This window comes from Gigantopelta aegis, chromosome 3, assembly GCF_016097555.1.
Source record: "Gigantopelta aegis isolate Gae_Host chromosome 3, Gae_host_genome, whole genome shotgun sequence".
Classification (NCBI taxonomy): domain Eukaryota; kingdom Metazoa; phylum Mollusca; class Gastropoda; order Neomphalida; family Peltospiridae; genus Gigantopelta; species Gigantopelta aegis.
The window spans coordinates 15,419,317-15,486,338 of NC_054701.1; the positions used below are offsets into that span (position 1 = coordinate 15,419,317).

Below are 67,022 nucleotides of genomic sequence, written 5' to 3' on the forward strand. Positions count from 1 at the left end.
ACAGTTACAATTTTATTATATGTGGGCTCTAGACTTGCTTTATCTAAATGGCACAACATTGCCCAATCCAGCCCTAATTATGAACACAAAATTAAATTTTGAATTCAATAAGCTATTCAACCATAATTGGGCAAAATTAATTGCATTTTAAAAAAAGTTTGGCAAAATTTGCCAAATTCACACAAACCGTATTTAACTCTGTACAACAATGGTAGTTAATGACAATTTGTGTTATTTTTTTCTCAAGGTGCTGACATGCACGGCGTCTTTCTTCTACGTCTACAAATCAATGTTTTATTTCTGTGATAAAATCAACAAGTCGATGTCAGCGCGCCTACAATAAGAAACGAAGACTCTAGACGTTGGAAAATTTGCGCAAATTAACAGAAGTCTTTCCTGACCAGGCCTCCCGTCGCCAGCCTGCTGTTCAATCCCCCTGGCCTCCTCCCCCGACCCCCGGGATGGCAACACGCCAGGCGAGAGGCCTATTCATCTGTCATACCGGCGTGTGTAATGGATCGAGCTCCGGCGGTCTTAGGCGCGCGTTCTGGCCAGTTCTGCGGCGCCATCAATCCCAAGAAACAACCGCAAAATTGGCTTCCCACTGGGCGAGAGTCGGTGCTTACAGTTATGCCAATTTCCCCTGCATTTGGAAGACCAATTGACGGATTAAAGACAAGCAAACATGCCCGCAAACAGACTTACCCTAAGTAGTTTTATTTATTTGTTTTTATGCCAGACCGGAAGGTACTGACCAGGAATTAAATAGGAGAAACACCGTTTCGGCTTAGACTATGAGGTTCTTCCGGATTTGGAGTCGGTTTGTTCAGGAGAAACCAGTTGCAGGTTTCACAAAAGCGCGCCGCAACTAAAGAAGATTTACACATCGTGTTTTAGCCGGTAAACAACCCGCGGTTTGGTGGAGTCCACGCTTTGATCTCGGTCTGGAGATATTGTTTTATTGCATTATGCGCTAATCTCTGTCAAAATCAAACGTTTTGTTTCCTGACGATTTCCTAAAGTCTACGCTCAGAATAATTCAACAGATATACCGACCATCAAAAGATACGCGTATATTCTAATACGTGTATAGTTTCATGATAAAATTCATTCGGTAAATAGATCTACAAAATGGGCCTGAAATGTTCACAAAACATTAATACTTTTAATAGACACAAAAACTAATCGGATTGAAAATGAATAATTTTAAATAAATTAAGGAAAACTAAAATAATATTTGCGATTCTTTTCTTGTTCAGTATATTATAATGTACATGCAGTTGCTTTTGGAATGTTTGTTTAAATTCGTCCGGTGTTCGCACATTATCAAACTGTTTTCATCTTTTAAATAAAATATGTAAAAATTCAACAGTTTTTTTTTAAATGTTATTGAAAAAAAGTGTTAAAAATTATTTGAATAATTTATTTGAATTTCCATTTGAAAAACTAAGAAAAAGTTCATTTTATGAATATATATTTATTTATTTATTCATATGTATTAATTGTTTGTTTGTTTATCTATTTATTTAATTACAAAATCCATTTATGTTATGTTTTTAAAAATACACGACAGGAAGTTAACTTCCACGTGTTTGTTTAAAATTATAAATTGAATGTATGAAAAACGATTTTCATAAAAATAATGAGTCAAATTGTCTCCAAAGTGTCAACCTCGTCCCCACCAATCTGCATTCTTTATTAACATTATCTTAAAACACAGTTTAATTTCTTTTATTTATCTAGCCTAACTTTTGACAGAAAAATTCCACTCGAATGCATATATACAAATATGCTAATTATTCATACAATTTTTACTCTTCAGAAGAAAAAAAAACAACAACAAAAAAACAACAACAAAAAAACAACAACAACAACACACACACACACACACCCCATTCAAAAAATTAATTCAACGACAACACAAATGTGTGATATTTTATCTTATATACTTGCGCTTTCAGTTACACAAAACTAGCCGAGAGGACGATATTCCAAAAACGTCAATAAGTTGCTCATAGGTCAATTACTTTGAAACATGAATATTTACATGTCATTCTGCCCTCATTGACTTTTTGACACTTCTTGCCCGAAGAAACTGATGTTCGGGACGCGACAACTGCAATCAGAAAGCGCCAAGTTGTTGAGGTGAACTAAGCGCCGGAAGGTGTATCAGTGGCAACAATTGGCTCTTTTACGAGGAAGCGCATCGTTTAACTGGTGAAGAAAGACATTTGCACTCCGAAGCGGCAGTCACAAGACGAGCGCTAACATTCGAACCCGATCCTTTTATTTTTTACGGGTAGATAGAGCTTCAGGCGGGTATACAGAAACCACCCCTTTGCCATTGTAGTCTAAAGCAACGCGGGTTTCGCTGATGGGCAATAAAAACAATTAATAACACACAGTCGCTTTTAGAGCAATATTTCAGCACAATAAAAAACGCACGAGGACGAAGAAAAACAAGTTTTAATAGCGGCTAAGTTGTTTTAACATCGTTAGGGTGTCAAACAGAAAATATATAATTACGTCATTGTTCACCGGCCTCCCATTTAGTGAGGTCATTTACAGAGAGGTCTCCAGGCAGATCTTCTCAAAGCCGAATCTTGTCTGTGTTTTTACTGCGATGTATTTACTGTTGGAATGTTAATGATTATTGTTATTTTTTGGCAATTATTTAAAAGACCCTTTAGCCATATAGTGAAGTCGCTCTGAATAGTACAAAACCGATAATGAAAGCACATGCACAAAATACATGTACATGCATACAGGCCTACTTCAAGTATACCGAAAAGGAACTGAAGATGGTAAAGCCACGACAATGAAATAAAGAATTTTTTTATTTAACGACGCACTCATCACATTTTAACTACGGTAATATGACGTCAGATTGGCAGCAAGGGATCTTTTATATGCAGATAGGATAATACATGCCACGGCCTTTGTTGCACAAGTTTCTTCCATACATTTAAATGCTAAAATACGTGTACACTGACGTAATTTAAAGTCACCTCAATAGTACCATTCAAAATATCATCCAACAATAGATTGTAGATTTTCGTCTTATATAAAGACAAAAAGAAAAACAGTTTGTTTGTTTATTTGTTCAACCATGCTTCACTGTATGTGAAATATCAGTCTATGTATTATAAAACCTATAATTTAATTTAACGTAACGATTTGTATATAACGTTTCAGATTTCATTGCTACTTCAGAAGTTAACAAAGGTCTGACGAAACTCTTCACAAAATTTTATTTAACTTTTCAAGAAATGCAATTTAACTCTTCAAGAACTGTAACTTAGCTCTTCACAAAATATAATTTAGAAAATGGAGCCTAGCAGCTACAGAGGAGTCTGACTACGAAGTAGGAAACTGTAATTACAATGCATCGATTATCAAACATGTTAGTAACAGTTTACTCAAATCTAAGTCGACACTTAAACCGATTCTTATACACTTATACAATCTTATCTTTATTTAATCAGTATTATGAACTAACACAATTTTTTATTAGATTTTATTTTATTTTATATTTGTAAATCAAATAGATCTCTAAGCGAATTCGAGTAATTCAGTTTTTTTAAATATTAATTTATGTTTGCTTCCCGATGACCTTGTAGAAATTTTCAACAAAAAAAGAAAAAAAGAAAGAAAGAAAAAAAAAGTATTTTATGTTTGTTTGTTGATATTTTTTTTCTGTTCAAAATTCATAGCCTTTTATTGGTCTCATCTAACACATACTTAAAACCTAATCCCAAGGTTAATACCTTTCAGTCACGGTGCATTACGAGTTATATTTTGATTCAATGACCACGTGACGTCATAATAGTTTATGTGCATTTTCTCCCATTGTTATTGAAAGCTAATATATCATTTGTTGTATGTAATAGCATGTATTTCTGTTTGGGCACTTTTCACATTCATGTACCACAAAATCCACTTTTTTCTTCCTAACTTCAAAGACACAATCTAGAGTATAATTTTAATTATACTGCTGTCCAAAATAAACTTTACAAAGCTTGAATTTATATTACAGAAAACCAACAAACGGTACAGTGGGATATAAAAGTATCATGAAGTTCAACATCTAAACGTCACAACGCATTTCGTGATACATGCAAAGTGTTTGTAAGGTGGTTTCAAAATTGATTCTGTTCGATCAGCAACAATATTTATCAAATTATTCAAATTTTATGTATGTAAAGTTTCTTTTGGACGTCAGTATAGCTAATAATTTTGAACAGATCACACATATAAATAGTCTTACTATTTCATGCCATTCGTTGATGTTTTGGATACAGTCGCTTATCTTTGTCATAAAATATGTTTTATATTCCATCTTAAAACTCACAATCAGGGCACTATTGCACTGTTTTGTATTACCTATTAAAAATAGACCTATTTACATGTAGGTTGTGTGAAGGCAATTGTTGACAACCATTAACAGAGATAGCATAAACTTATATTTAACCAACCGACCCTCTCTTTTCCTGTTTCGCTTAAATTTCATTTTGATTTTATATAAACACCAGAACAACCGGAGATACATGGGATTTGACCAAAATGAATAGTTTAAACAGGACATTGTAAGTAATGTTTAAGTTTGAAATGTGTATGGTAAAATAGCAGAAGTAACCGACACTATTTTACACTGCAGTTATAAAACTGGGCCATTTTTTATTGAGTATTTTGCATTAAAGAGACTGTCATGAGTTTGTTTCTACTGCTAAGATGTTATCGACTAACAGACGTTTTAATGGCTAATATTGCATATTAAATCTATTTTTGTCTGTATAAAATATCAGTACTTGTATCAGGTTTTTTCTTTTATCGTCCTAGTGTTTGTCATAGCTCAAAATTACTTTTATTTCCTAATATATATATATATATATATATATATATATATATATATATATATATTTGTACGTACCAAATTATTGGGAAACCAAATCCAATTTGGGCTACTTACAAACATTAGTACGACCAGAAACACATTGAATATACAGACACTGATATTCGAAACAAGAATCTATATTTAGTATGCAATTTTAGTTGTTAAAATATTATATTATTTGGAAACGTCTTACAATGACAGAAAACTCGGGAAGTCTCTTTAACAGATACTTGTAATATCGTGAGACGAGATTGTCACTTTAAATAGCGAAGTTTGTAATTCACCAGGATGGGTGTTTTTTTCTCATGAAGTAATAACAGTATTCATTTGAGTTCCCCGGGGGAGACTAGGTACACAGGGCAGACCCATGGGGATTATCGCGCCATTCATTCATATGTTACCTTTGCTCGCGTCGAACGAATTCTTTTCACTTCGAATGCCTTCTTGCCCGATGCGCATTTTACATGTAACCGGATACTGCATTTTCACTGGCTGACTGGTTTCGAGGCTCCGGTATTCTTACTGACGAGGCATTTCGCAGGATTTAAACAATTTAAACATAATTTCACTATCTTCTAAATTCTAACATTTAACATCATTATTTATAATCTTACATTAAAAAATATTATAATAGGTATGAGACCATAATTCCTAAATATGTCAGCGAAATTGGACATAATTCGATGTAATATTTGAATATTAAAATGTGTTAGTTTTAATACCTCCCAAACAGGGCCCCTCAATTGCTTTCTTCCGACTGCGCTGAGACAATAACGCTCTGGTTGGGAGCCGCGCCGCTGACAACCTAATGTCTCGCGCCACCACCACAAACATAAAGCACCGCCGCGGCACATGCTACAGACCGCGCACAAACAGTTTCTCCATAAACCTCCCTAATTTCGCTACTGGCGCCAACTATAATTTAATAATTTTCACAACCAACGACTGTTAAGATTTAAATAGGGAAGAGATGGCCTTTTAACGGGCGCCGGCTATGTCAACCAACAGGTGTAAAATAAGCGATTGTAATTATTGCTTTAGCGAGTAGTGAAAATAAATACATAATACCTCAGTGCAGCCAATGTAGTAACTTTCACATACTGAATGTATATAACAATAGATACATACATATTACTACATGTATCTACGATATTATGATATTGTATAAATATCTAAGTTGTTCATATGTAACGTATCTGTGATTTGTTTGTAATTTGTTTGTTTGTGTCTTATAAAGTTCTTATGAAACGTATACATTTTATATCGATCCTATTTGGGCGTTTTGTACAATAAAACATTTAATTATTCGACTAGGTTTATATATATATATATATAAATATATATATATATATATATATATATATATATATATATATATATATATATATATATATATATATATATATATATATATATATATATATATATATATATATATTACAATAAGAAATTACTGCTGGAAGGATATCAATTTGTTTTTAGTTTAAAAATAAGAAATATAATAATTTTCTTTCAATGAAAACATTCTAAAAAAAGTATGTAGAATTTGTCTACATATCTAGCGCATTAATTTATAGCTCAAAATAAAATAGCAAATAAACAATTTCCAGGGCTGTGCTTAGCTTACAATACCGGGGGTGGGGATGGGGCCGTAGTAAATAGACTCAGGGCAGATATAAAGGTCAATTTTAAACTTCTCTCGTACTAACCACTAACGACTAAACTTCGCCCTTGGTAGACAATAGTCGGTAGAGTGCTCACCTGAAGTGCTTTGAATGTAGGATCGAATCCCCACCCCACCCCGGACCCATTCACTGATTGGGTTTGGTTGCCGACCCAACGCCAGATTCCTTAGTGTAAACAAAAATGTTGCGCGTTTTTCCAAGACAATAGCCTGTTTTAGAATTATGAAATGGTTTACATCCAATAAACCAATATCAATGTGCTGTAAGTGATGTCATCAAACAAGAAACACTCCGCAATCCCCCAAACGCAACAACAACAACAACAGCAACAAAAGAAGAACCCGAAAACCTAAACAACAAAAACAACACAAAACAAATCCCCAACCTCCTACCCCCCCACCCCCAAACAAACAAAACAAAACAGACAAAAACAACACAAACAAACACAACAATAAAAACAACAACAACAGCAACAGCAAACAAAAAACCCTGCACACCTTAACTTCGCGTGAACTTTAAGCATGAAAAAAAAAAAAAAAATTGAATACAACTTGACTGTAACGTTTACAGCCACCTGTTGTGAAATATTAAAGTGACTTGTCGAATGAATTGACTACAGCAAAATGTTTATTACTGACTGCTCGCGTGTGACGAAGCAGTATGTACAAACACATGTCGTTCTATCCACCACAAAGCCTGAATATGTACAAGTGCTACCCACATGTAAAATACATTAACGGTGCAACAGACAACTCTTGGGTGGGGGGTAATGGAGATAATTTATCACCTCAGCAGCAATAAATTCGAGAATTCTCCCATAGGAATAGGACCATTCAAAAATAAATCAACAGTGTTTGTTTTCTAATAGTTGTGATTATTTACAATTGTCTGCTTATATAAACAGAATTACGCACCAACGGTAACAGGTCAATCGACAACACTTAGGAATTGGTATTCTGTTTAACGTGCGCAGTCGCAAAGTCGCTGATAAAACCAGTCGATTTCGTTTGTACTGAGTATTTGAATACTACAGCATTTTTGGGGGCTTTCTCTTCAAATTATAAACGAATAGCTTGATACGAAAATAATTCTTGAAAAATGAAGAGATAATTATAGGTATGTATTTCGTGGTATATCAGTTCAACTTTCGGTACTAAACAGAAAATTCAAAACTGATATCACTGAGTGTACATGTGTATCAGTTGTATGTTACAGTATGATACATAGATACAGAAACAACCACAAACTATAACTCAAGTAATATGTTTAGTTGCTTGCCATATACCAGAATCAAAATCAGTTTATATAACAAACTAAACAGGAAATGCATCATTGTTCACCCGCCTTTCAAATGATACTGTCAAGGTTTTTTTTCTTTTTTAGACATCGTCGTTAAATTTAATATAAATGTTTCTTACATTTATCAGATAACAATGCCTGTGCGCACATATTTTTTTAATCACTGCGAATTGCATCAAGAAAGGTTTTCTCTTTCAAATAATAGTTATTTCCAATCACAAACTCCGCTCTCTCTCGACTGCCTGTGTCGCATGCACATATCGTAATTTTCTCTAAAAATTAAACAACCTGACAAACGGAATCCTTTAAAATAATAAATACTTTTAATACAGTAGTTTTGTTTTAAGGAAATTCCCAGAAAAGTAGAAAAGATGAACATTTAAATTTAAAAAAGAAACGATATTGAAATTTAAATGAGAGTATTCGATATTGGTCGTTTAATAATTTTAAATTGTGAATAACGTTTTTATACAATTTCCAAAATTATATTTGTAGATATTTTGATACATATAACTTTACATTTTTGGTCTATTTTCGTATATGATATTGATTATATTTTCACAATAATTAAATTAAATTTTGTTTCTAAAAAACTAATTATTTGAACCATCACGTATAATAATTTCAAAACATTTTTTTCCCCTAAAATTCTTTATTTACACATACGCATAAAAACCCTTAATTTTTTTGTCTAATATTAAGAAATAGTTTAAAATCAAAATACTAGTATGCAATTACCATAACGTTTTTAATTTATTTTTAATATATACTAGCATGATCAAGATGATATTCAAATTATAGTACATGCATGTCAATGTCACAGTTTCAGAATAAATCGATCTCAGTTATGGTTTTAAGTATGAGCTATATTTTTGTTTTATATAAACAGAATAAAATTTCTACTTTTCATTTTATTTAAAGGTTTTAAAAACATAATGCATATGGAAACACTCACATATTAACTCACATATCAAATTTTATTAAGGGTGAAAATAAGTAATTACATTTTATCACAAATTCTCACATACCGTTTGACAGTTAATCGTCTCGAAATATTTCCATAAATTATTTACACACACACACACACTCTCTCTCTCTCTCTCTCTCTCTCTCTCTCTCTCTCTCTCTCTCTCACACACACACACACACACACACACACACACACACACACACAAACAATGTGCCGTCTATCGATCTGTAATACATACAAGAAACAGCAGACAACATTGAACATAAAACGAGTATATATTATACGAAAACAAAAGTAAAGTCAGTATATTGTTCACATTTTTTTTATTACGGATAAATGGAGTTGTCTTATACAAGATATTGAGCAGATAATTCTATGTACAGTAACCTTAAAGAGTGCTTGAGATTCCTGTTCCACAGTCCGTTAGTTCGCGCCTTGAAGACGCCGTGTAGTATTCAGGTAACATATTTTGCATTATCAATGTAACTTTCATAATCTCTAAGTTATAAACAAATAAACAAAAATACACTAACGAAAACACTTTTTTTTTTTTCATTTGAACGATGTTTTTATTTATTTGTAAATTATTATGGCAGATGACATACTCAGTTATTATTTTAAATAGAAATGGTGTAAATATGTTAAACAACGCCGTACTACGGCCTTAATATTCGTGAATTTTAAATTATATGTAATTATTAACTTTATTCAACGTTTTCCGAGTACAATTTTTTTTTTAAACAAAAATAGTTTTAATAAATTTACAGTGAATTACACATAAACAAAATTAATTTTGACATCATTTATCGTAACTCTTTTATACAAGTTACTGTGCGGGTGAAGCTCAAAACGTACATATTTATTTAAAACCTATTAGGATAATACATATGTATAAATTATGAACATAATTATTTTAAAATTGCAATATAATTATAGTAAAATTAATAATTTAGACTACATTTGAATAACGTATTTTAGATTCCAAAATATGAATCATTTTGATGAATATTTACTTTGAAATATAGTTGTGAATAGTTATAACATATACTAAACAAGACACGATCCTTCAAGAGGTGAACTTCCGGCACAGCAAAGAGATTTCTGGAATGTACTTCCTACATCCATTTCTCTCAATTGATAATAACCGAGACAGACAGAATAAGATTATTTATAACCTACAGCCCAGAAGACTGATCGTTCATAATTTCATATTATTTCGAAAACAATACAACATTGCACCAAATTCACAATTGTACACAATTTTTAACAATATTCTTCTGCAGTTTACAGAGTTGATTTCATTGTTACGTTGTTAAAAGTTCGATATTACATAATAATCAAGTGACATTACCGTAGAGAACAACGGACATGGAATTTTTATTATTACTACAGATAATAGCGAAATGTGAATTTTATTAACACCATATTATATACTGTTCGAGAATACAAAGTGAGATATTCATTTCAACAAGCCTCCAAAGAGTTACCTAAAATAAGATTTCAGAACTAAATGTTATGAATGAATCCAAAATCAAATTTGTTAAATATCTTTGAAATCTCTATAATTATTCTCTATTCTATTTTTTGTTTTGTTACCTATTTTTAGTATCAGTTCCATTTGATATATTCATAATGAAAAAATGTCAATTGGGGAATATACCTTTTATTTAAAGTATACATTTTACCTTTTCCTTCCGGTCTTTACTTTGATCGATAAACACATCGCCTAAAGTGAAATACTTTGTGTATGCAACAGGATCTTTAAACTTGAATAAGTTGCTCACAATACATGTGTATTACAGTACAATAAAGTGAGATTTCTCACATCCTTACTGATGGATGATCCGGTTGGGTGGTGGTTTCGGTCTGAATAATACTTATTTACGCCAACCAACGATTCCAAGTGACAAGGATTTTCTCATAAACTTTAATATTCCGTTTGAATTGAAGTGTTTGATGAACATAGCCGCTCTGAAAGGCAATAATCTGAACTGATAAATTTACTATTAATAATTAAATATATTAACCCGATAATTTCAGAACAAATTTGAATCTGTAACTACTGTAATGCCACTTAAACTGTTTTATCATAGTCAGTGCGTTAATACTAAATGTCGTTTTTGTTGTATATGTCTCAGTCAATAAATAGATAATACAAATCACACACTGGTGTATTATTAAATATTAAAAATCCATTATGTTGTCCTGAAAATCAAGAATATACAAGAACTAATTATTTACCATTACTTAAATAATGTGATGCAATTTAAAGTGTTTTGAAAAAAGTGTAAGATAAAATAGTTTTTAAATTCTAAAATATGATCCTTAAACTTGATAAAAGTGCTAAATAAATCGATAAACATTTATTATGTAAATTACTGACAACAATTGATGTAAAAAAATCGACTGCAATAGTATTAATCACACGACAAACACGATTTACTGTTATGAAATAATAAAACGTAGTTTATAACTTTTTAAAATAACAAACTTACGATTGCATAAATATTAACAACATTGTAGATCGAGCCTAACAATAAATATATATAAAAAAAACACCTTCCAGGAAGGTCAGTGAGACAACATGATGTCAGTAGCAGTGATATAAACGTGGGCCGCGGGGTAGGCCAAACCCCTAAAATACAACTAGGCCTACTCCAGTACCACAACAGTCTTTCCAACCGTCTTTCAACAGCCGTGTATATAGCCAGCCCTTATTTAGCTGGACCTAAATAAACGACCGCCATTTATATAGCCACTTCCTTATTAAACATGTCATTGTTGAAGAGCTATTTTAGGTTTAAAAAACAGTTCATCGCTCAATAATGCTGAAAATGTGTGTTTTTATTTCTTGCCCTTGAAACACAGTCAAACCTGTGATTAAAACACAACTTTGGTTGCACTGGGCGGGTCACGTGACAAGCGTAACTGACGCGGACAGTTTCTGTCGTAAAGCACAAAGTTCTGTCCGGCCAGTCCGTGTCGCACGCAAAGCGCAGACGACAAGTTGTCCACGTGACCGAGTTCTCACAGACTGCCTGACGCTGTCGACTGCCACCGATATGCCGTGCACACAATGGTGTACAACCGAGCTACACGCTTCGCTGGGCGCACAATCCCGAGGGCAGCTTGCGAGTCGACCCCACCCTCGAGATACGAGTACATTGCACACTCTACACCCGACACCGCCGATGAAGGGTTTCATATCGTCGAGCGCTTTCCGTAAGTCTCAGTCCCCGCCTCCTCGATTAGCCGGAGTAATTCAATCGTTCGGTGTCCTGCTCATTTTGTTACTATCGGCGCTTCGCCAAGTCCCGGCTGAAAACACATATACATATTTGTATGTTTGTGTGTCCCTGTCCAAGGACTTGAGCTTAAGTCGTCGGGACGCGACCACGTAGAGACACTTCTTAAATTGAAATGCGCGGCAGGATCTCCTTTGATGATCCGCACGTCTCAGACTGGTAAGAAAATGTTCCAACTGTGTTCTCGAGTAGTTCGTGACGTGCACTCTTAGACGAGCGGCGACAGGCTGCGAACACACCCTTGAAAAATATGCATACGTTCTAGAAGACGAACCACTACAGAGAGGTCCCCTCCATGTCTGACCTAGCACTAGTCGGTGGCAGTGTATTCCTCCCTTTACAAAAACAGCACCAAACCTTTCTTTCTTCTCCTTCCTTCATGTTAGGTCATTGCGGTAAGTCAGTTATAAACAGCAAGTATGTCCGGTGTTTTTTGTTTTTATTGGAATAGTCTCTCCACACTTTGATGATGTCAAGTCTTAGGCCATGGCGCCCACCATGTTGGAGGTAGACAGATTCAGCCCCGACGTGGGTAACGCCGAGAAGCCGGAGAATGACGTCGGGAACGATGATGATGTCGCGAAGTTGTTGCTGAACCCGGAAGAGAAGCCGCCGATTCCGCCGCCCATTTGCGGTGCGTGACTGTAGCCGCCACCCAGACCGCCGCCGCCGCCCATGTACGGGTGCATGGAGGTGTGCATGTTGGGGTTGAAGTGGTTGGGCATGCCGAAGCCGCCGTACGACTTGTCGAGTGGTTTGAGGAAGTCGTTCATGACGCCCATCCCCTTCTTGTTCTTCTTGCTCTTCGTCGACATCTTGCGGTTTCTCGTCTGAATGCCGTCCTTCTTCATCGTCAGCGGCCGGTTCACCTGCAACACATATAAACAGTGAAAGGGTTAACGTCTCATCTACACAAACACAGCAGTGGTCAACTATTCGCATGCAAGACACACAAACGGTGAAAGGGTTAACGTGTCATCTACATAAACACAGTGGTGGTTAACTATTCGCATGCAAGACACACAAACGGTGAAAGGGTTAACATAACATCTACATAAACACAGTGGTGGTTAACTATTCACATGCAAGACACACAAACGGCGGAAGAGTTAACACAAACGCAACGGTCAAATGCTTGACTTTTCATCTCCAAAATATAACGGCAAAAGGGTTAACTTATAATCTAGGCACATACAAGGTGGTTAACTATTCACCTACAAGACACATTGGCGAAAGGGTTAACCACGACCTCTTCTAGATTTCAACACGTTTCACAAAATCTGACGTCACAAGAATAACTGCACAAGATATAAAATATTAGGAGCGAAATAACATGCCGCACACCACCATAATTGGAAGGTAACGTGTGATTGTGTTGATATACCACCGTATTTCATTTTATTTATGTATATTGTGAATGGTCAAAGGCCAGCAGTTCTATTTCAACTACATGTATTTATATATAATCTACATAAACAGCGCGGAAATATTTAGTTAATTTTACTTGCAAAACGCAACAGTCAAATGGTTAACTATTCACCTCCAAAACCACAACAGTGAAAAAGTTAACACATCATCTGTAAAACGCAACAGTGAAATATGTATTGATATACATGTAGTTAAAGGGTTAACTATTATTATTCACCAGCAAACCACAACAATAAATTGATTAACTATTCAGTTTCGAAACACACCAGTGAAATGGTTAACTATTTGCATGTAAAACAACAAAGTAAAAGTACTAACAGATATATTACATCACTGTTAATAGTTCTTCGTCTATATGTCGGGATTAAATAACAAAATCTGTCATCCAACCAAATTAATACTAAATGAATGAATGAATGAATGTTTAACGACGCCCCAACACACACAAAAATACATCGGCTGGGTGTCAAACTATGGTAAATGCAAACACATAAAAATTAATACTAAATAATAAAAGTTGCAATAAAAAAAATAGATGTCTTTGCTTATGAATGATATATATGAATGGGTGGGCGAGTGGATTATTCAGGAAATAAATGAACAAAACGCATACGTCAGCAAACGAAAAGAAAAACGGTTAAAGATATAATTCTTATGAGGACACATCCCTCTATTAACATAATACAACTAGTGTCCCCTAACTTCAGCTATCCAGTATACAACAACTCCACAACGTCTGTAACGGACAGTTTAATTTTGCTTCACTTCATATGATTGGTGCACGGCGACTTGAACCGTAAAATATGGTTAATATTTTTTTCCACATGAAAGCAGACCTGCCAAACAGTTGTTCACTTGGTGGCTTTAGGAAGTGGCAGTAATAAAGGCAGCATTTCTAGTTCGTAAACTTCACTTCCAGAAGAGCAAATGTAGCATGTCCGTTTTATGCAATTCGCGGAGGAATTACCACCGACCCAATCCACGGCCGTTAGTTTGAGGAGTAGACAGGCGTCTTCATGTCTTAATACACTGACAGGAAAAATACACGCAGTTATAATATTACGTACACATAACATACGCACCCACACACAACCACATAATATAGGTTACATATACCGATACATGTACATTTGTATATACAAACGCAAAACACAAATGCTCTCTCTCTCTCTCTCTCTCTCTCTCTCTCTCTCTCTCTCTCTCTCTCTCTCTCTCTCTCTCTCTCTCTCTCTCTTTCAATATCTCTCTTTGTCTGTCTCTCGCTGTGTGTATCTGTGTCTTTCTATTTCTCTCTAGTTTGTCTCTATTTCTGTCACACGCACAAACACAAAACTACAACAAATATGGGGCGCTTTTAAAACGGACGGACGAACGGGGGAACATACGCGACAAGCAAACACTCAATTATATTGTTTTAATTGTATTATAGCATGTACATAATTATATTTACTGTATACACAACCAAAAACACGGACGAAATAAGACATCTCTCTTATATTATGTGGGAAAGTTCTGTCCGAGTTCACACGTAAACATCATTTAGTTAGGGCAGACTAAGGTAGCAGCCTTTTCTTGTTGATTACCCAACCACAGCCGGCTGTGTCATATTTAAATAAACAAACCACGCATGTATTACACACTGTTGTAAAAAGTTCTTTTATTTCACCTTAACCCAACACCGTGAGCTGGGAGGGTATGTTCCCGCCGGTCTGAACTGTACGTTACCACGAGGGGAGCTTAGCTGCATGATTGGACTTTCGTGTGAGAAACAAGCCTCCGAGTCAATCTATCTTGTTCCCGTTTCCGATACATAATTACAGACATTGTTTGAAGCGATCTACCCGAGTCGTAAGCCATAAAGCGGCGGGGCCGATCCGACTCGACATGGCAGACCCGGAGTCTCCTCCTCCTGGGTGGCAGGGAAACCTCATATGGCCGTCTTTCTGACTGGAAAACGTCTTTCTTTCAAGCAGCCAAAGTCGGTTCGTCACAGCGCGCGGCGCGCTTTTGTCATTCTCCGCTGGTCTGACCGAGGAAAGGGCGGCCACCACAAAAAGACGGACTTGAGGATCCCCCGGATCCCCAGCACAATGACGTTACCAGCTCGTTTACCTACGAAGAAGCACGGCTTTTGTGACGAGCCACTTGAATCCTGTTCGCCCATTGATGGCACCTCCTTCTCTAATTATCTTAAGTGTTCATCTCAGCGCAATCAGACCTGGCTAATTCGCCGGTACGGGTCAAATCGCCGGACTCCCGTGGCGCTAATGACGTCGCCCGACTGCGATTCTTTTTTCGCCACCATTTACACGCCGAATAACGTTCGCGGGATAAATATAACGTTGTCCATTCTCGGGGAAAAAACAACAAATGAACATCGGCAGAGAGTGAAATGCCTCAAACTTGGTGTGAGGTTGAACAATGGGCGGGGAACCACAGGGCAACATTGGCATCAACAACCTGATGCCACTGTTAGTTGTAGACTTGTCACTACGCATTACATTTAACATTCTACTTTCACTAATTTAAAGATACCAGGCCCCGTGCTTATAAAACTTTTAAAGTATAGACTCAAAACTCTACTAGAGTCTGAGACTTTTAACGCCATGGCAACGCCGTACACGTGTGACGTCATTAGAGATTTGATTCTAGACTGTAAAGTGTTTTATGCAGGTGCTCTGGACCTTTTACAACACTGTAAGGTGTTTTAGCTAAACCTGATTCCTTCCATTAAGTATACTAATTTTGTTCAGATTTTTTTTTCTAATCCATAAAAAATTAAAAAATGGTATCAGTAAACACGGCAGAGTAAAAAGGTTTAAAAAAAATATATATTATGAGTGCTTCAATGAGTTAAAAAAGACAACAACCCCCCCCCCCCCCGAAAAAAAAATCCCAATACTAAACGAACCATAACATTCCCCCCAAAACTCCCAAACAACCCCTCCAAAATAAAACAAAACCCCCCACAAAACCAACAGCAAATACGCGCTGGATTAAGCTACTTAAATTAAAGAAAACTAAGTCAATAATTTCGGTTTGTCTTGCTGTCCAGTATATTTTACTAAATGGCTTTACTACACCAGTCTGTATAACACCTCATTTCCTGATTTTCAGAATTCACCTTTCTCAATAAACTACAATGCCTGATTAACAAGCCTGTTGCATTTTGACGCCCGGTGACATTAAGAATGGTCCTAACTGCTCATTTTGGCGTCAACATGACCTCTTTAGCAATGAACGGAGACGACTAGTTAGGTGGAGACTGGATCCTCCCCCGCACTGCGCGTAATTACCGTGGCTTCAGCCTCTAATAGGTCTTTAACCCTACATGACTCTCCCCTGTCTTAGTTCAAACAAAACCCGCCGGCGTTTCCTCCAATTCAGTCAATTACAAGACGCCAGTGGTTGTGCGAGGTTCCTAGGGGGACCAGCGCCATGTCACACCTATTATTCACCTATCACCCGAACACTGGCGGGATTTGACGAGGCCCGGGGGCATGACGCTAATTGGCCCAGCCTCGTTTGAAAGCAGCTCTGATTGGTTGTTTGGTCGGCAAAAGCACGTGGAATGACAATGTGTAAATTTGGGAAGAATGGCTAAATGGGAAAATAGTAGGTTGTCACTATTGTTTGTTTTCTTTAGATGTTCGTAAAATAATGGCGGGCGAATCCCAGGTGCTAATCCTAGGGTTATTAGCTCAGGTCTGGCTTTAAACAGGTAAGCCATACAATACCGCGGTCATTTAATACTCACAAAAACAATACAATAAGACAAACAAATAAGAAAACTAAGAGCATGATCTGTTCATAAAATAAAAACTATATGATGAGAGAGATATAGCTTGAAAGCAAACACGTAACGTTAGTGTTTTAAGTTGACAAACACTGAATAAAAACTATATGATGAGAGAGATATAGTTTGAAAGCAAACACGTAACGTTAGTGTTTTTAAGTTGACAAACACTGAATAAAAACTATATGATGAGAGAGATATAGCTTGAAAGCAAACACGTAACGTTAGTGTTTTAAGTTGACAAACACTGAATAAAAACTATATGATGAGAGATATATAGTTTGAAAGCAAACACGTAACGTTAGTGTTTTAAGTTGACAAACACTGAATAAAAACTATATGATGAGAGAGATATAGCTTGAAAGCAAGCACGTAACGTTAGTGTTTTAAGTTGACAAACACTGAATAAAAACTATATGATGAGAGAGATATAGCTTGAAAGAAAACACGTAACGTTAGTGTTTTAAGTTGACAAACACTGAATAAAAATAAAAATTATATGATGAGAGAGATATAGCTTGAAAGCAAACACGTAACGTTAGTGTTTTAAGTTGACAAACACTGAATAAAAACTATATGATGAGAGAGATATAGCTTGAAAGCAAACACGTAACGTTAGTGTTTTAAGTTGACAAACACTGAATAAAAATAAAAATTATATGATGAGAGAGATATAGCTTGAAAGCAAACACGTAACGTTTGTGTTTTAAGTTGACAAAACACTGAATAAAAATAAAAATAAAATAAAATAAAATAAAACATACATGAAACCAAAAAATATATAAATACATAAATGAAATATAATCCTTAGCACGTATGTGGAATGTTTATAAGTAATATAGTTTTCGTGTTATTTTTTTATCATCAAGTAATAGTAAGTTTAATCTTTTTAAATTGATATTCACAGTTGGTATATTGTGGTTTGAACATGCCATTTCTAATTCGTTTGGCTACAAACTACAAACAGAACTTCTAGTCGATAGTAATTTTGTTTGTTGTTCGTGAGGTTGTTTGTACTGTAGTGTAAAAATAAACCGATGTTGTGTTATACATTTGGATTTTAAAATATGTTGTTTATTATTGTTTTGTTATTTTTTGAGTTTACGAAAAAACTAATTCACAAATATAACAATATACATGCCAGTATTGGGGACAAATAGGCAAAATGATAATTAAGTTTATACCCGCACAATTCCGTTAAAATACTAATAGAAATATTATATTATTTTATTTTAATTTATGGGTGGTTGTATTTAGAAATAAGTACCTTTCAACCGTTTCTGCGCAGTATTTTTGTATGTTTTTTGTTTGAATTATGAAAGCTAAACATTATTGATTTAATTTACATCATTGACTAATTTTATGCAATATATTTTGTATGTCGTATCAGTTTGTATCAGTTGAAATTTAGACTAACGAAATAAGCTTTATCGCATATATATGGCTTGTATTTTTATTTATTACTTATTATTTAGTTATTATTACTGCTTAATTTGTTTTAATTTGTACACAAAGTGAGATATAAATAATAAATTATTAAAACAATTATCTCTCTGTCTACATTCTTAAAGTGGTTAGGGTGGGTTTTATTTTATATAGGAAAACGTAGCCTGCATTTTTTTTTATATAAACAATTATTCGCGTTAACGTGCACGCATGCAAGGAGACAGTCTCTCTCCATTACTGTTCGGTGTTTCTGCGTATGTGTTGTGTTGTCGGGCACACGACGTCGACTCGCCCTATACACGAAGCCAGACAGTGTAGCCAGCCTGCAAAAAGAACACCCCGCTCTCAAGTCAACTCCAATCAGAGTCATCTCTTGAAAAAAAGAGCAAAATCTTTTCATGAGAAAGTCGGCCTCATAATTGCCATACAGTGTCGGGCCGGGGGGATTATTCCCAGCAACAGAGCGGCACAGAGGGGGACACTAAAGTCCAGCCAAGCGTGGATGACTTCTCCTCGCTGTCTCCGCGCAGTCTGGCTACCGCTCCTGCTCGCTGGTCATTCTGGTGCACAGCCTGCGTGCGGCGACGAATGCAGGCGAGAATTCAGCTCCATTTGTTCTCGTGATTATTTTCAATTTAGATTCAAGCACGCTATTCTTGGCACACACACCTCAGTCCACAAGGCCAGGTTAATTATCAAAAGTCAGACGAAAAAATAACTGCAGTGGCCTTTCTGCTTTCACCTACCCGTATATTGTAGGACATTCACAATGAATTGGGGACGAACTCCGCTTAAATATGATGACTGAATCATTGCGTCATATATAATGATGACACCAGACCATCTGACCATGTGGCACTTTACTTGAAATCCACATATGCGAAGATAAATCTACCACCTCATTAAGAAATCCACTGACTCGGTGAAGAATGACCCGCCTCATTCAGAAATCTCTTTCATTCAGAAATCAACTCACTTAGTAACACATCCACTAAATCAGTAAAACAACTCACCCATTCGGTGATAAATCGAAAATCAACAACCTCAATGATAAATATTCCAAATGGAAAAACTTAGACTACCGGATAAAACATATCGGTTTATTAGTTCAGAACTCCAATGGGTGAATAAAACTTTTCCAGGTGACATAACTAACGTTTTAAAAATAAAACAGAAATCCATATTTGGTTTAATAAGTTTCACGAAAGCAAAGAAGTTAAGTTCACAACAATGTATGTCACGGGTAGTTTTAATATAATGAATATTGGCAACAACGACCAGCATATAAAATTTTATTTCTGAATATTTAATATGTGAATCTGAAAAAAATCAGACACAGTTCACAGTATGACATTACAACGATACTAACACTGGTGCACATATTTTAGTTACGTCACTCTACCACTCAAAGCAATTATTATTCATCCGTGGTAACATAATGTCGGGGACCAATCAATAGTTGCAGAATAAGTATATTCATGCGCCATCTGCCCACACACTGATGTCCTGGTTTTTGACAGACGCGTGCGGTCACTCATTTCACTGTTGCATCCCTACTAAAACGGCAATTTATTCGCAATAGCTCATAATGAAATTTTAATACGCTATTCATCGCTTAACGTCTAGATTATCTTAACGATAACAATTGTGTTACCAACAAATGTCTATTTAAAAGCAGGCAAGATACAGAAATCTTTATACAGCAGCGTGTGTCCTATGAGGATTGCAACTGTTAAGGCAGACGTATATCGTGTCCTATCTTGCTTACAGCAGGTCTTGTGAGGGCTACATTTATTGTGGTAGAATTATATCTCTTTATTTCGGTGTCCTATGAGAACTATTCTGTTGTTTAGGTAGAATTATGTCCTGTGTAATATGTATATATCTTTAGTTGGGAGTTCTATGAGAACTATACTCTTGTTCAGGTAGAAATATGTCTTGTTTGGTATATATCCTTTGAAAACTAGATACCGTACTTTTGTACTCTCGAATTAAATATATTCTTTTAATGAATATGAGGACTGTACAATTATTCTTCCTTTTAAATACATATACAAAACGTAGTTACGTTTGTAAATTTAGAAGAACTGTAGATTTAATATCACAAAATTTAGTATCTTGTTACAGATAACCAACCAATTCTGGCTCATGGTGTATGGTATACTAGGATAACACACAATATGACAGTACGGAGTAACGTATCTCTTGGACATATCACACAATATAACAATTTGACAGTGTAATGTAAAATAATTACTATGATCAACTGTCCACTGCAAAACATGTCATATTATAATAACCAAATATAACCAAATACGATAAATAACTGGACATGACATATTCAGATAACACAAATGACAACGCAATACGCGACGTATGAATTATATAACAGTTGTATTAATATGCAAATCAACGGATTCGTTATACTGCACTCTGAGACACTGTCTGCAGTTTGGCAATAAAATAGTTAACGGTTCTGGACACCAGCTTTCTAACTGTTGCCTAAAATGTAACTGGCTAGAACGCATAAAGAATAGAAAGGAATGTCATATATTACTATGTCCAGTTCCTTTTTTTTTTTATCTCCCAGTCCCAAATTATTTTGGGCTAAGTAATGTTATGTGACAGTCCAGGAGACACAATGTAAGAACCGTCTCCTGCAGGAATTTGAACTAATCACCATGGAGACAACGGAATAACTTGACCACTCTATTAGCGTCGCCAGAGTATACAAACAGAAATATGACTTTGCCTTGTAAGTCCTGTATAACGCAGATATGCAAATGATGACGTAAAATGTAGCGTCTCGTACAGCCATAGATATCTGTTTGATCCAAGTGATCAGGACATACCTTGTATATAGATGTTATATGTATATGTAATACTGTATTACTACAGACGTGATATCTATAGGACACACCATCAGTAGCGAGACCACAATATATACTGAGACAAAAAAGTTTCGCAATTTGGTAAATGTACTTGAAGAATAGAAAACGCGTGACTTTCAAAATAAAATCGGACACTGGATTTAATTGATGAATCATTTGTCACTGTACGTAACAGGATATTTTCAATATAAAATGAAACGTGTAACTTTGACGTCATCGGTTGAAGTTTGGGGGTCAAAGTACAATGCAGTAGTACCAAATTGCTAAACGTATACTATACATAGATAGGACCGTGCCTAGGGTGACAGGAAATAAGAAAAACATGCTCTTTTTAGTTTAATATTTTGTTTTGGATGTTTGTTTTTTTATTTTAAAAAATTTATTATCTGGTTTGTGTGTGTGTATGTGTGTGTGTGTGTGTGTGTGTGTGTGTGTGTGTGTGAGAGAGAGAGCGTGCGAACGTGCGAGTGTGCGTGTGTGTTTTAGAAGAAGAATACCTTATTTTAAAGTGCCATCATTCTTAGTTTCGCCTCCCCTTATTCTTTGTTTTAACTGCCCTGTTCCTAGTTATTTCAGGCTGGGCACGGCCCCATTAGACACAACTAACTGATAAACTATTACTCATATATAAAACAGTGTTACTTACGTTGTGTAGTTTGTAGTAGAGACCACACGCGTTGCAGACTGGGTCCCCGTTGGCGTTACGCCGCCACAACGTTGTCGTTGACGTGCCACAGTTGGCGCAACTCGTGCCTGCCCGACGTGCTGCTGACTGGAAAAAAAAAAATCTTTGAAAAAACCCACACATAAAACCCACAAACAAAACAAAAGCAATATGTAAATGTACTACTAGTACTGTTACTGTTTAGTGTGAGAGAGGAAACCCAATTACATCGGCTATTTGTACGAAAACAGTGTAAGGGATCTTTTAAATTCATGTATTTTTTTAAAAACATTGTTTGACACCCAATAGCTGATGTATGTTTGTGCAGGGATATCGTTAAACATTAATTAATTTTTTCGTAGACCATACGAGCCAAAAATAAATAAATAAATAAATTTTATGTGAATCTGACACAAAAATCAGACACATGTCACAGTGTGACATTACAACGACACCAAAACCGGTGCATATATTTTAGTTACGTCACTCTATTATTCAAAGCAATTATTATTCATCCACGTTTCTAATATTTCTTTCAAAACAAATCAAAAACAAACAACAAAGAAACCAACAAAAAACTGTTGAAAATAAAGTATTTGTAGTTAAAACGTTTAGAAGATCGCCGACCGATGATGACAGACTAATTAGGCACAGACGGAACACAGTTTAATGGAAACACGGTCGTAGACGTCTGCGTTAGATCTGTGATGGATCTGTCCTCCACAATATGCGACTGTGACGATCTGCGTCACTCTGACACGATCTGCGTCACTCTGAGACGTGTTACAGGCTTTATGGAAACCAGGAACGAGTTCAGCCGAAAAACGTTCGCTAAACTGGTTTATTCGCTTCACTTAATTTTTTTTTTAAAATGACGACATCGGGGACCGGTCATGTAGTTCGCTCGCTGTGACAGTGTCTGAACACGAGGCAGACTTTACTCTCAGCACCTTTATTGTTTACAGATGAAGTATTCCTGACAACTAGCTCTTGCAACACGTGCACGACCTGCCGTCGCAAGGATGGATCCACCCAGCAGGGGAGGACACATTATGACGAACTGCGCAAGTGTCGATTCACCAAATAGAGCCAGTAGACAAGTGATTGTGTTTGAAAAACGATTCGTTCAGCGGTATGTGGTAGCCAATTTGCCCGTTTTATTACCGTTAGAGCACGTGCGCCGAGACTGCGCCATTCTGCAGCAGCCATAACAGGTAGTGATCACCCCACATGTCGGGAGAGTCACACCTAGTGCTGGCAAGCTGTCGCATCCCTTTCATAAACACAACCGACAACAGAGTCGACAAACAGCACATATTACTCTCACTCACAGGTGCCACACCGCAGGGGCGGAGCAAGAATTATTCTAGGAAGCGTGCGCCCCAATGTTTTTTTATTATATATTTTTTTAATGTTTTTCTTTTTCTTTCTTTTTTTAAAATACGCTAACATACATTGAATGTTTATTTATATATGCCAACACTGTTTATATGGCAGTATGTTACATAAATACCATGCCGCCCATCATATTATATCTTCCAGTACCTCCACATAAATTCGCACCCACAGAACCCCGCCCTTGAGTACACACCTGCACATCCCTATCATGGCTTCACTGCATATGCTGAATGTATTACGTTTAACAAACAAACAAACAAAAAAATGGGGGAAAAAGAAATAATAACTGTGTATTATAAGCATAAACTGACACAGTACTTTTATATAAAACACTGTGGTTTTACATAATTGTATAAATATTAGTTCCATATATTTACCTTTTCTGACACCTAATAGCCTATGTGTAATTTTGTGTGCTTGGGTGTCGTTAAACATTATTCATTCATTCATTAATTTATATACAAACATATTTGTCATTCAACCATGATGCTATGCATTTGTGACTCAAATCATTTAGCTACATGGTAAAACAGAATTAATGCATACATTTTAAACAATGTTTACGTACGTACGTACATACGTACGCACTCGCGCGCGCGCGCACACACACATATGTATACATGTGTTTGCGTGTGTGTGTATGTATGTGTGCGTGCGTGTGTATGTATGTATGTGCGTGTGCGTGTATGTGCGTGTGTGTGTCTGTGAGTGTGTGTGTGTGTGTGTGTATTATGTTACGGTATATATCAAGATACAATTCCAACTACAATTTATGTAATTTTATTAACATGCCTATATCCACCATTTTCTTGAATAGGGATTACTGCACCATTGCACTTAAATGTAACCTTGACAGATACATAACAAACCAACATTATCACATTTGCCTGGACTGATGCACGGACTATTAAAACACTAATATGTCCGTCACCTGCACGGACAGGCTACAAAACGGACAGACTACAAGACGGACATACTACAAGACGGGCAGACTACAAAACGGACAGACTACAAGACGGGCAGACTACAAGACGGACGGACTACAAAACGAACAGTCTACAAGACGGACGGACTACAAGACGGGCAGACTACAAGACGAACAGTCTACAAGACGGACGGACTACAAGACTACAAGACGGACGGACAACAACACGACGCCACGTGGTGCCACTCTGTCGCCTGTACACGGAGTCTATGCGTAAATGTCATTATATTGATTGCTTGATGACAAATAAAAAACCAACCTTTTCCTAGTGTGTGGAGGAAACCTAATATTACACACATTGATTGCCACAAACCACTTGAGCGTGACGCCGAGCGTGGAAGGAAGTAGAGCGCTGGCATAATTATGAAAAACGAAACACATAGTGTTCAATTTTGAAAAAAAATAGAATTCAGTTTTAACTACATAATATAATGTTTTTCCACAGAGAGGCGGCGAGATGAAACAGTGCTGAACGATAACGTGCAGGTAACGTTCTTTTACCTAGAAGTGAAGTGACCTTGTCGTCGGCGTGATTGCCGGAGTGGGCCTTTTTTATTTGCTATAATATTGACAATTTTCCACGAGTGACGTGAAAGAGAGACACGTCACCGCTTGGTCTGGGAAGTGGATAAAGTCATCTGGAAATCACAGTAAACCGGCCAGGCAGAAAATAATGCGTTCAATATTAAGATGGGGAAAGTTGACGCAATTTGTTTTTATAGTGCCGCCACATTGCTTTAGTCAAGAAGATATCTTACATAAACTCACATGTGCAAATGCACGCACGCACGCACACACACACACACACGCACATTAAAACAACACACATACATGCACGCACACACACACACACACACACACACACACAACACAGAGATACACGCACAGACCACACACACAACACAGGCATATTGACACACGTGGGTATATAGGAAACAGACACAAACAATACGACAGACGGACGAACGGTGCGTGTGTGTTTCGTCTCATAACAACGGGTGACAGGCGAGCACTCGAAGAAATAAAAAACGAGGAAAAAACTACAACTGTGAAGTTTGAAACCAGACCAGAACTGTGCAGCGAGAATTAAGCACTCTGTTTGTTGCCCGATATTCATGGTTTTAACATTGGTGTGGTCCCCATCCCAGTGCCTCACACGATCCCTCCGACTCCGTAAGCCTGGTGGTGTCAAGTCGATGGGCGGCACGGGGACGGCGTCGTGTAGTAAATCTGTTTAAGACTTCTGTTTACACAGGCCGGATCTCCACAGCGCAACCTCAAAGTCCCGAACCGCGGCTTAAAGCCGACGCGTTTCGGCACTATAAATTGATGGTCAAACATGACTCTTACAATGAAAGGCTGGAAAGCGGGTATATGATGTTTGAAAATGCACACCAAAGCAAACAGAAAGGGTTTCACCCGTTTTGTTGTAGACCCCGCCCCGGCAATAACGCTAAGTACTTCGATAGACAAAACCAGCGAACTGAATTTAAGCGGAACTCACGTGCAAGCGCCAAACGAAATGCACCGCAACAGACATCTGCGAATAATGACTTGAAAGGCGCAGGGCCAATTCCCAACGGCAGACATATTTATTCAGCAATTTAGGGACATTTAATGGTATTTTCACCTGCTTCAAGTGACTTTTAATCTCCCAGTGTGGTGCGGAATCAGATTTCACGGGCAATGGACAAAAGATCACGCACGTGAACAAAACGTCAATGCGACGACATCGCCAACATGCACGTCGCTGTTGTTCACAGCCATGTATTATCATACATTAATAATACTGCTAATCACAGTCATATATTTACTGCTAATCACAGCCACGTATCATTGCAAACTGCTAAACACAGCCATATTGCATGATACACTGCCAATCACAACCATGTATGTATGTATACAAGGCCATGTATTATTATAAACTGCTAATAACAGCCATGTATTATTATACACTGCTAATAACAGCCATGTATTATTATACACTGCTAATAACAGCCATGTATTATTATACACTGCTAATCACAGACATGTATTATTATACACTGCTAATCACAGACATGCATTATTATACACTGCTAATCACAGGCATGTATTATTATACACTGCTAATCACAGACATGTATTATTATACACTGCTAATCACAGGCATGTATTACCACACTGTTAAGCACAGTAATATATTTACTGCTAATCACAGACATGTATCATTACAATGCTAATCACAGCCATGTATTATTACACTGCAAATTACAGCCATATATTACCACATATTGCTAATCCCAAGCATATATTTACTGCTAATCACAGCCATTTATTATCATACATTGCAAATAAAATTCATGTTTATTTACAGTAATACAGTTAATAAGCAGCTCTAACAACTCTTCGCGGCTAAAGCCAAATTCAAAATTAATCATAGATCGAAGGGGAGATTAGGTGTGTTTAAACTAAGCTATTCCCCGGCAATATTAGCCCCAATATCTATTAATAAAGAAAAGGCTCTAGCAAACACCCATCATGCAGGAATATTGACAAGGAAGGAAAAGTTGCATTTCTAATGCAGAAGAAAATGGCATGTCCAATGTAGTGATATAAACCAATATCTAAACCTCTTCCTCTAAGGATACTTCCTCTCCCTTTGAAATACTTGTATGTAGTAGCTTGACCTTTTAAACATTTGAATATTATTGGTACGATGAGCTAGTTAATTTAAAGATTATGAAATGTTAAAACTCTACACACTCTAGATCATGTGGAAAATAGTGTACAGGTTGTTAGAATATGATTTAAAGTTAATATATGAAACAACAATTTAGAAGACCGATGCTTACTAAAATAAAGATAAATTAACTTTCAGTAAATACTGGATTTTAAGTAAATACTGGATGTTAAGTAAATGCTGGATGTTAAGTAAATGCTGGATGTTAAGTAAATACTGGATGTTAAGACAAGTATTAACAGGGATAGAGCAAAAGTAAAAGAAGTTCTAGTAGTTATATCCAATCCTGGCTACGGCAAAAATATATGCCGTGTAAAAATAGTCTCCACGGAATTTTCCTCGGCAGTTTTGCGGGTAATGTGTAAGAGAAGAGTTTAATTAAATTGTGTTAGTATTATATTAAGAAAAGTAAAAATTGAAAGGTATACGGCAAACTAAATGACGCAGAAATTTGAAAACACGGCGGCTGGCTCTACAGCATTGCCGATTGCCGTGGTTTAATGCCAGGGTTGCTCTATCAGCAATACAATCAAAAGCAGTCAATGCGACGTCATCAACAACAACAACAACAACACCCGTTGGCGATACGTGCGAATGAAAACGGCCTCGGTGGTGTCGTGGTTAAGCCATCGGACTACAGGGTTCGCAGCCCGGTACCGGGTCCAACCCAGAGCGAGTTTTTAAGGGCTCAGTGGGTAGGTGTAAGGCCACTACATCATCTTCTCTCTCACTAACCACTAACAAACTAACAAGTAACCCACTGTCCTGGACAGACAGTCCAGCTAGCTGAGGTGTGTGTCCAGGACAGCGTGTTTGAACCTTTATTGGATATAAACACGAAAATAAGTTGAAATGAAGTGCGAATGAATGGCACACCTACACACATGCGGCACAACGTATTAACGAAGGTGTGGAGAAAACTAATTTGAAAATGTATTGACAGCGGTGAAAGGTAATACGGAAAACCTGATTGTGTCGCCAAACGTTTCTCACTGTTAGAGGAGGACGTGGACAAACACCAGACTGACCAGAGGCAGCTGGACACTGCATTTCATTTCCATTCCAACCCGCCGCGCAGTCCCTTTTTAGGTTAAAAGTTCCTTCTTTGTCTAACTTTAGAAGAAAAAAATATGTTGCTATTGTTTGATTTTTTTCTGAAGCCCCCCCCCCCCCCACCCCACCCACCATCTACATCCAACCTTTTAGACTAGCTAGTTCTACCTCCATAACTGTTCAATACCACGGGCCCTATCGAACGCTGTTTTCTAAACGATAATGTCGGTTTGTTTACAGTTCTGTGTTGGCCAGACCAGACACAACAGATCGCGTTTCAGATGACGCCTCGATAAAGAAGATCTTAGACATAAGCAGTCGTAATCGAACAACGCAGTACGCGCTTTGAAATTCTGGAGGAAAAACACAACACTTAAAGCTGTAGTCTCTCACCCCATCTTAGAACATCGTTTACTAATGTAAAATACAAACACAACACCAGTTTTAATAAACTCGAGCCTTTTCTCTATTAATGTAGAAGGTCAACTGACTTGACAGTGAAAAATCTCCATGTTTTCTATGACATTTTAAATTTTATTTTATTTCATTTTTATTTTTTAAAATTATTATTACTTTTTTGACAAAAAACTGTGGAGAAAGCGTTCCGCAAATATATATGGCGAATTAATACATTCTATATATTTTAAATTAAAGACTGCGTCTAAAGGAAATCAAAGAATAACTTGTCACTGAAAAAAACAATAATGTGGATGGTCTATCTTTGTTGATTAATCCAGCTTTAATTAACGTAAAACGTTCGCTAATATATTTATTACTAAATTAAAATGATTCATTATTTAACACGTAAGAAGTAAACGTTAATATTATTTAATAATATTAATAATTTACATAACAATAATTATACAAAATAAGTAATCATATTATTGTAAGCGGTATTGACAAATAAAGTTTAGTAGAAGTAAAATGAAACAAATTCAACACCTATTTAGTAGAATATAAAAAAGAATATTAAGTTGTTGAGAATGACAATTTAAAATGAAAATGAAAAGAGGAAATCACCTGTTTCAAAATAAATAAGAAATAAAAATTATGTATTCGACTTTTTATAATAAATAATTATGTTTTCATTAAAATTAATTCTTAATTTATTTTTAAAAAGCCATTTGTTTGTTTTTTCTCGTGTATTTACAATTTTAAGTTGTTGCAAAACAAAACCGCTCTGTATTTATTAGCTATTTATATATAATTCAACAGTTTTCATTATTATGTTTAAATAGGCCATGAACACTGCTAATAATGGCCAATCAATATGTCGACGAAGGACCACACTGCACTGTCATGCTCGGTAAGTAACGGTTACACTTACACGCTGCATCGAGCGTCCGTAACGTACATACTAGTATATCCGGAAGGTAACGGACTAGATAAAACCGAAAACAAACCAAGCACAAAAAAAAAAAATATATAATAAAAATAAAAAAATAAAAAAATCGATCGACATGGACACCATTAACGATTAATAAATAACTGAGATATGTAAATGATGTCATGTTCGAGGTTGGTTAAATATCGATGTGACATGATTAAAAATTAAACGAAGTTACATTTAAGCTGTTAATACAGGTGTGGACCGATAAAACGCGTAACTGAGATGTTTGATGTACAGGTAAACCGATTTCGCATCTTAGGTACAAAATTGGTACATTATTTATTTATTTATTTTAATTAATTAATTTTAATTTAAAAAAAATTAATAATAAATTAATTCATTTATTAAAATCATATATTTATTCATCTATCTATCTAGATATCTAATTATTTATTGTTTGTTTTTTATTGAGTTACTAGTATTTAGATTTTCCATCCTCCCTTCCTTGTTCCTTCCTTCCTTCCCTTCCTTCTATTTATTTATTTAAGAAGAGGAAGAAGAAGAGGAAGAAGAAGCAAAACAAAAAAATCCGATTTTTTTTTTTAAATACGTTACCGTACATACGAAACCTCCATCAGTAAGAATGTATATACTCTAGTATACCGACCAAATAATTCAATAAGTAGGAACCGAAGATTGTAAAATGTAGTGAAGAAAATAATGCATGAAATGTATGTTAGACGACAAACTGATTTTTTCCATAACACTGCCGCATAATTAAGTCAACGTCAGAAGCTAGGATGGAATATGTCGGTTGTGTGCAGCGAAGCGCGTCGTGCGAGGCTGGAGTGCAGCTATTACCAACTGGTAAACAATATGTCAATTTCATTAAGTCGATTGCACGCTGAACCTATAATTGTGAAAATGGCTGATGTAAAGAGATTCCCATCGATTTTTATGATAACTCCTCAGTAAATATAATGAGTTGTTAGTTAACATTGTAGGCAAAAAAATCAAATTCATACTAAGTGAATTTTGTCAGTGTTTTTCATAATTGCTATGACTTCGGGAGAGTGGGGGTGAAGTGGAGTGGGGTGGTGTGGAGTGGAGTGGTGTGGAGTGGGGTGAGATCGGGATAATAGTAGTAGATGTCAAGTGAAAAAAAACGTATGACATACTTCACACACACACACTTTTACAAGCATGCATGTATGCACACACACACACACACACACACACACACACACACACACACACAGAGAGAGAGAGAGAGAGAGAGAGAGAGAGAGAGAGAGAGAGAGAGAGAGAGCTTCATACTTCATACACCAATATATACAATATATATATATAGATATTTCATACATCAATACATACAATATATAAATATATACATACACGCACATACACATGGACGTACGCACGCATACACTCATCTATCCTAAAAGTAGAATAAAACAGAAGAAATTTCGTATATAAAAATATTCCATGAGCAATCAACCAATTAATTAAAATCAGAATCAGTTTTTTTCGCCAAAGCCAGCATGACTACAGACACAGCACAGACAAGAATACCAACCAAAACGGACACAGTACGTATACGTGTGCAGCACGTACTATATGTGGTCTGCAAACCGCACGTCGTGGTATGATGCGCTTGGTGGGTTGTGACTACTCGTGCTTAGTGTGATCCGATTGTTGGAGATGATACGCCTAGGTCGTTAGTAATACACGTATTGTCAGGGACGGTGATTAACGCCAGGCAGCACAATTCAATCGATTCGTTATTACCGTGAACACAATAGCTTGTTGGTACACTCGTATATAACAATGATATACAATTGTGACACATTTGTGACTTGTAGAACATATAAATATATAAATGAATGGCGTGGTAATTTATTATTCAGTGGTAAAATTAATAATAAAATGTGCTTAAATTCCCAAATTGGAAAGTGTTGTTATATTAATAAAATTAATTAATTAAATAATTTAACCATGGACGGTCTCAACTCAATAATACCAGTAAATGTTGTATGACTTAATAAAAATGTGTACCAAATATTGTATAACTTAATACAAAATGTGTACCAAATGCTGTATAATTTAATACAAAATGTGTACCAAATGCTGCATAACTTAATATAAAATGTGTACCAAATGCTGTTTTCTAAACGATAATGTCGGTTTGTTTACAGTTCTGTGTTGGCCAGACCAGACACAACAGATCGTGTTTCAGATGACGCCTCGATAAAGAAGATCTTAGACATAAGCAGTCGTAATCGAACAACGCAGTACGCGCTTTGAAATTCTGGAGGAAAAACACAACACTTAAAGCTGTAGTCTCTCACCCCATCTTAGAACATCGTTTACTAATGCAAAATACAAATGCTGCATAACTTAATATAAAATGTGTACCAAATGCTGCATAACTTAATATAAAATGTGTACCAAATGCTGTGTAACTTAATATAAAATGTGTACCAAATGCTGTATAACTTAATACAAAATGTGTACCAAATGCTGCATAACTTAATACAAAATGTGTACCAAATGCTGCATAACTTAATACAAAATGTGTACCAAATGCTGCATAACTTAATACAAAATGTGCACCAAATGCTGCATAACTTAATACAAAATGTGTACCAAATGCTGCATAACTTAATACAAAATGTGTACCAAATGCTGCATAACTTAATACAAAATGTGTACCAAATGCTGTATAACTTAATACAAAATGATCTCCATCTTCAACATTTTCACTATTACATGATATACAAAGTTTCTAAGACATATCAATATTCCTATTTATGTCTACAATTTACTACTAACTAATACGCAGATAGTTTCGGTTAGTAGCTAGGGTATAAGGTTTGAAAAATGCTTGCCATTGATGTGAGATGAATTCCAGTGATTACCACGGGGTGAAATGCTAGCAATTGCCATGTGCCACCGCTGGTGGCAATTACTGATGTGATGTAATTTTGGTGATTGTTGTGTGTCAAATGTTTGTTGTGATTGTTGAGTAAAAAACACTAGTGATTACCATGTGTCAATGCTTGTGATTTCTGTGTGACAAATAATACTGATCACCACGTGGCAAATTCTTACAAAATTGCCATATGGCAAAGTACTAGTGATTAAGGCACGGCCAATAATGAGCGTGTAGTTTGGAATTTCAGTGATAAAGTATCGGCCTCAGAACTAAGTCTTATTAGTCAATGTAGCACTCCAGAACACACACTAATGGGAAATACACAGCTCTTAATGCTTATTGTTTGCTGCCAGTTTTGTGAATGCTAAATCATAATATAAAATTGTCAAAAATATCGTGCATATTGTTTTTCTCTGACGTACACTCTGTTTCCGTGCCAAACCGGCGCTAACTGTCATAAACTTGCGCGTTAATTTAACGTGAACTTAGAGAAAGGCGGCGGCCAAATAACCTTCACTAACCATAAATTAGGCTCCAACCACAAAAAAAACCTCTAAAAAACCCAAAACCACCAACTGAAAAGCTATGATTTATTCCTTAGACCTGAAACCGATATTTGACCACGTAAATTAGCGCACAAAGAAAGCGCAACTAGTGAATTTCGTGATTACTCGTGCGGTCCATTACAGTTGGCTGATGTATACGTTCGTACTTCCAACACCTTCGTAGCCGTCGCCGCCGGCTCCAGTTAGCAGTGGCACGCGGCCGTTCCTGCTGCCTGCTTCCAAGTTTTTCTGATAATCAAAGCGCAATAAACGACGCACCAGAGAGGTTTTATTTCGTCATATATTAGAAAAGATGTATTAACCTGTCAGACGCACTGCGGCAGAAATAAACACACTACCAGTGACAAAAGCGCTACTTTCAACTATTTATATATATATATATATATATATATATATATATATATATATATATATATATATATATATATATATATATATAGAATAACATGCGTAGGATGTATTTTATATTTGTAGAATTAATAAAATATCTGTTTTATGACAACAAAACCAAGACACTATACATTTATATTATTACAAATACGCAGGTCAGATATAACAATGATCCAGAAACTGTTAGTCTCATGTTTTGAAAATTGTAATATAATGTTTATTTTAGGAAGCCTCTGATAGTAAAATTAATACCTTCGATTTCTGTAACAGCCTGCTTTCGAAGGTAGGTTCCGGTTTTTTTTTACTTTTCTTTCAACATTGATAATTTATGAAAAGTGTACTATTTGTGTAAATCTGCAATAGTACATTACGTAACTAGGATCATCAAAAAAGACAAGAAAAAAAGATTTTTTTTTCAGAAAAATAAAAAAAAGGTTCACTATCACTGTCAGAGCTATAATTATTTATTTACCAAAACCACACAATGTATAGGCATACACATATTATATACATACTATAATAATGTTCACAGACAGATCTCGTGTAAAACATTACATAGAGTAATACACTGTACACCAACTGAAAACATCGTACGTTTAGATAATTTTGCTTACACACTAGATTCCCATACGAAATATTTCAAGTATATCATTCTCAATTGTTCCTGTTTAAATATTTTGTCATAAACATAAATTTGGCATTTTTCAAGTTATGATTATTTTATATTTTACGTTTTTTTATTACCTCCACCACCCTCACCAATTTAATTTTGCCGTTATGTGATATTTACTACAACAGCGGACTCAAGCTGTGGGCAGAGGCTGTTCATCTAAACAATTCGTTTAGTGTGAAAATTAACAGCTTTGTAGGGTCCGCTAGTGTTCACCTGTCCACTAGTGTAACAATGAACACCAGCGGTTGCAATGTTGACCGCTAGTGTAATAATTTAAAATGTTAAGTAACAGTCAACACAGTCGACTAATTTTACTACATCGACCGTTAGTGTAACAACGCCAACGATTAGAACAGCAATTAATTAATTTAATTATTGAATATTCTTGTCCTTGTATTGGATAGAAAACTGGATTCAAAATCAGTAGATACTTGGTTCAAAACCAGCGATAGGCTGTCTGGGCGTTTTAGGACAGGACAGGACAATATTTTACCATGCTTATGTCCACCAAAGGTTCAAGCATGCCCCCCTTGGGTACAATATCTTGACGCATTGCAAAGAAAAGTCTAGGAAAAGGCTGACGGATAGACTGACAGATGTTGGAGACAAAACCTATAGTCCCCTCCAGTTAGGCTGGTAGAGGACTACTAAACACCCTTGAAAAAGTAAAGTTTGTTTTATTTAATGACGCCACTAGAGCACATTGATTTTTATCTTATCATCGGCTATTGACTAAAACAACCTTAAATTCTCTCTTGTACAACAATAGGTTTTGATAATGAAATTTTTTTTTTTAATTATTTGTTGCACTACGATATTGAATACGATGTGATGTTTCTTTCGCATTTCATTGATATAAATTGACTAAATCAAAATAATGTCCAACATCAAAACCAGTTATGTGAACACTAACGGTCGACATTGTACATAGTTAACCGTTAATGTTCACGTTGTTACACTAGCGGTGAACATTGCAACAGTTAGTGTTAACGTCAATTTTGTGAACACTAACGGTTGCATTGTCGACCGTTAGTGTTCATATTGTTACACTAGCGATCAACATTGCAACCGCTTGTGTTCATTGTTACACTAGTGGACAGGTGGACACTAGCGGACCCTACATTCTTGAACTAAAAGCTGTTTAACATGTATAACCTCTCAAGACTCGTATTTACATTTATATAATAAAGAGATAAATCACTAGCGAACATATTACAGTATTTTTGTAGTCCTATAATAAACAGTCGCTTATCAGTATATCAACTTATATGTTCAGTTATGTAATAAATAGTCACTTATATTTCAAGTTATATAATGAAAGCTATGGAAATATTAACTTATATTTCAAGCTATGTAAAAATATTTTCAGCTATGCAATAGTTATCGTGAAAATATCAATTTCGATTTTTCCAATTTATGAGACAGACCTCATTTCACAACAATAAACAGTCTTCTTTTTTATTTACTTACTTACTTATTTATTTATTTATTTATTTATTATCTACTTTAATAATTTCTTGCAGTTAATTAAAACTGTTTTCTTTGAAAACTATTGCAATTGCCTACATAACAATATTCATATTTAGGAAAGGGCCTCTTAAGTTGGACAATCTATAACCAATCCTTTTGTATGTATGTTACATGCAATAAAATCTTTCAGCTCAATTCTGAATGAATCATCAAACTAACAAGACAATGGAGTGGAAAAGTTGAGTTTTTGTCAATTAAAGCCATAAATGAGGCCAAATAATAAAGACCGGAAAATATGACGTATTTTCGAAGATAACAATGTTAAGAAAACAAACCCCTCGATCACGTCAGCGCGTGTACACATTAGTATATAGACATACTTAATACTCAATTGTCCGCATCTTACTTCCGGCTTCCTGTACCGGTTACACTTTTACTTGAAGGTCGTTTGTTACAATGCTAGATGTACTGCACGACATTGTTATGGCTGCAATTTTCGTCAGAGTTATTATAGATAAAAAAGTATAATTAGAATATATTTTGAATAACAAATACTTTATGAACCAAATATATATGCATGTTTGTGTGCACTTTTGGTTAAGAAAAAGAAAAGAAAAAATAGGACAATTTTCAAGGACCATTTTTGTTACAATGACAACCATATCAAGATAGTATATGGTAAAGAAAAAGTTATAAATTAAAATAAAGTTATATCTCATGTATCGAGTTCAGTATAATTAGAGCGAAATTTATTATTATATTATTATTATTATTATTATTATTATTGTGTCAGATTCGTGTTATTTAACTGAAAACCATTTCCTGTAGTGTTGCGATTTCGATGTCGCGCATTATATCAACATAAACATCTTAAAGTAGTCTCTTTAATAACTATACACTGTAGATACTAACGTTATATATGCTAACTTTGCCGACTATTCTGTTTAGGCTAAACTTAGTTATCGTAAAATGTTTTAAGAAGTATAATATATAAATTATTTCACGGCTTTCTTTAAAAAATATTAAGTTGTCCGTCGTTTGTTAGTGTGTTTCTGGAAATAATTTTTTGTTATCGAAATACTTTTAGTATTATATTTCATGTATCATATATCTATACATTATACGCATTAAATATGTTTTCAATCAGTCTATTATGTTGATTATTATATTTCTTTATTTATTATAGTTTCCGAGAGGAAACCCGCTACATTTGTTTTTCGTTTCTTAAAATCGTCTTTTCCTCCCATAATAAACATAACTAAAAAAAAACCAAAATATTTTAGGTATAATTATTATGTATTGACATTCCTTATTACTGGTGTAATAAATTAATTTTAAAATTAATTTTAGGGCATTTATTGTCAAAGTGTGCTAGAGCACTTCAGTGTCAACAGTAATAAACGAAATGCAGTACCTCAAAAGCTTGAACAAACAATACCAACTCTAGATTTGGTTTGAATTTAAAACAGAAAAAAGTGAAATGTGATTAGTGAAATGTAAACCCTATAATAGACATTCGCGAGGCTGGTGTGTTGTAGATTACCATCACTAAACAATGTTTATAAACCGCTAACCCCCGCAAGACGGCGCGAACGTAAAATCGTGTGATTGGGAGCAAAAGACGGGACATTTGAGAAAAACGGCGATCAATGGACACGAAATGCACCTTTCTTGTTGGGCTAACTCGAGCACGGTGAAGAAAAGACGGGAGCTCTGGGTGGTTTGTTTTCGTTGTAACATAAGAAGAATGCGCGAACAAATGCGCTCGAATTGGATTTCACAACGTCTGCATTAGTGGGGCCTCGTCACAGGGGAGAAGGACCAAGTATCGCATCCACAGGCGCCTACAGTCGTATCGGACAAATACCCCCGGCTAAACGCAAACACACAAATGGAGTCCTCGTCTTAATTCAATTTATTCACGTATCTCGTTTTATTAGTGAGCATTACGCTCTCATTATGTGATCAGTAAACATTTATAGCCAGAGTCGGTCAACTGTTATTGTTCAGTGTGTTCAATGAATGAAATAAAATATGATTTTAATATAAAGTAGAGGAACCCTCACAATTGTACAAGTAAATTTTGTATTGTGTAGTATTCTCTTTGATGGATTTCTAGACAGTGTTTAGTCCTTTCGGTATAGAGTTCTTACTGTGTACCTTACTACTACTACTACTACTACTACTACTACTACTACTAATACACTACCACCACCACCACCACCACCAGTAGCAGTAGTAGTAGTAGTAGTGGTAGTAGTACTAGTAGTAGTACTAGTAGCAACAGCAGCAGCAGCAGTAGTAGTAGTAAAATGTGTAGTAATAGTGGCAGCAGTTGTACACGTACTATACAAATACACATATTTCTTTATTTACACTTTATTTTGCGGCAAAAGGTATTTGAAGCAGTAGATAGTTGTTAATTAAAAAAAAGAAAGAATTTATATCTACTGATAATTTCAGCTAAATTTAAAATTTCGTCCTTAACATGTTTTTGAAGAGATACATTTTGAATTTATTCGAATCAGTGCTCATATTTACTGACAATTTCACTTATGTTTTCGTCCATAACGTATTTTCGATGATCTAAAATGTTATGATCTTACACCAGTATAACCTCTGCGTAAAACTAGATATACTATGTCAACGTAACGTAGATCGACATTAATAATTGAGTAAAGAGTATTTTCTCTGCCAGTGTCACTGACCACGAGTGCACGTGTCGGCTTGTGTAAACAATACATGTGCGCATGCACGCTTGTTGCGTGGGTAACACACATGAATAAGGCGGTACGCGTCCCACCCACCCCATCAACAAACACAGATAATGATTATAGCGCATCCACAACCCACGATCAAAGTCTCGGGTTCGTAAATATAACCCACGGTGATCGTCCAGCAGATAAATATAGCTCAATAATTCAACCCCTCTCCCTCCTCAACAGATAGGTTTGTGTCCAAAGAAATGTTGTTTTGAAACAAAAAGAGTACTATATAAAACAATATGATAATAATTTAATCTAAATCTTGTGGTCATTTATAACATTCAACATTAACTGTAGTCTACACTGAACTCCAATGAAAACGCACGAGTCAGAGTAGTAGTTGTGAAAATAATATGAGAAGAAAAAGACAAAAACAACAACATTTAAAGCATTTGTATATAACTATGCGTTCTGGGCCCTGTTCCACGAAGTGATCTTAGCGCTAAGATCAACTTAAATGTATACAATCGTGTATACAAACGTGATTTTAGGACTAAGATCGCTTCGTGGAACAGGGCCCTGGTAGGCAATAGATAACCTAAAATTGTGTACAAGGGTTGGGATTATTGTGTTTTATAGCAATCTCGCACACGCGAAAGCAATAGCAAAAAGCAATAACAACTGAAGATTGTATACAATGGTTGTGGGTGTGGATAATTGTTGACATGCTTCCATCAGAGAACTGTTCAAGCACGCCTGTCGTGGGCACAACCTCTGACTTCGCCAGAGAGTTCTGTCCATAACAGACAGAGAATACAAGTGTGTTTTATAGATCACTATATTAACCCACTGTTCTGGACAGCCCGAGAATACAAGGGTTAGGATTATTGTGTGTTTTATAGATCACTATATTAACCCACGGTTCTGGACAGCCAGAGAATACAAGGGTTAGGATTATTGTGTGTTTTATAGATCACTATATTAACCCACTGTTCTGGACAGACAGAGAATACAAGGGTTAGGTTTATTGTGTGTTTTATAGATCACTATATTAACCCACTGTTCTGGACAGACAGAGAATACAAGGGTTAGGTTTATTGTGTGTTTTATAGATCACTATATTAACCCACTGTTCTGGACAGACAGAGAATACAAGGGTTAGGTTTATTGTGTGTTTTATAGATCACTATATTAACCCACTGTTCTGGACAGACAGAGAATACAAGGGTTAGGTTTATTGTGTGTTTTATAGATCACTATATTAACCCACTGTTCTGGACAGACAGAGAATACAAGGGTTAGGTTTATTGTGTGTTTTATAGATCACTATATTAACCCACTGTTCTGGACAGACAGAGAATACAAGGGTTAGGATTATTATGTGTTTTATAGTTCACTATATTGACCCACTGTTCTGGACAGCCAGCCCAGACAGCCGATATGTGTGTGCCCAGGACAGCGTGCTTGAACCTTAATTGGATATAAGCAGAAAATCCATTTTTTTTTAAAGTTTGTTTTGTTTAATGACACCACTAGAGCACATTGAATTATTTATCATCAGTTATTGGATGTCAAACATTTGGTAATTTTGTCATATAGTCTTAGAGTTAAAGCAAAAATTTGTTTTGATTAACGACACCACTTGAGCACATTGATTTATTTAACATCGGCTATTAGATAAAAAGATAAAATATTTTTTTTTTATTGCATATTAACATTCCACATACGGAACTGGATGCAAACCATAGACACAAACAAACATCATATTCTAATGACTAAATAAGGACTAATTATTGGCAATACATGCATAGTGATGAACAAACATTTGGTAATTTTGACTATAGTCTTAGAGAGGAAACCCGCTATATTTTCCCATTAATAGCTATGGACCTTTTATATGCACCATCCCACAGACAGGATAGCACATACCACGAACTTTGTTATACCAGTAGTGATTCACTGGCTGGGACGAGAAATAGCCCAATGACTGGGATCGATCCTAGACCGACAACGCACCAAGCGAGCGCCTTACCACTGGGCCCCATCGAGTTGAAATGAAAACAATACAAGTTGACTCACCAGTCGTCTCTTTGGTTTGATGAGGGGTCGGTTCTGGCCGTTCATTTTGTGATACAGGCCGCACGCGTTGCACAGATAGTGGCCGGTGCCATCACGTCGCCACAGAGGTGTTGACGTCGCCCCGCAGTTGACGCATTCTCGACCCTCTGAAACAAGCAATCAGTCAGTCATTATATATTGTATGAAAAATGTCCCAAGTAGAGCCGGTTCAAAATACATACATGTTATGATGTTTAAGGACATCAACACAGAAACACGTTGATTGCATAAAGTATCACATAACACTTATAGCAATACAACGATACAATAAAAGATGCAGGTTATACACAGTGACAAAGTAAGTAAGTTGACTTATGACATTGCTTAAATGTATACCAAGAAGAGATAAGATTTAAAGTTATAGCAATGACTGGCGTCTCTGCTTTGTAAAATGTACAAATCTGGCAAAATTTAATACAGCTTTAGGGTTATCACAAGACATTAGCCTATAAAACATGTAAATATTTGGTCACCAATTGTAAAGTCTATTTAAATACAGTTATCGTATATATTTATATACTTAGGCTACTAAAACAAAGTGATATTCATTTTTTAATAACTTTCATATTGCATAATTTATGTGATAAGGTATATCATGATATCTACCAGTTTCGGATAATAGACTATGAGAACATACATAACCGTGGTCTGATTATGGAATTTTTTAAATGTGATGTTAAAATATAGGATAGATTATTTTTTTACACTCAAAACGCTGTTAATACTTTAATTTGCTGGAAATATGGTAGATATTGGTCCATCATGTATACAACCTCACACTGTATATATTTATAGCGAGACAACAATCACAGGCAGAGAAGCTAGTCAAAACACCCCTTTGACTCTGCGTCGTGCAGAGATACGAGTTTTTATTGAGGTCACTATTTGGTATTTTTAATGTTTAAGGGCTGAGGCTGGAGGAGACAGTTTGAAACATAATTTAAAGCTAAAGTTTGTTTGGTTTAATGACACCACTAAAGCACATGCATTTATTAATAATAGGCTAAAAGAAAAATGTAGCGGGTTTAAGATCATGTGTCACAATTGCCAGATGTCTGACATCATGTAGGGGATGAATTGTTTACCAATGTGCTCTAGTGATGTCGTTAAACAAAAAACGTCGTGTCCATACGTTTATATACATTGTTTAGCTGCATGTAAATTCGTTTATTATTAGTGGTGTATGATTTAATGAACGTTTCTTGATAACACGTAGATGAACAGACATTAAACATAATATTATTTGCTCGAAATCTCGGTTCTAACTATAGCCGTCTGTCCCGGATCAGGCTTCTAGCTATTCAGAGACGGAATCCGGGACGGACATGCTCGAAACCGTACTGGTATAGGAGCATGTTAAAATATATCGGACTGGGACTGGGACTCTAACTATACTAGACATATAATATACATGCCTAATTAAGAGCTATTAGAGTATTGTAGTTTGTGAGTTTTGTCATTTAATTTTATAGTTTATTTTTCTTAACTTTAGTTTTTTCGGAGTTTGTGATGTCTGCCAATGTATAAATAATGTTTGATAGGTTTCCGGGCCGTTTTTAATCGTAGAGATAACCATCTGAACAAAGTTCGCGGCCATACACCCTTTCTACAGTATCACACACTTCCTGGCGAGTCACTCAGCCAACAAGATAAACAGAGGAAAAACGTTAATCACAATGAATGCAGAATTCCCAGGAATTCAGTGACAAAACAAAGAGACATAAAAATGTCGTAACATTGAAAGAATAAACATTTCCCCAAAGAATAATATTTATCTGTGTAAAAATGCACCATGTCAGCGCTAATTTCCCCCGCGAGAGGGGAACACCGGAGAAAAACAATATCCAAAGTGGGGTCTACAACGTCGGAAGACCGGCTCTTGAAAGCTTTATTACGAGTCTAGCTTCTTGTTATTGAAGAAAAACGAGCTCCCACCTCCCGGTTACAAGCTGATCGACGCAACAGCGCATCGGTTTACGACACCAGTGCAGCGGCCTGCCATTTTCTTTCTTCCTTTTTTTCCCCCGACTGGTCCAACGTCACCCCTACGATGCGCCAGGGGCGACACCAGCCGGCGGCCGTATGACACTGTCTGCCACTGCGGACTCGCGCACCGCACGTGGGATTTAGCGCGCAGTGGATGAAGAATAAGTGAAATAAAAGAAACATTGTCTCCGATGCTCATTAGATGGACCCCCCGCTAGGTGGCGCTGTGATGAGGCGGCCCAAATTGAGAGATAAACTCCGCCGGTCTGTTCACGTACACACAAAATAGTGTTCGAGAGGAAAACTATCTGGTTAAATACGTGTGTGAATTTAAATTCAGGAGAAGATAAACAATAATAAAAAAAGATTACCCAGATCATGTAATCAACCAAATCCACGGCGTAACATTTATTTACTAAATAACATACCAGTGTAAATCTCGGCGTTACGACCATGTTTAAAAGATGATCAGGGGATGGGACACAGGGATGCAACTGCTAAAGTGAACATAATTAAGCACCTTTAAAAAAAAAAAAAATTAATGGAGGGGGAGGATAAAGGGGAGGGGCAGTTGACCTAAAAACGGCTAAGTGTCAGAGATTACACGACTTGCTATACAAAACACAGTGTGTACGTTTCTCTTTAGTTGAAGGAAATGATTTTATTCAATTTTGGCTTCGTAGTCATACTTCACTTATATAGCAAGATGTAAATAATATATTATGTGGTGTATGCTGACTATGTAGCTAGTTAAACTAGGCTCGTAGATGGGGGAGAGACATGGGGGTACGATCACCTGTAAAACGATTGCCCCATACCCTCCTTAGAATCTGCCGGAATTTACTATTGTGCGTGCCCTCCTTAAAAGTTAAATGCAAAACTACCTCCTCCCCAGTGATACAAGCTGGATACGTTCCAAGGTTGAACAAATTTCTTTTCAGGACAAATTAAATGCATTCAGTATTTTGTTGGGTTGTTTTCGCATGTCAAGTGACGAGTAACCTAAATTTTAACATTTTAAAAACTCACAAAGGTCAAGGTCAAGATCAATGTCATCTGAGTAAAGAATTTTAAACATGTCTATAACTATATAATACTACTTCAGCACTCACATCTTACGTTCACATAAAGATATCTTTGACATTTGTATTTGAAATCGTACATCCCCCTCCACCCCCAGTGCTCTTAGTGAACTGTGCTGTTCATATTTGATGATATTTACTAGGCACACCAGTGTTCATATCTGGCCAATAGCTCGAGTACCCTGACCTTAAGAACGGACATTTAGACAGTTATAATGCTCTCTCGCCAAATGATTATACTTTCGAAATATAACACTTTCATCAATTTGTGTTTCGTGTCATGTTTACTATTTTTAAAAACTGATATTCATATACTTTCTTTTGATCCTCAGTTTATATAAGGCCTATCCTTTAAAAAAAAGATAAAACGCTATCCACAATCACACATTACATGCATACTGCACGGTATTGACATAACATTGAAACATTCACGAGGTTGGCTAAAATACCGACAGCCGAGTCTTTAATGGAATGGTATTTTAAATCTGCCAGACGCAGCGTGAAGAGTCGCCTGCGAGTGTAGAGTTATCTCGCCCAAATGGGCTGATAAGTCAACGTAATCATAATATTTTTAAATATTTACTCAGGCTGACGTAAAAGTGCGCCAGCTACACTGCACCGAATTGCCACGACGTCAGCGCTCTGTCAGTGTTTTTAGCGGCACGCCACGGCTACGCTGGCAGAGACAAGAGCTCCGATAAGAGGAGAGAACTCTTATCTGCGATAAACTGTTGATGATAGCCGCCGTACGCAGTGATAAATGTCCATTCTAGCCACAGTGGAGTTAACACACGTAACTCTTCACTTCTGTATCGCCATTGACTCGTCAGCTGTACAGAAACACTCGAAACCACTTGTGGCAAGTTGAACACAAGTAGCGGGGGTCGTCTCGAGTTAATTAACACACGGAGAGATACGAAAATTATGTGCAGTCGAAAAAACCACTTTCTTATCACGATTTTAAACTATGGGGTGATTATATGTTTTTAATTTTTATTTTTTATTTTTTTTAAAGATCTGTAAATTCTGAAACAGACGCTACAAAAACACTTTACTGCTTTATGCAATCGTGTTTTAAGTGTATGACTATATCGACAACATATGTTTGTGAAGGCTGACACCAGACCGGAATCTAAAGTGGGTCATCGTCAAAAGGCATGCAATACTTGACGTTAGTGTTGAGTTTGGTATTATCGTGGTACTCCAGATTTCGTCTGAGACGACTGACTGCTAGTGTATGTCGCGCGGAGTACTTGAGTGTGTCGCGAGAATACGATCTTAGGACCCAGAAAGTCGTCCCAGGAATCAGTGGCACACCCAGACTATCTGACGCAATACAGCGCTGACAGGCAAACGGCCAGCAGCTCGAATCTCAGCATCATCTATGCTTCCTACATACACTAACTAGATAGGTAAAAGCGTTAATATAGGCGATTGCATGTTCGCCAATCCCATTCCAAAAATTGGAAATAAATAATAATGTTTAAAAAAAAAAATGATATTGGGTACAAACGCGCATTAATACTTGTATTTTTTTCTACACAATACCATAATTTGCCGTTTGCTCATTTGTTATAGCAGCAATTTAAAATTGTCTGGTTCTTCATTAAAATTTGATGATTACAAGTTATTGACCTCTGTAGTATATAAATAACTCATTGGTTTGAAGGTATTTACCATTTTAGTAATATGCCACTTACATAACAGCAAAATGAGGATGGATAACAAACCAATTTCGCCGTCAACCTATGTTGAAAGTATAATATTGAAATGCATGCAAAGCAAAATGGTGGTATGCAACCTTAAAGGATTAATGTTTAAACGTCTTCCAGTGTCTTGACAAGTTATCCACTGTCGAGTAGGTTCCCACCATTAAACACTTCAAAGAAATCTCCAATTTACGTGTGTGTACAAATACGTTCTCCAACATCTATAAACTATTGGTCTCGTGGTCGCGTTTTCCCCTGCGCTAAAATAAATACAGGAAAACCCAAATAAGACTTCGTCTGAGTTGTGTTATCAAAGAACACAACTGAACGCAGACAGAAACAGAGCTGCCCGCGGTAATTCAGGGGCGTAGTGTGGTCTGGACTGGGGGGGGGGGGGGAGGTTCGAAAATGAACCTAGCGGACCATATTGTCTACATTCTTTGCTCCTAGACCCCTATATCAATAGCCCAATACTGCCCTGAAAAAAACATTGGTTTAGTATCAGCGGGAGGGGGGTAGTTCGACCCCCGCCCCGCGTACGCCCCTATAATTTAAATAACACCCACGGCATAACGAAACGCATAGAGCTCAGTCACACAAAAAAAAATATCCGGAAACTATACGGATATTTAATTTAGCGTACAAGAGGGCTTGTTGAATAAATTGTATTCTCTCGCTGAATTGCGACCACGAGCCGTAATACAAACTAATTTTCTGCCGACTTATTTGATTAGCCGCGGAGACAGCCATATGGAGAGGGGGAGGGGGGAGATAAACAACTGCCTTAGAAGACAGTAAATTGTGAAATGAAAGCAGGGGTTTGGTCAGCGAGGCGTGACCGCGCCGCATCAAGCCTGTCTCCGCCTGGACGACCAGCTGGGAGCCGCTAATTTACCCCTGACAGGCTAATTTCATCCCTGTTTTAAAGACGGGTTTCAGCTGGGGGGACTTTACTAGCCCCATAGATCATCGGAATGCAGGGTTTGCGATTTCACAGAATTACACCGACTGATCCAAGCCCATATTGGAAGGGACCAAGCAGCCATAAAGACGATTATTTGCATGTCACGCTATTGTCATATCACAGAGATCCCAACTCAAAACAGTCGCTGCAAAACATGGGAATTTTACTTTAAACTTCTGTCTGAATTTAATTTTATATATATATATATATATATATATATATATATATATATATATATATATATATATATATTACACAACATTCAACAATTTGAACTCTGTTGATCACTTTGTACTAGTGGAATGAATATTACTTGAAGTAACATAGTGGAGAAAGAGTTAAACAATTCTATACAGCATGTAATCGTCACGAACAGAATTATATCAAAATAAAATTTTTTTTAAAGAAGTTAAAAAAAAGTAACATCAAAACGAATGTTATAATTATTTACGTTTTGTTTTCATTCTTTTTTCATCTTTTTCCTTACATTATATGTTAGTGTCGTAGCTTGTAAGCGATTGCTATTTTGAGCATAAAATATTCCCAATAAATTATTGTTCAGATGGAAAATTTGGATTAAAGTTAGAGTTAGAGTTATTTTTAGACCTTGAATAACAATTCTGGAGTACCTTATATTCCTGCATATAACCTGCGATGGAATATACACAGCCACCGGCCTCGGTGGTGTGGTGGTTAAGCTATCACTTTTAAAGCTGGTAGGTACTGAGTTCGCATCCCAATACCGGCTTCCACCCAGAGCGAATTTAACTATCCAGTGTGAAGGTGTACGGCCACTACACAGACTTATCTCTCACTAACAACTAACCACTAACAACTAACTATTAACCCTTTGTCATGGACATTCAGCCCAGACAGCTGAGGTGTGTGCCGAGGCGTGTGCCGAGGTGTGTGCCTGCTTGAACCTTAATTGGATAGAAACACAAATATATGTATAAATGAAATAAAATACAGACAGAATGAGTTTATCAACCGTCATGTTTATTGCTTATATATTTAATGTTATTGATTCCTTGCATTGTTGTGTATGACAGCCAAGTATAATATAGACAGTTGTAGAAAAAAGCACCCATAAAACCTTCATTTATCGTCAAATATATTTATCGATTTCTTCTTTGGTTTATGTATTATTACTATACACTACTGAATGCATTGGAAGTAGTTTCCTCTGGTGGTATGAGTTTAAAACTGGGCTTGTGATTTCTCATAGGATGGTCGTTTTTGTGTAGCCTATATTTAATCAGATTGTGATGCCCTGTATTTGTGCTTTGATTGTAGCAAACTGATTATTGAACACATAGGGAACTTACATTGCTCCTTTTATTTATTTATTTGTTTATTTGTTTTCTTTCTGTCTTTCTGTCTTTTTTTCTTTCCTTCTTTTGTTCTTTAATATTCATTTAAATTCATATTTAAATTACGTAAATATATTACTATCATAATTATGTATGTATTATAGAAAATGCTTAGTATGTTGGAAAACTTGTGCCTAATCCATTTGGGTTTCAAAAACAATAAAATATGTTTCAATCAATCATAGGAAAGTGATTTCTCACAGACGACCACCTGGAGTGAGTTTACAACTGGATGCTAAGCAATGTAATTTCTCATCGCACGGTGACTTCTCGGAGATTGGCTTAAACGACCGACTACTTGTGTTTATCGAGTGAGTGTTGACAACCCTCTGACGCGTACCCACGGTCTTGAGAACACCAGGTACTAACGACGGGACGCCACTTCACTCCCCTCTCTCCCGGCCCTGAGAACACCAGGTACGAACGACGCGGCGCCACTTCACTCCCCTCTTTCCCGGCCCTGAGAACACCAGGTACGAAAGAAGCAGCGCAACTTCACTCCCCTCTCTCCCGGCCCTGAGAACACCAGGTACGAACGACGCGGCGCCACTTCACTTCCCTCTCTCCCAGCCATGAGAACACCAGGGACGAAAGACGGGGCGCTACTTCACTCCCATCTCCGCGCCTAGCGGCCAGCACAACCCGTCTGTAGTTTGTTAGCTCAATGCCAGCTCATCTAATCACAGATAAATGTGATAAATGCCGAGTAGCTGCATACTTTGTGATAACTCGTGAATTAGGAACGTCTATTGGCATTGTCTACATACTGGAGTTTTGTACACCATACAAAGGTTAAAACGTTACTCGTTGAATTTCACTTTTTAGAATGCATAGTTCCATTGCGTGAAGATCAAGATATGAAAAACAGTGTGGGTTGAAATATTGGAATTATTATTTTAAAAAAGTATTTGTCATTTTTACACTACACGTATTTGTATAGGACCCTGGAAATAATTCTGTTGCCATTTGTTCACAGTTACTAGAAAAACTGGTCCCGAATAGGATTAAACAGCAAAAATAAAATAAAATAAATAATAATAATAATAATATATACATGTTATAAAAGTTACGCATGAAAATATTCGTTACATATTTGATATCAACATGGTTACATATTTGATATAAAAATGACAACATGTTTGATAACAACATTTATATAAAAAGTCAACAAAAATAAAAATAAATGAACATAAACAGATAAATAGAAAAATAAATGTCATAACTAACTAAATAAATAATCTTAAATGACCTAAAGTAAATTAAACTTGCACTAAAATATTGATATAAATTATATTTTATATTATTATATAAATTAAACATATGTACAAAAAACTCCACCCCACCCCCCGAAAACGAAACAAAACCTAAGTGGAGATATTATTATTATTTAATTTTTTTGACTGGAGATTAACGTAAAATCAAAAAGTGGATCATTTGTCCAGTTTTTCAGTGTTTTGCTAGACTAGTGATGTTGGAGTAATCGCGTGCAGACACCAAGTGGAATAAGAAAGTACGAGAGAAGGCGAGAAAGACCAATGTACTGACGTGGACACCATAAATAAAACATAGCAGAGTGTAGAGGATCAAATGTCTAATCACAAACAGAACGACGTGGGGTTGTGGACAAGACGGTTACACATTATAGCATAAAACTTTATAACAGCTGAGTATTAGCTGTATTTGAGAAATACAAGGTATTTAGAAGACGGTTACACATTATAAAGTAACATTTTCTAAGAGCTGATAATTATCTGTATTTGAGAAAAAAAGTAATTTATTTGTAACAAAATAATTGTAAATAATTCAGTTGTTATGTTCTTGATAAGCATAAAATCGTCTTAAACCACCATCAAAACAATAAACAAATAAGTTATAAGATAACCTAATTATATCCAACGATATTTTTCATTATAATTACCATTTTCTGCATTATCTCATGTAGAGAATTAGGTTGTTTGTTCGTTTTCAATCGTTAAACGAAACACACGCCGAAATAAAAATATAAATTATAGAAATATAGAAATTTTGTTCCCTGTGTGTAAAATATAGTGTGTAATTGTAGGGTTCAGTGTTTATTGGGTTTACTAAAGTAACTTGATAGACTGATTTTCAAAAACCAAAAATACTTGGAACAGCCACCCAAGTTTCAACGTATAACTTTTATAATAGGAACCTGTGTGGTATTACTATACCGAGACACGATTTCAGACTTTTTTCTAGGATCTTGGACAGTTAGCGTGCCATTGTGACCGTGGGATTTAAAAAAAGAAAAAAAAGAAAAGAAAAAAGAATTAAGAAAGAAAGAAAGAAAGAAAGAAGGAAAGAAAAACCACATGTTTAATTATAAAACATATATATATATATATATATATTATATTTGTTTTTTTATTCAAGGGTATTTCAAAAATTTATTTAAGGTTATTGCTTATTTATTTGTTTATTTATTTATTTAAAAAAAAAAAAAAAAAAAAATGTTAATCTGTAAAATAATTTTAGATTTATGTTCATGTTTCAGTTTTACAGTATTTCCACGAATCTAAATTGAACTAGAGTTAATGCGGTTCAAATGGTGTCTCGTCACGTGATATGTAATTACTGCGTCTGTGACAATTAGGGCGGGTCAGACAAGAAGTAGAAATCAGATTTAAATGCAATAGATTATTTTTAAAGAACAAAAATGTATAATTTAATAACTTGTGATAAAGCTAATTTAAATGCAGTTTGTATAACACATGTCTGTCATCTTTATGTCTTAATGATTTGTAATACGACCATGCTTTACCCGCGCGCGCGCGCGCGAGAGAGAGAGAGAGAGAGAGAGAGAGAGAGAGAGAGAGAGAGAGAGAGAGAGAGAGAGAGAGAGAGAGAGAGAGAGATCGAAGAGAAGAAAACATTAAAAACTGTTCATGTCTATAAAGTAAAAGATGAATTTATTTTGTTTGTTTTTGCTTCATAGGGGTCTTTTGTGATTTTGTTTGTGTATTTGTTTGTTTTTGTTGAGATTTTGTTGTTTTTTAAATTTAATTTAGTTTATTATTATTAGTATTATTATTATTTATATTATTATTATTATTACTATAAATCTACTGAAGAACCCGCGCCAAAATCCAACCAAACTTCTGGGGGAAAAAAACACCCAAGATATATGTTCACTATATTGAACTGTTCTAATTAAAGGGCGGGACGTAGCCCAGTGGTAAAGTGTCCGCCTGATGCGCTGTCGATTTGGGATCGATCCCAAATGGGTGGGCCCATTGGACTATTTCTTGTTCCAGCCAGTGCACCACGACTGGTATATCAAAGGCCGTGGTATGTGATATCCTGTCTGAGGGACTATGATATAAAAGATCCCTAATGAAAAAAATGTAGCGGGTTTCCTCTCTAAGACTATATGTAAAAATTACCAAATGTCTGACATCCAATAGCCGATGGTTAACAAATCAATGTGTTCCAGTGGTGTCGTTAAACGAAACAAACGTTTGTTCCAATTATTGTATTTTATTTTACTTTACTTTACATTTTCTCATAACATTTCTATTTGACTGAATTTTATTTGATATCCATTGCAATTTATCGCAGTCGGTCGTCTAATAACAATAGTAACGCATTGTGACGACACCGCGTTATCATCATAATTATGTATGTGACAAAAAGCCCCTGTAACCGAATACAGCGTCTCGCAAGACGATACAACCCACGAGGAATGGAGTTTCACATGAAGCGAATCTTTATTTGAAACACGTTCATTACTAATGCAGCAGTTCAAACGTATAACGCAGGTTCAATATAGTGTGAACTTCAATGAAGCTAGCTGCGAAGATAAAAAAATTAAAATGTTTCTTTTGAAATAGGTATTTCTGTTTCATGATTTATGCATGGGCCTTGTACGGTGTGCATATTGTTTGTTGGTAAGACAGAGAAGAATATTGACTGTATGACTAGATACAGAGTTATCACCCAACTGCCATTGTCTCCTCCCCCACCTCCCCAACTAGGCCGGCCCTGAATCCGAGTATCCTCTCCAGCTAGGCAAAAAGGACACTGTTAAATAATTTTTTAAAAATTTCAGCGCGTCTCTGATCGTTTAGATCTAAGCTACTGATTATCTATCTATCTATCTATCTATCTATCTATCTATATATCTATCTATCTATCTATATATATATATATATATATATATATATATATATATATATATATATATATATAAACATTTAATGTTCTTACTTCTTACGTTCTCATTTATATATTCCATCGCTCAATTCAAATGGGAAAAAAACATCAGAATACAACTCTTGTTACAAACATCTTTAAATGCATGACATCACATAGAACGTCTTGCAATTTGACAATGCGAGCTACCTAGAGAAGAGATCGAGTAAAAAAGCATAACGCGTTCTCCCCAGAGAAGAGATAAAATAATGTATCACAACTTAAAAACACGGATATATATATATATATATATATATATATATATATATATATATCTATCTGGTAAGCAATAAATACAAACCACATGTAGTATAATGTAAATGTATTAGACTTTTTAAGATAATAAAAACGTCACCTCTTAACACAGATGTCTGTTTAATACAGGTGTCCGCTATAGCAGATTTTACTATATATATATATAATAGTATTACGTAGGTAAAGAAAGAACTCACCTGTACTTGACCTGCTTTTGGTTCTTGATCGACTCGACAGAGATGTGGTTTTGAAGACGGACGCTGACGGATGGAACCCGATGTGGTTGCCGGTGTAGTCGCCCGCCGTCATATACGGGTAGGTGGGCACGGGGTGGAACGAGGAGAAACCCTCCGAGCCGTCCATTTGTTTCGGCTTGTTATCGGGCGTGTATTCACTCTGTCCTTGCACGTTCTCGGGCGTACCGTCCTTGGGCGGGGTAGGGGGGAAACTGAACGAGTTCGACGCCACCAACGACGTGGACGGGTGCACGGAGAGGGGTGCCGTGGGCGACGGGTGCGACAGCGACTTGGTGAAGGGGTTCACCCAGCCCGAGTGCGCATGCGGCACCATGGATTTTGTTTCGTGCAGCGTGAAGGATTTCGTCTCCGTAATCCACGGGTGGAGGGGCGTGTGAAAGTGGGGGCGCTGGATCTGGCCCGTCGCTGGAAGACAGAAAGAATACTAATTAATGTCTAGTATAAGTGATACAGAATTAATATTAATATAAAGACATTGGAGTTGTAAAAGTAAAACTACTTCTTCGGTGTATGTGTCTTGTCAAATATGGTCGAAACATTTACCTGTGGATACGACTCCATCCAACACTCTAATGCTCGGCGCAAACTACCAACTGCCAAGACAAAGTCGGCCAACTTTCTGCTCTTACAACTTCTATAACTGTCCAATTGCTAGTCTGAGCGCACTTACAACTCGATTCTCGTCGTATACGACTTCTTCCACCGATTAGTTTTTAATCATCGTAAGTTTGGCAGTTGGAAAATTTACAAGGCAACCGTCGAGTTGGCCAACTTCGTCGTGACAGTTGACAGTCTGACACTAGTGTTAAGTACCAAAACTGTTTCAGTAATGAACATCTGTATATGTTACTAACTAGAGAAACACTGCAAGTTCGGGCTCAAACAGTATTTAAGGACTTGCGTCCATTGGGTCCATGCATCTATACCATAACTGTCTTATGAAATAATATAACGATTTGACTTATTCTGCTATTTTAGTTGGATATATGTGTTCATCGTCAGTAACTAGAAATCTACAGTTTTAGTAGTGATAACAGCTGCAGCAGTGATAACAGATTATAGTAATAGTATATAGTAAGTTTTAAAGTAGTAGTAGTAGTAGACGACGAAGTAGTAGTAGTAGTAGTAGTAGTAGTAGTAGTAGTAGTGGACGTAGTAGTAGTAGACGTAGTAGTAGTAGTAATAGTAAAAGTAGAAGAAGTAATATTAATTGTAATAGTAGTAAAATAGTGGTGATACTACTATTTCTAATATACTACTACTACTACTACTACTACTACTACTACTACTGCTACTACTACTACTGCTACTACTACTGCTACTACTACTACTACTGCTACTACTACTACTACTACTACTACTAGTTCTACTATTACTATTACTGGTTCTAGTTCTGCTACTAGTACTACTTCTACTTTACTACTGCTGCTGCTAGTATGTAGAAGTATGTTGTTTTAACAACACATAAACGCACTGTAGCCTAAGCAAAAAAAAAGGAGTGTGGACTGACAAGGTGTTTGGGTTTGTTAATATTAAGTCAGCGTGTGTCATCGATTACTTTGTTAACCTGCAAACTTGAATATTCATAAGTGTATAATATTATTGAAAGCAGGTTGAGGTTATATTAAATATTTAAATCATACAAAAATCACATATTTACTTGACGTTGTTGGGCAATATATCAAATACCCATATCATTTTTTTTGTTGCAACATAAATATACAGATGTTACCAAGCTTCCGTTACAAACTGTATACAAAGACAACAACAAAATAAGCAAGAGAATTTATAGTTGAGGACAAACATTTGTTTTGAATGACAATAGTATATTGTACTCGCGTGTTGTAGAGACCGTGTGGTTCGTTAAATTGTGATATGTTCACGATATTTGATATAAATATTTTGATAGTTTTTATAGTATTCCAATAGTTTGCACGTTTTACTGTGATACATCTATCACAGCGCCCTGCAAACAATATAATGTTTTATTGTTACTACTACTACTACTACTACTACTACTACTACTACTACTACTACTACTACTACATCTTGTACTATTACTACTACATCTTCTACTACTATTATTATTATAGCAAAAATTGTATTTTGCAGTTTGATAATGTTGACTAGTTTAACCATACTTGCTTCAAACCACGAACTAGAATTTTATTATTTTAAATTTTAATTAAGAATAAACTCTTTTCTTCAATTTTTATTCTATAAATTTCGCCACGTTTGTACAGGTTATTGTTGGTCCAATTTTTCTTTCTTGCATAAGCAAATTGTAAGTAACGAAATCCTTTTTGGTATTTTTTTTGCTCCACAAATGTCGACTTTGTATTTGTTGCTATGAGCATGTCTTTCAGCACTTGGTTTTAAACACGTCTATCGTCACTTAGTTTGCGTGCGGGTTTAAGTAGTTCGTTACATTTATTCCCGTGATATCATGCACCTGGTTTCGCCATCAAGCGCTCATGTTGTGGCGATATACGATCGTCACGCTCTATGAAAATGAGTGAGGGCGTTTGGGGAGAGTTACATAAGTACACTTAGCTTGTAAAGCGACGCTTACACGGTGTACACGAAACGATGGGGAGTACAGTGGGGGGAGGGAACGGGGCATAATGATATAACGCCACGTACGAGCGCCCGCCCGTCGCGTGTTTTGATATCTTAAAACTTTTTAAACTGTCAAAAAGAAATGTATTTTTAACATTTAAAAAAAAATCTTACTGAGTGTAAGTTAGTCGTATGGTGTAGATTGGGATACAGTTCACAAACAATTAAATGCAAATTAAGCTTATTAAGTACGTTACATTCAACTAGTAGTAGTAATCAGAATTCATTCCAGGATCATCCTTTTTTTTCAAAATGGCCATTAACGTACTATAACAATAAACGACCAAAATATATTTATACTTTCATTGATATATATAACTTATTTCTGTTTCTTTATTTCTCTTTTAGTTTAGGTAATAAAAAGTGGATGTTAAAGGATGTTAGGTGTAAAATATTATTAATATAAAAGAACGCAGATAAGTGCTTTTATGAATATTTTATGAATATTTATATTAATATATATATCTTCTGTATAATATAATTACTAGTTCTTCTTTTGTGTTTATACACATTTAACTTAAAAAGTATAAATGTTTTCAAGTGACATTATCCTATAATAAACAACCTTGTCATTGTTTCATCCGCCTTATTGACAATTAAGCACAATTTGCTAATAATCCATTGCTAGACAATGATTTATTCTACTCCTGCGTTAACCTGTGGACGTTTAAAATCCCTAACCTTAATGTACGCTGTTTAAAATCCCTAACCTTAATGTACGCTGTTTAAAATTGCAAATGTGTTTAGTTTCAAAGCGAATAAACATTTAACGGTGAGAAGAAATCTAAACGTGAAATTGTCGTGACATGAGTAATACTGCTGTACAGAAATTAGGAAAGCAAGTATCCTGGTGGTTTGTCATAAACTAAATGTGTTTCTCGCTCGCTCAAGATGGTTTTTCCATGAAGGCAACACAATGGAACTTGTCTAACTATATTTAAGAACACTTGTCCTTGGCATAAACTAGATATCTCTGCCATTGCGAGGAAAGAGTTAAGAGATTTGTTAAATATTCACATAATTTTAATGGTTACATTTGTTTGATTGAAACATTTTATTGTATTTAGTAAATATGTACACAAAAGGACTGGGCAAAAATTATCCAACTTTTTCCTAATTTACCACATATATAACGATATCGGCGTCTATAACTATTTTCGAGAATATCGACATTCAAACACGAAATAAACACATTGAAAAGGAAAGTAAAACAAATAAATAAATAATGTAAACTAGTATTTTACACACACGAACTTGGACGTTTTTATAGTAGTTTAGCATAACTTTTGACGGCTCAATACAAGACAATTAACTGTAAATGCAATATCGGACTATATATAACGAATGTTTTAATACATAATATATATATATTATATTTTTTACAATAAAACAAATTCGCTGAATAAACTGTCCAAAGGGCCTAAAAGTTTACAAAGACGTTAATAATTTTAATAGACAAAATAACTAATGGGATTAAAAATTTCTTAATAATAATTTTAAATAAATTAAAGAAAACTAATTAATATTCGCGTTTCTTATGTGTTTCACAATATATATATATATATATATATATATATATATATATATATATTTACAGGCTAACATGAAAGTTTTATAATCGAACGTATCATTTGACGGCTCCATAACAGTAAACGTAATATTGGAGTACATTCTTTTTATTTCTAAAGTCTACACTAACAGGGAATTCTTGTAAACACCCAAACCTTATTGTACGTAGACGTGCATTACAGTCTACCATAATAACATAAGCGATTAATAGCTATGCTAGCCAATTATATCTGATCCCGTTTGACTTTGGTAAACCTGGATGTTTGTGTTTGTTCACAATACAGGCATAACTCACAGACAAGGCGGGGGAGGGGGATCAGGCTTAGTTCAGCCGAGTATAAAACACCGTCCCAGCCCCGGGGCCGGGCTGGCGCCAATGTAGGGTCGCGCCACTGGTGAGTTTCCTTCACGTTTCTGCCCGCTGAACACGAGTAAATATTTCAGTTGACGTGAAATGAGAAAGCTGTGAACGCAAAGCTTCCGTTTTACAACACTCTCGGAAGCATCTGGCCAGCGAAATACGGCCTACGGAGAAGAGAGAAACATGGATAAAGAGACAGAGAGAGAGAGAGAGAGAGAGAGAGAGAGAGAGAGAGAGAGAGAGAGAGAGAGAGAGAGAGAGAGAGAGAGAGAGAGAGAGAGAGAGAGAGAGAGGGAGAACGTAAGATGGAGCTATTTACCAATACTTTCTCTGAGAATTGTTCCAAGTGGTGTTGGTAATTACGGGGAATATCTGTCATTAAGCTTTGATTTCCGGGTTCGCGGTAACTGCCGCTCGGCGTGGTGTGATTCAGCAAGACGTTGTAACGCGTCAACAATTTATACTGTTGTTGGTATCCAGCAGTACACCGTGTCACTGGTTGGCGTCATTGAACACTTTTCGCGTATTGTATGTGTTCAATAAATTAAATATGTACTACTGTCCAAATAATAATAATATTAATAATAAAATATTTGATACTTTTATTTATAATATTTTTATTCTGTTACTACTAATGCTTTTGATACTTTTACTACTAATATTTTCATACTGTCCTAACTAATACTTTGGCACTGTTACTAATAATAATAATAACAACTAAATAAATAAAAATATAACAATAATATATAGTTAAAACTGTAAAAATGAATATTTCATTATAACAAACCTCTAAAACTATTTGATGTATTAACTATACAGTCTGTATTATATTTGAAAACTGAACTATTTTGAAACTAGTTAAGTGTATTATTTCACTATTATTTACTATGATAGAGGTGTCTTTAGTCTTATAAGACTAAATATTAGTATCTACAAATAAATTACTATCTCGACCTGTTTGTAAAAATGTTTAGATTAATACTTTCCTCGCAGATTGGTTCTGAATATATGATTCTCTATTACCTCTTTATCAACATTTCGGTTAATATACTTTGATGAATGGTTCATTATTTCTAATGTAAAATTCTGATTCTGTTATTACCGTTACGGGCTATGTGCTTGCATTTTAATTAACGACGCGCTATACCCTATGTCGGTTATGGTATATTATGAATACAATTATTGTATACCCCGACCCAGTAAGAGAAAAACGCTAATAAATCACAAACCTTCTTTGTTTTATTCTCTTGTTATATAAATGTATATAAATTTAATATTGGTTAAAAAGAAAAGTGTTTTTTTTGGATTTAAAAATTAAATAAATGACTGAGATTTTTCCTGGACAAATAAGTCTTTTTAACATTACTTTTACTGAATTTGTTTTTATCAATCGAACAGTTTTAAAACGTCTAACGTTTAGGAGGAATATAAGCGTTTCAATGCACACATAGATGATAAACAACATTATTCAAAAAATATATATGTATTTATGTTTGCTATTTTCTTTATTTATGTTACATTCATTTTTAGAATGTAAAAAACCCCTCATTCGGTTAATATAAATTATTTATCGCATTAGACAACAGACGAAGCTGACACATTTGAATTCATAACACATTTATGTATATTTATACATATTCTCAAACTGATACAATATGTGTTCATACATATTCATTAATATTATACAAATAAATTCACGGCATAAGTGGCATGTCATTCCTTGTATTATTGTAGATAATTAAATGTTTAAGAAATAAATATGAAGTTATTTTATATAACAAAGCGACGGCCTGTTGATGTTATCATCAACCTGGTTTAAAATACACAAAAAGCTACTAAATAATAACTTTGATTATGATTATGATTATTATGATTATTACTGTTTATTCGATTTGGGTAAAATATTTATAAAGAAAAGAAATAATACTATATATATATTGGAAGTTAATTCTAGAAAACGTCTGAAGTATAACAGTCAAAGAAAAGGAACATTTCTATAAAATATTTGCAATTAAAGTAAATTACACTTAAAAATTCAAATACTATAATATTTCAAATACAAAGAAAAACAGAAAATAAATAACCAAAGTAAAAAGCATATTAGCACGTTTAAGAATGTGTTTGTAAAACAATGTAACGTTTTAAAAAGAAAAATAATAAAATTGACTTTTTCTTTCAAACTAAATATATTTTAGATCTCTATATTAAAAATATGTTAATACACCTACCGTGCTGTCTATATCCGTGAGCGGATGCACGGGCGGACGGACCGGCATAGTAACCACCATTCATATGTCCAGAGTTCGACTCGAGAGTGTGAGGGAAAAACATGTCACTGATGTCCTCCGAGGGTAAAATGTTTGGGGTGGAGTCGAAGCCCGGGGGTATCCGTGCGTCAGGACGAAGCCACGAGGCGTCCGTAGATTCCATTGTGATTCCAAGTTTTTTTGTTTTTTTTTCTAAAACCAAACCCGGCTCCTAAAACAGGTGAAATGAGGCAATTATCACAGATGCAGCAGTCCTCATCAACGATGGAAAGGTAGATTCAACGAGATGTGTGTATTCGGAGTCGTTTCGCCTATCACGAGGACGAATCTGAAATGAGAGAAAAGAAAAATCAGCTGATCGGGTCGTCACATCTTATAGCGAGAGAGCGGAGTGTTGCTGTTATAATTGTAATGTAACTAAACTGAGTGGCGATCGTAGATGATAGTTTGATTAATCAACCCACTTCACACTTCCACGCTATCAGTCCGTCATCGGTTCTCTATCAGCCCAGATTGTCGCTTGACTCGAGAGAGAACGACTCGGATAGTACGAGAGATAGAGAGAGACGCGATTTTCACCGGCCGTGTTAGACCGCTCAGTAAATATGTTTTGATAAGCTTTAGTTAGGAGCAATACACAGGTGCCTAGATGTATCTGTTATCGGAGCGCGAGCCAATCCGCGCGTGGCACGTGCACTGACCAAACACAAACACACACAAACCAACCTGGGGTGGACGTCGCAGTTTCACAAGAACCGTTGCAACACTGTCGTGGTCCCGCTTTTACATAACGTTTTCTCGGAGAGAAAGACAAACTAGGAAAATTGTGAAAATCTGCAGCGATTTCTTTACGTGATATAAACTCACTGACTGACTGACTGACTCTATGCCAACAAACTACACAGCAAATGTGCTGCTTCGGTAAACACGCGTTTCTTTCATTCCAACCATACACACTGCGGCGCCAGCGGGCTACGAGCTTCAGACACTATCGACGCCACAAACGAATTAATGGCCAATCATAGGCCGTATTACAATGTTGATCTGACATAATGGCGGCCCAACCCTCACAATGTCCGCCCTCATTGGTTTAATGTTATACTCTTGGTAATTCCAGCAATAAAACGTCTGTCAGTCAAACGAACTGAAACCAAACCCTGTGGAAAGGGAGATTGCGCATTTTTCTGATTAGAGCACGTCGTTAATAGACCCGCCTCCTCACGCGATAGCCAATTAGAGCGGTTTGCGTGACAGGAGCCCCGCCTTTATTGTGTGATTCCACATGGCGGAGCACGCGGGGCTATTTGCATTGAAGCGCACAGTAGCTCGTTTGACGCCTGCATTGACAGGGGATGTTATTAAAGGAAGCAGCCGAGAAGCGCCGCAAAGTTCCGAGTCTCGCGCGCCGTGGGGTACCACAAAACATGTTTACTTAGAACGGCTTACTTTTTTCATAACAATCCAGCGCGGATTACTCGCAGAAAGGGACTAATTATTTGCGCCTTTCTTGCATGCTGACGTTGATCTTTCGCTGAAGTTTGATTGACAGCGCACCTCCAGACTTTCACTGTACACCCAGTCCGACTTACCGAGGGGAGGATTATAGACGCGCTTTTAGAATTAGCGATTTAGTTAATCTGTCTATCACTCAATCTATCTATCATGGTCGCCATTTGTTTTCTTAACAAAACAAAAAGACTGTTAAAGACAATCATTTTTTATTAGAAAGAAGGGTTGAATAGTGTTTAATTGGTATCCTTAATTGAATCAATCAAGGATATTACGTTTTATGTTTAGTTAGTTGTTTACTTCTTATTGTTAATTAAATAGTTGTATCAATAAATATTTTTTCCTACAAAATAGTACTACTGATAAAACGTTATATTGGTTTCATACTGTTATATACCTGTAAGATTTAAAAAAAATTCTTCCCCACTTTTATTATTATTTTTAAATTATTGATTTAAATTTCATTTCGTTTCCCTCAGCGCAAGATTAATTTTAAATTACTCATTGAAACGTTTGTAGGTATTAATCACATGCTCTCAAACGGCCATCGAGTGACAGACAAGACAAATGATTGGGCGGTTAATCGTTGATCATGCGCACATGTGCGACACCGTCACTGTGCCTGCCATTAATTTACGGTAAAATAATGCACACTGTTCATTTCTTTGTTACATCTTCTATTCTGCAACATTTTCATTAAAGACACTAAACAACATAATTAATTCATTTTTAGTACAATATGACGCAATTTTTTTTTTTAAAAATGCATAAATTAATGAAATATTAAAAAGCACCATATGAAATATGGAAAATGAGACACAAGAATTTTCTAAAGATATTTGTTGTTGATACAAGCGGCAATCTATGACAGTCGATGCAAGCGGTTACGGCAGTCACGAACCCTGGACAAAAGCACACCGCTGAAGGTCATGTGTCGGGTCAAATTCCAGTTCTCTCCCCTGGGGATATGAAAGTTATTTGAGAGACCAGAGATAGATAGTTCAAGATAGCGTAAATAATTTTGTGTCGATTTCACTGATTACTGGTGACTTTCTACTACTCAACTATTTTGTTTACAGTAGTAACGTACAGGCGAAAACATTATTTTTAACACAATTACATAAACAATTGCTGGCAGATTTTAGATTTCAACTTTCAAAATTATTTTGTTATTATTCACACTATCGAAACAATGAACATACTACTAAAAATTCATTTTAATATTTTACATTACAGCGGGGTTTTTTTTAAATAGTTAATTATAAAGTAGAATTTGATTTTTTAAAAGATAAATTATTGTATTACACATTGTAGAATGTTATATATTTAACACCCATCAAACGCCAAACAAAACAAAATAACAAAAAACAAACAACAAAGCAACAACACAATCAAACAACAAAACGAAAATTTAACAACCTAAAACAAAACCCCAAAACAACAAACACAACAAAAAAGCAAAATACCAAACCAAACCAAACAAACGAAACAAAGAGAAAAGAACCTAACATAAACAAACCCACAACCCCCCACCCACAAAGACACAAAACAACAACAACAACATTCTAAAGCAAAAGATTACTGTTTATTGTAATTATTGTATTCGCATTAATATATGTATGTGGAATACTGGGTTTTGAAAATATTCAGGGTTTATGACAGAAAGGCATATTTAAGAACGAAATAACAATATACTATTATAATAGAGGTTAAATTTTGAAAATGAAGTATATAATTGTAATCGCTTAAAAACCAAAATATTAATAGTAACATAGATTGTTACCATGGTATTAATAATACATTTTTGTACTCCCAATATGTAACAGCCACTGAACCAGCCGAGTTAATTTAACCTCGTTAAGTAATTTCCATACGACACTGGCGATAGTCGATATTAACCCATATCTCGCAAATATTACATAAAGACCTGCATGTATCGGAATTTTACATTCTGTGTTTTTTTTTAATTATTCTTCAAGAGCAAACAGATGGAATTGAATAATCGTTTCCATGAGAAAAAACCAACAAAAACCCCAAACTAAAACAACACACACACACACACACACACGCGCACACCACACACACACACACACACACACACACACACACACACACATACATGACGGTAACATTTCCCATCTTAAATGGACTGTGGTCTGTATGTGAAATATTATTCACAATCACCTGACCGTCCATAGCGGAGACCCCAATACAACCTTTTTTTTTAAATGTCCATTTGGTTAAGAAATGCATTTATTTTAATTATGATTTTTTATTATTATTGTAGGCCTACTGACAGGTTTCTTTAGGCTAAGCATGAACCCGAATTAATCGAGTTCACATATCCGCTCAACGATTTAAGAGTAGTACAGCTTTATAGCACACATTTATTGCGTCATGATTTACTATTATGCGACCGTGAACGATTTTATACAAATGAAAATTTATGACACAGAAATAAAATGTCTATTTCAACACACAGAACCGAAAATATTCTTCCACAGTTTTTGAAGTTCTCTAAATACCAGAACACAAAGCTAGATACAATCCATTGTTATTTTAAATTAAATTTTGTGTTTAATATCATTTAAGGTTCAAGCACGCCGACCTGGGCACACCTCAGTTATCCGTGATGCATACAGTGGTTTTTGAAAAACTGTTCAAACAGCTACGTTCGTTTATAAAAAAAAGAGCAAATGACGAGAAATGGTACCTGGCTGAAAATAGTTCCAGTTTAAAGTGAGGCTAGCCGGTATCAAGACACGTGCACGTGGTCTGTGCGATAATGAACACACATACAGCCGATCTTATCGAGACTGTTTATTCACGGTTACAGAGGTGCTACGATAACACATCAGGTTCAAAGAGATTACTCCTACTTTATTACACTCTTTCCAACCCACTGAGCTAATTTGATAATTGTTTGTTTGTTTTTTCTTTAACAAAAACAACCGCTTTCTGCCTACTATACATTATATAGCTTTATAATTTAGGAGCCTATGAAGTAATATTAATACTGCATAGAGACTTATACAGACAAAATATAAAGTATAAATATAGTTTTACTGTTATTAATGAGTTATTAATACCTGATATCAATGTAGCTGAATTAGTATTTTTCTGGTGAGAGATATGCTTTTCTCAACTGTTTTTCTTCTGTTCTTTCTTTGTTTTTATTTATTTATTTGTTTGGTTGTTTTTGTTTTTATGTTTGTTTGGGGTTGATGTGGGTTTATTATTATTATTAGTATTATTATTATTATTTATTTTGTTATTGTGTGTGTGTGTATGCGTGTGTCAGTTTTTAGCCTTGGTTAGACTGACAAATACATTGTATGGTTGTAGCTAGACTCTCAAACATTTGTGTTAATATCTACACTTTACATGCATCTTTTGAGGCATAACAACACTAATCCAACGTTAAGGCTGAGTACATGAACAGTAATTTATTGATAAACCTATCAACCACAGAATACACGTTTATTTAACCATGTATTCATTGCGGGAGAAAATGTGATAGATCCAGTCGTAATAATTACATGACCTTCCCCACATATGGTCAGTTGCGGAATCGTCCTTACTTAAACATTGTATTTTAGTACTGACGTTATGAATGCGAACTTTACTGGCCTGTTTAATATTTCTTTCTTTCTAGTGTGTTGTTTAATAACACTGCCACAACACATGTATTAGTAATGGGTCTGTGAGACTTAGTGCTGGTTAGAAATATTTAACTTCATTTATTAATCATTGGCTATTGGATGTCAAACATTTGGTAATTTTTGATATGTAAGCCCGCTACATTTTTCCATTAACAGCAAGGATCTTTTATATGCACTTTTACACAGACAGAATATCATATACCACGGCCCTTGACATACAATTCGTGGAGCACTGGTGCTGACGGGGAATACACGCAATCAGAGAGTGGATCAACCGAGGTGGTTCGATCCTACGGCGTAAGCACCTCAGGCGAGCGCTCTATCGACTGAGTGAGATCTTGCCCCAATAACAGAGATCTGCGAGACCTACTGCTGTTAAGAAATGCAGAGGCAAATGAAGAAATGATTTTGTCGAGTAATGTCCATGGTCTTCTCCGTACTTCCTAAGACCTCAAACAGGAGACATAGCCGTGATATAAATATGTAAATGATCACAGTGTCAGGCGGCACGACTTCCATCGCTAGCTATTACAATAAACATTGTCTCAAGATTAATCACAGGGGCGCATCCAGAAAAATATTTTGAGGGAGCTTGGCGGTGGGGGGTGTGGGGGGGGGAGACTAACGGAAAAAAAGGAAATTGGATCAACTCATCAAATCAGCATCACAATAAAACAGAAAGAGAAGAAATTCAATGAGGAAAAGTGCACTTTAAGTTTTTTAGAGGGGACTGGTCCCCCCACTTGGATCCGCCTCTATATGAAACATAATTAATATACCACGAAGCGTTGTATTTTCATGAAACAATTAATATACCGCGAAGCGCTATGCGCCCGAATGTGTACGGGAGAGTTATCTGTACCGGAAGTCCAGAGGCCCATCTATCTGGTTTTTGTCACGTTTGAAGGATAATTATAAATTCAAAGTTTATTTTGCAACAATCTCCATTTAATTAACATGCTGCATTAACCGCCTGAAAATATATCTGGCTGTCGAAGAAGTAAATGGTTTCTGGTGTACTGGGAATAACATGTAAGACTATAACTGAATAACAAAAGCAATTAAATATTTTATAATTTGACAAAATTAATAAAAATCGAACCACTAAGCCCTCACAAACACACATAAAAATATCCCCAAAACAAACATAAAAAAACAAACAAAAGTAAAAGCAAAAAACAAAGCAAAACAAAAATAAAAGCACAAAATCTTTCATAAAGCAGACTTTTTGATACCAAAAACAATCATCGCCATTATTAGTATCATGACTGATGTACCAATGGCTGTGGTTTATGCTGCTCTGTCTGTGGGAAAATACTGAATACTGGGTTGTAATTAAACAAACATATCTTACCTTTTTTCCCCCTTCATTTGAAAGAAACAAAAACGTGTTTTGTTTTACGCTATCTGTATAATTATTGTGGCGCCAGTGAATAAACAGTATACAACGTTGCTTCATTAAATTAACCCGGTCTGTCATCTTTGACAAGTGGTGTGTATGTGTTACTGCGTTTTACACGACATAAAATATACAGTCATTTCATATTATCGAACACAAATATTTACGTATAAAAATACACATTTTAAAATTCTTTGAATGAAAGGCGTATTATAATCGCGGCTAGGCAGCTGTAAAATAAATAAACAGCGCCTTCACTCCGTCTCGGGCGGTCTGGGAGAGAGACGTGTGGTGCTTGATAAGGATAACTGTCTAGAGAAACTATTTTTCTACAAAAGAATCCGAACGACGAAACACCATTGAATTATTCAAAGTCGTATCTCTAAACAAAGTAGAGTCTAAAATGTTTTTGTACAATGTCGTGTTCGCTCCAAGTGTTTTGTCCCAGGACGAGCTACATTCAGTTTTAGGAGGACTGCCAATCCTCATGCTGACGCACTAATCCTACTTTATGCCCAGTGGTAAAGCGCTCGCTTAATGCGGTTTGGCATCGATCCCCGTTGATGGACCCATTGGGCTATTTCTTGTTCCAGCCAGTACACCACGACTGGTATATCAAAGGCCGTGGTATGTGCTATCCTGTCTGTGGGATGGTGATATTCGTCCTAATTAAAAATGTACCGGGTTTCCTCTCTAAGACAAAGAATGACCAATGTTTGACATCCGATAGCCGATGATAAATACATCAATGTGTTCTAGTGGTGTCATTGAACAAATCAAACAAACAAACAATATCAATATCTGCGAATTTACGAGCATACTGACTGTCCGGAACTTTTTTCTCGCCCACCTAAATATATATCAGACCAATATGCTCTTTCATTGAGTGTCTGTAGGTTCGAGAAAAAAATCCTGGGACGCCTGTGCTTCAGTAATGCCTTGTCTTGTTCGGCTACACACGCCTGTCGTGCATGATAACGCAACTGATTTCAATCGGCTTTCCGAGGGGCGATGCCACTCAAAATAAGATTGTTTCGTGTGTGAGCTCGTGTTTCCAGGCTCAAATCGGTTCCAA

General features: G+C 35.8%; 1 protein-coding gene across 2 annotated transcripts; it reads right to left on the reverse strand.

Moving 5' to 3' along the window:
• Positions 1 to 9,154: 9,154 nt before the first annotated feature.
• Positions 9,155 to 60,340, reverse strand: LOC121367572 (GATA-binding factor 2-like). 2 transcript variants are annotated; one of them, XM_041491837.1, is made up of 6 exons: positions 60,104 to 60,340; positions 59,339 to 59,705; positions 52,502 to 52,966; positions 40,685 to 40,830; positions 22,361 to 22,486; positions 9,155 to 13,022 (listed from the first exon to the last, which is right to left on the reverse strand). In XM_041491837.1, the coding sequence occupies exons 2-6, from the start codon at positions 59,538 to 59,540 to the stop codon at positions 12,633 to 12,635; spliced, it is 1,329 nt and encodes a 442-aa protein (XP_041347771.1). In that variant the 5' UTR covers positions 59,541 to 59,705; positions 60,104 to 60,340; the 3' UTR covers positions 9,155 to 12,632. The 2 variants fall into 2 exon arrangements, with proteins under 2 accessions (XP_041347771.1, XP_041347772.1); XM_041491838.1 differs by lacking the exon at positions 60,104 to 60,340 and adding an exon at positions 59,842 to 59,973.
• Positions 60,341 to 67,022: the final 6,682 nt, after the last annotated feature.

Coding starts and splice junctions, on each gene's coding strand:
- LOC121367572 (XM_041491837.1), bottom strand. CDS start 59,540: ATGGAATCTACGGACGCCTCGTGGCTTCGTCCTGACGCACGGATACCC. Junction 52,967..59,338: donor TCACGGATATAGACAGCACG/GTAGGTGTATTA, acceptor TCTGTCTTCCAG/CGACGGGCCAGATCCAGCGC. Junction 13,023..22,360: donor TCTACTACAAACTACACAAC/GTAAGTAACACT, acceptor TATGTGTTGCAG/GTGAACCGGCCGCTGACGAT.